This window comes from Pseudophryne corroboree, chromosome 4, assembly GCF_028390025.1.
Source record: "Pseudophryne corroboree isolate aPseCor3 chromosome 4, aPseCor3.hap2, whole genome shotgun sequence".
NCBI lineage: Eukaryota > Metazoa > Chordata > Amphibia > Anura > Myobatrachidae > Pseudophryne > Pseudophryne corroboree.
This window is the reverse complement of record NC_086447.1, coordinates 445,033,524-445,105,612: the sequence shown is the minus strand read 5'-3', so window position 1 is coordinate 445,105,612 and position 72,089 is coordinate 445,033,524.

The following is a 72,089-nucleotide window of genomic DNA, read 5'->3' as shown; positions in this document are numbered from 1 at the left end:
GGCAGGATGTGACACAGGGGACAGTATGTTGAGTCTTGTTGAACTGCTGTTGCATGATGCTGACCTTGTTAATGTTCCTACACAAACAGGCATCTTCTGGACAATGGGATCTCCTACATGAATAGTGAATACCGACTGAAGACGGCGTCTGCCTCAGAGGATACAGTTCTTCAGAGGTTCCATATTGTGAGAAACCATCATACAGGTAAAGCAAATGGTATTTAACCTGACTGCGCTCATCCCCTACAGTTCTGAATAATCGTGAAAGAGATCTACTCAGTATACTGGATACTAATTTAAAGGTTTTACTGACAAACAAAATGATTGTAATCACACTCAAAAATGCAGTGAATTGAAAACATGAAAATAATATTGAAATACAACATGAAAAGAATACAACGGTCATGTGCTCCAATGGTGAGCACTTATCATGAAACTCTGTCCTTGTACCACTGATATTAATAATCAATTCCTTGTGGTAATGAGCATGTGTGCAAAAACACACAGATAAATGAGCTGGATGTGGTTAATAAAGTCAAACTGTAGTGTAAGCTTCCTTAAGAGTCTAAAAAGCTCACGGGTAAACAGGTATCCCTGATCCTGACCAGACTGTGAAAGTTTCTTTCAATGTCTGTCTTAATAGCAGAGGACGACGTCCCCTACCTCTGTGAGTGAAAGCAGGTATACGTGCACTCTCGTTGCGGCCGTGGTGATAAGAGGTACAGGTGCGGGGGGGCTGCGGGATCTCCCGGCAGCTCCGGACAGACTTGCCGCTCGGCTCGTGTGCCCGCTCTACCGGTTCATCCTGCTATGGATCTCCCCGTGAGCCTGCAATACTCGCCGGGCTAGTCGTAGTCACGGGGAAGGGAGCTTAGTCGCAGGACCTGGATGGAGCCTGTGGCAATAGCGCACCTCCCCACAATGGAGAACTCACCTGTGGGATCCTCTTACTGCCCATCCGTCTGTACGGCTTACCGATGTCTGCGCCGTGGGTCCGAAGGTCTTGCAGCACTCTCCTGCTATCCGCTGATGTGTGATGTTCCTTGTTAGTCTCCAATGCATTTCAACCGATTTGGTCATCCTCTGGGAGTCTTTGCAGTGTCCTGAACGTGGCTGATGTTAAATTGGTTGAAGGGCGGGACTCTGTTCTTCCTTTTTCCCAATGATTTGATTGGTAGTTGAGGTTGAAATTGCACCTTTTGCTTTCTGCATCTTGGTAATAACGATTTAAGCCTAGAAACTCAGTCATGTATCAAGCTTTTATTTAGTGTATCCAAGAATACAAACACAAAATTGTTACTTTTTCAAGTAACATATCTTCACTTGCATTGCCATGTTTTCATTCCTTCCCATTTTTTCTGATATCCAAGTAGGGGTTAAAGTAAAGGAATGCTCTAATTACCCCTGTATAATATTGACAACCTCAACTACCAATCAAATCATTGGGAAAAAGGAAGAACAGATACGAGTCCCGCCCTTCAACCAATTTAACATCAGCCACGATCAGGACACTGCAAAGACTCCCAGAGGAAGACCAAATCGGTTGAAACGTGTTGGAGACTAACAAGGAACATCACACATCAGCGGATAGCAGGAGAGTGCTGCAAGACCTTCGGACCCACGGCGCAGACATCGATAAGCCGTACAGACGGACGGGCAGCAAGAGGATCCCACAGGTGAGTTCTCCGTTGTGGGGAGGTGCGCTATTGCCACAGGCTCCATCCAGGTCCTGCGACTAAGCTCCCTCCCCCGTGACTACGACTAGCCCGGCGAGTGTTGCAGGCTCACGGGGAGATCCGTAGCAGGACAAACCGGTAGAGCGGGCACACGAGCCGAGCGGCAAGTCTGTCCGGAGCCGCCGGGAGATCCCGCAGCCCCCCCGCACCTGTACCTCTTATCACCACGGCCGCAACGAGAGTGCACGTATACCTGCTTTCACTCACAGAGGTACGGGACGCTGTCCTCTGCTATTAAGACAGACATTGAAAGAAGCTTTCACAGTCCGGTCAGGATCAGGGATACCTGTTTACCTGTGAGCTTTTCAGACTCTTAAGGAAGCTTACACTACGTTTTGACTTTATTAAGCACATCCAGCTCATTTATCTGTGTGTTTTTGCACACATGCTCAATACCACAAGGAATTGATTATTAATATTAGTGGTACAAGGACAGAGTTTCATGATAAGTGCTCACCATTGGAGCACATGACCGTTGTATTCTTTTCATGTTGTATTTCAATATTATTTTCATGTTTTCAATTCACCGCATTTTTGAGTGTGATTACAATCATTTTGTTTGCCAGTAAAACCTTTTAATTAGTATCCAGTATACTGAGTAGATCTCTTTCACAATCATTCAGAACTGTAGGGGATGAGCGCAGTCAGGTTAAATACCATTTGCTTTACATTGTTTAACTAAAGGGCAAGGACACCATTTTGATTAGCAGCACATCCCAAACAGCCATACTACCCCAGTGCCCAGATTACCCCCATTTGTTGACATCATACAGGTAAGGTGCATGTTATATTGAAAAGAATGCTCCCAGTGGGATGTGAAACAGGTGGCGTGTCATGTTGTCACGCCCCATTTTCAGTGACCACGCCCCTCCTGATATGTGGCCACACCCATTTTTCACTGCGCGCCTGTGGCACGTGCACACATTTTATTTATGCGACTTTTCTTTCTCCCCCTCCCCCCAGGGGCACCATTCCTAATCTTGCCCTGGGCTCCAAAAACCCTAGTTATGCCTCTGGTGTTTGAAAGTGATACAAAAATAAGGGTGTTAGTAAAATACTCAAAAGAGTAATGTTAGTGGAAAAGTAGGAGTGTTACATAAGTGCTAAATAAATATTATGGCGTGCTACCCCAAGGTAGCCCGGTCACACCAGACCTGGGGGTACCACTCCTCAAACTCAGACACAGTTACCTGTGTAAACTGCTGGTCCCTGTTCTCTGCACTGTATCTTGTTCCTGTGGATACTCTGGGGGAATCCCTGACTGTCAACACCTAGGTTCCTGCTCTGCTTGCTGTTACCCAGGCTTGGTGAGGCGTTCACCATCTGCCAACCCTAGCATCCCAAGCCAGGACCCTGTGCACCATCTGCACTATGAACACCTATCTATATAGAGGCTTATCCAGCTTCTGCCTCACACCTCAGTAGCCAGGTGCCTCGCTATTGGCGGCCATCCAGTACTACTCTGGGTCTTCAGACCATAGAGCGAGCTCCTACTGCTAGATGTATTAAGTCTAGGTGGCCCCTAAGTACCAGTGTACGTGTCCTGTACTAAGGGAACAGCGGGGGTGTGGGGAAGAACCTCTTGAGGGCTCTAGAAGTCTCACCCTAATGGTTTTGGAGCACCCCGTGACATCTTGCTAGTCCAAGTGTCAGGCCGTTCATCAAGTCCCAGTATCTGTATGTCCATCAAGTCCAAGCACTTTGAGGTTCCTAACACAGAGATGGACCTGACCTATTTATGGTGCTTAATTTGAGAAATACTTAAAGAGATGGACTTTCCTCTTCTACTAAGTGCTTCTGTCCAGATGCACCCACACTGTCAATCCCAGCACCAAGTTCAAATATAGTCCACAAGTTGAAAACATTGTGCAAAGTGCTTTGCAGAACTCCAGGTTGTTGCTCAAAGCCATGCATGATAAAACATCCCATCACTTAAGACCATTGTCTCTTGGGCAGACCATCCGTATACAGACCCCTGTCAGGTTTGACAGAGATGGAAACTGTGTAGGGATCTTCCAACAAGCCCAACTGCTATATGGTACATTTTGACAGTTGTATGATGGCAGCAGGAGCCACCTCCTAGAAGTGTTTGAGCCAAAACCTCCACCTCACCTGACACCAACTGAGAATGTCATTACACCCATCATCATGGACAGTGAGTCCCCTGGGGAAACACCTATTGCGGTGCAGGACAGTCCCATTCTCTTTCCCAATAGTGAGCCTATTCAGACACACCACTAACCCCTTTGTCGCTAGGTGTGGGAGAATATCCAGGCATAATCCAAAATTCCATGACTATGTTAATTAACCTCCCATTTTGTTTAGTTTATGTTTATTCTTTGTTGCAAACTGTCTCTGCATTCAACACCTGTCTCACTGTCTTATACCCACACACCTGTTCATTATTCTTAAAAAGGGGGAATCTACTGTACTTGAATTTTGTATGTGGGTGGTGAAAGTTGCACCTGCAGCCACTGTTCAGCATGATTTCATTGAGTAAATACATACTTTTGTAGCATTCCAGAGTCCTGCAGTGATTTGCATACAGACCACTTTACAGTGTCTATTCATTCCAGTAGATAAACTTTGCTTATTTTCTTGCACACCAAAGAGAAGATGGATAGTTGCATCATGCACTCTGCAACTGTTTTTTTTAGCCTAGTTGTCTGGCACTGGTTGGGCAATGGAGAGGCCGGTCTCTGCAAACTAAATTTAGATGCTGTTTTGTGTCCCTCTAAACCTTGGGCCTGCTATGGGTGTATCTTTAGTATTGCCGGGATGTGAAGAAGGGCTACCATGTACATAGATTATTTGCTCAGTCAGCACCCAACGAGTTACTCCAAAACTTCACATTTACATAGATTCCATTTTCCTAGCGAGCATAATTTGTAGGCAGCATCATGTGGCAACATATATCAAAAAGGGATGAAGCATTTATTTTAATAAAGAAGAAATCGAGATGATGAATGACAATTTGGAGACAGCAATGCACCAATTAGGGGAATGGTTAATTAAGGAAAACAAACTCTGGTGGGAAATCGCCACAATGGAGAAGTATGCCGCAGAGCAAGTCATTCCTAAAGGCTTAAGACAGAAGTTCTCAAACTCGGTCCTCGTGGGCCCACACAGTGCATGTTTTGCAGGTAACCCAGCAGGTGCACAGGTGTATTAATTACTCACCGACACATTTTAAAAGGTCCACAGGTGGAGCTAATTATTTCACTTGCGATTCTGTGAGGAGACCTGCAAAACATGCACTGTGTGGGCCCACGAGGACCAAGTTTGAGAACCTCTGGCTTAAGATTTGACAAAAAAACGTCATTTCACGATGCGACAGAGGAGTTCACCAAAGATTGGATAAAAATTCTAGATGACTGTTCAACGAAACTGATTTTATTGATCATAAAGGAACGGAAAAATAAACTCAAGGAAGTTAAAGAAAGAATAGACATCTTAAAAACTTTGATCACACCGTATGACCAACTTCCTTCATATAATGACTTAGAAAAAAAATTGCCGACAAGCTTAACCAGAACACGAAAGAACTTATAAAAAAGAAGCAGAAGAAATTACAATGCGACTTCGATTTTTACAAGTTTGGTATCACGAAAGCAAGAAAACCACTCACTACAAGAAAGAATCAGACCAAACCAAACAGCTATAGAAATACGAGGGGACAACATCCACAATACGCATCATATCAACCACAACGGCAACGATACTATCAAAGTCCAAGAAGACCAGTCAGATATGCACAATACAATTATAGAATGACACCACAATACCAAAGAAGAAATAACCATCATGACTATCGAGAGTATCAAAGAAGACAGAGACATTATGAGGACACAAGAGACAAATATCCTAATGATCGGAATTGGAGAAGAACACCAACCACTGATAACAACACAAGAAGGGAGAAACAGAAAACCCCTGATGACAACACAAGAAGGGAGAATCGGAAAACCACACAGGATACCCTCTAAAAGAAAGAACTTCAAGACAACCACCTTTTTTAGGAGAAAGGAAGAGTCAGAGACGACGGCGCTGAAAATTAGGAAAAAGAAAGTCCAAGAAAAGAAAAGGAGGGGAAAAAGAGGGGGGAAACCCTTATCTAAGAAGAAAAAGATCGTTAACACTCACAACACAGAAAATATGGGCACTGTTGAAAATGGAAATAAAGAAAATAAAGTAATTTACAATCTAAGTTCAAGAATTCTCATTGATGTAGAAGAGAGAGTCCTGAGAAAAGGTTTGAAGTTTGCACCAACCACAACCACAGATGACTTCGAGAGGTTTGTTGATATACAAAAATTTATAAGGAAGATTTCTTTGAAGAAATTCTTTGAAATTAAACGTAATGAAGAAACTCCTTCTAGATCGACAATGGAAGAAATTGCGACTGCAACACTACACAAAAAAACATCAAAATTTTATCCCACCCACATAAAAGGCAACTTCATAGAAACATTTCAGAAACTTGTGATTGAAGATATGAGCAAAATGGATGATAAGAGGAAGAAGAATGCACCGTGTAATCTTACAAAGAAAGAACAAGAAACGATAAAATCCCTCCAGGAAGATCAAGATATCGTCATTAAACTGTGTGACAAATGGGGAGGCATCACTATTTTGAACAAAGTGGACTACATTAATGAAATCTACCGTCAATTATCAGGTCAATTATCAGACAGCAAAACCTATCAAAAACTCAAAACAGATCCGTCAGCAAAAATAAGAAATCATTTTCAAAAATTATTACAAAGCCACCTGGAAAATGGGGGGATTTCAACATCTGAATTTTCCTTCTTGAACATTGAATATCCAGTTACCCCAACCATCTACATGCTACCCAAGATACACAAAAGCAGCACAGCCCCCCCAGGAAGACCAATAGTGGTGGGAACAGGATGTTTGACTTCCAATCTGTCATCAATGATTGACCATGAACTCCAACCTCTAGTAGTGAAAAATCCCTCCTATTTGAAGGACACTTGTGACACTATCAAGAGACTAGAAGAAATATCTCAGAATCCTGACACTATTATGGTGACAGCCGATGTCACCTCTTTATATACCATAATCGAACATCAGAAGGGGATAGAAGCTACATCCTGGTTTCTAGATCAAACGGAACTGTCCGAAGCAAGAAAATCTTTCATAATTGAGTCGATCGATTTTATCTTGAAGAACAACTTCTTTTTCTTTGAGGGGAACTATTACCTCCAAAAGAGGGGTACTGCAATGGGAACACATTTTGCCCCCAGTTTTGCAAACCTTTTCATGGCACACTGGGAGAAGGGAAACATCTACATGCACAACTCATGGCAAGATAAATTAATAACATGGAACCGGTACATTGATGACGTCATATTCTTTTGGAAGGGAGACATGGACAGTCTAATGCAATTCTGTGACCATCTTAACCAGAATGATAGAAACATTGTTTTTTCTTTTGAAAGAAGCCAAAGTGAGGTAAATTTTCTAGACTTAATTTACATCAAAGATCACATTATCCATACAAAAACATACAACAAACCCACCGATTCCAATAATTATATTTCTAAAGAAAGTGAACACCATTAAAATTGGCTGAACAGCATACCAAAAAGCAAGTTCTTAAGAATACGGAGGAGTTGCAGTGAGGATACCATCTGCATCTCCCAAATCAATAAATTGAAAAGTACCTTTATTGTACCATCCAGAAGATCTCGAGGAAATTCAAGTTGACACAATGAAGATGAACAGAACATCTCTCATACACAGTAACAAACAAGACAAGAGGAAAAATAGTTCCACTAACCATTCACAAAGGTCCTTCATCACAGGTTACGATCACCAACACAGGAAAGTTGAAACCTTCATTAGAAAACATTGGCATCTATTATGCTCAGATAACACTCTAAAAGACATTATCCCAAAGAAACAGACATTCATTTACCGTAAAGCATCCAATTTAAAAACCAAATTAGTATGGAATCCAATCCAATCAGAACCAATCAACCCAATCAGAACCAGTGGATTCCATAGATGTGGTCTGTGTCTACCATGCAGACAAATAAAGACAGAAACATCTAAATATACAGAAGTAACAGCAAATGGAACCACCATCAAGATAAAAGACTTTATCACATGCCATACCAGCAATGTGATCTACCTCGTAGAATGTACCTGTAACAAGATCTATATTGGATGGACATCTAGAGCTTTAAAAACGGGATTAGGCGAACATCTTTGGAACATCAAAAATGGCCTTCTCACGCACAATTTGTCTGAACATTTAAAAATAGATCACAACTGTCCCCATACATCAATAAAATTTTTTATTGGACTTCAACACATTAAATCTACCTGGCGCGATAGGAACACTGAAAAGAATCTAGCCAAGGCAGAAATTAAACTGATACACAGACTTAAATCCTTATGTCCAAAAGGATTGAATAAGGACTTTGAGTTAAAATGGTTTTTGTAATACTTGTTGCCATGAATAATTTCTCACTCTAATCCATTTTTTTCCTCTGTTCTTTCTTTTTTGGGGATCCATGGGAAATTTCCCTTTTGACAACACCAAGAAAAATATGGACACAGCTGAACATGGTGGACCTCATATAAACTTAACGACAAATTCTTTAAAAGGACTGTTGAACATGGACTTTCGTTTATACATACAATTCGAATACAAACCTCTTTATATAATTTTTTAATACAGATTCTCATGTATATATACATAGCGATTTGGTTATTATACTGTATCCCTATTTACAGGTGCTTCACTTCCGACCCTGGTAGAACCTTGTATGCATCCCTATAATACTGCATGCCCTTTTTTTCCATCACTCCCAGCATCTTTGGTACCACTCGTCCGGCTATCTAGCCGGCACTGTAATCAGTATAAACGTTTATACGGTATTTTATTGAACTCTATCACCAATCACTATATTATCTGTTTGATCATAAACCTATATTTAATTCTTTTTTTTCCCCACCTATTATGATCAGACTTACCCTGCTTTGTGCACATTCTTATTTTGGCTGGATTTAGCCTCTATAATACAGTTTATGACCTGATATTTTGGTCATATACAATTCCGGATGCCCTACTTCTGGCCTTTTTTCCAGCGCCAGTATATAGCCTTTAGCGCTATCACATGCCCCATTTCCGGTTTGTCACTTCCGGTCTCGGGACATATCACTTCCGGTCACTCGGCTGCGCTTTTTTCGAAACCCCTTGAAAGTCATTTCAATCACAGTGTTTAAACCTTATCATCTTTTGAGGTTTTGGCTGTATTTAGCCTTTACAAAGCAGCTGATTATGTGGTATTTTTGCCATACACTATTTCGGATGCCCCATTTCCGGTTTCTTCACCAGCACTACCATGCAGCATTCAGAGCTAATGCAAGCCCCACTTCCGGTTCGTCACTTCCGGTTCCGGGATTTGTCACTTCTGGTCACTCGGCGGTGCATTTTCTAGTTCCTTAAAAAGCACTCTAGTTCCTTAAAAAGCACTTTAACTACATAGTGTTTAAACTTGATTGTTTTCTAATGATATATAGCACCAGAATATTACTAAGTTGAAAATTAAGTATGGACTCCCACTTCCGGTTTTGGTGAACTCCGAACCGAAAGTACATACCCACCATCTTTAAAAGCCATTCTGGACACACAGTGAGCACATCAAGCCCTGAGGAAGAGGTTATACACCTCGAAACGCGTTGGCTATTGGACATCTACACGTTTGGCTATTGGACATCCATACATTCTGGGTCCAGGATGTTTGCGGATGAACTTCCATTGGTAAGCTTAGGAGCCAGAGCAGGGTCAAGTCTGCACCACCCTGCCGTACATACCACCTGCGGCTCCTTTGCTACCCTCTGGGTACGATTCTGTTTATTGTATTCAAAAATTGGGACGTTTGTCCTTAGGGATGTTTTATACATGTTTGTTTTATCACATTGTTATTAAAATTCATTGTCATTTTTTATATAATTGGATGACATTTATTTGAAATAATTACTGATTATTTTGAACATCACTGGTTAAAAAAGTGAACCATCAGTAATTATATCTGCATCCAGCCACTGAAAGGGGGCGCCCAGGTTACTCTATCCTATATTCTTATATCTGTTTCATTTGGGGGCAAGGGAAACCCCTCAGAGTGTCCAAGGCAGCACCAAAAAACTTTCAGCGCCCAACGAGTTACTCCAAAACTACACATTTACATATTTGCTCAGTCAGGCTACCAAACTTCTTTCTCTCTCCGTACCCATTCCAAATTTTCTGCTCCAATCCACACAGTGTACTTTATTGGATTGGGTATGGCAACAGTCTGGATGCTGAAGGTCAGAATACTGGCAGTAGCATTACTAAAGTCAGAATCCAGAAACGTCTTTGTAAGTAACCTAACCTTACCCCTTTCCCTAACCCTTATTCTTGCTAACCCTAAACCCTCCCTCCCTGCAGCCTAAACCTAACTAGCCCCCTAGTGCCTAACCCTAACCATCCCCCACATACTTACGTTCAGCATTCTGACTGTTGGTATTCCAGCATCAGGATTCTGACAGGTGTCCTTCTTTGGGAGCAGTTCCAAGCATTGTAAAGTTATCAAACATTTAGAAATGTGCTAGAAGGACAAATAGACACACTTGTCCATGTTTTTGGCACTTCATCAATTTTTTTGGGGTAGATTATGATTATTGGTGCCATTTAACGCATAAATGAAGCATCAACAAATATTTTCTCTCTTAGTAAATGATGCGTTCTCACTTAAATAAATGTATACCTGTTGTATAAAATGTATACCTGGTTCAATCATGCAATGAATTGTTTTCTGTAACATATAGCAGATATAAAATACTAAAATAATGGCTGGAGCTTTACATTGGTTAAATTATTATTTGTAAATTTACAGTGCAATTATTGACACCTTAGTGACCATTTAATACACTTTTGTGTATATATGCTCGGAGTCCTCTAAAGTTAACAATAGAATATTGTATGTGGATAACAATATACTATACTGTTTTTACTCTATCACTGCCTAAAGCAAAGTGTCAGATTCTGAGTTTGAATCATACCAGAGCTAAGGCCGCAGGGCAGGACTGGCTATGGCTAGAGTGAATGAAGCAAGGTGGCTTTATAACACTTCTTCTCATAAGGTTAACCAATATAGATTTGTAGGAGTCAATCGGATTATATAGTATGCTACCTGAATGTTGTAGCAATAACTAACAACCTAAAACAAATGAGTGCTAAGTGAGAACAAGAGTCACATATACATGTGTATCTGCTGTAGCAGCTGAATAACTTTGAGTAGCAGCTGAATAACTTGGACAGTCAGTAGCATACAGGTGATTGCAGTGAGGAGACTGTGTGCAAGAGGCTTGGAAGCAGACCGGAGCAAGCACAGATATTGCTGCAGGGTGCAGACAGCACACTGGTGTTGGTAGAAACACCAGAAACACTGATTACAGCAGGAGAGATTATTTATTATTTATTACCAGTTATTTATATAGTGCACACATATTCCGCAGCGATTTACAGAGAATAGGCAGATGTATTAACCTGGAGACGGCATAAGGAAGTGATAAACCAGTGATATGTGCAAGGTGATAAAGGCACCAGCCAATCAGCTCCAGTATGTAAATTAACAGTTAGGATCTGATTGGCTGGTGCCTTTATCACCTTGCACATATCACTGGTTTATCACTTCCTTATGCCTTCTCCAGGTTAATACATCTGCCCCTATATTCCCTACCACATGTACACGTGCACACATTCATACTAGGGTTAATTATTTTTTGGGGGGATCAATTAACCTACCAGTATATTTTGGGATTGTGGGAGTGCCATTCCAGTCACTCTGCAAAACAAATACTGGTTGCATGGTGAAGCCAGCAGATCTGCTGGAGAGTGACCCTGTGCATCCTTGTTACACATGGTGAGCCAAATACAGGTTCCACTAGATCAGTGGTAGCCATCCCTGGTCCTTGAGAGCTACCAACAGTTCACGTTTTCCAGCTCACCTAGCAGGTGCACAGGTGCAGTCATTACTAACTGACACATTTTAAAAGATCCACAGTTGGAGCTAATTACTTCACTTGTGATTCTGTGAGGAGACCTGGAAAACGTGAACTGTTGGTAGCTCTCGAGGACCAGGGCTGGCTACCCCTGCACTAGATAAAGGTAAAAAAAACAAGGGCCTATGAACTGTGTATACCTCAATGAAAATATAGATGAACTGTATATAATAAAGGTGCAACTAGGCTTAGACCCCTCTTTGTAATATCACTTGCTATGACATCTATAGACACTAATGCACACATGGGGAGTATTCAATTAGCTGGGGGGGTTTAACCTATGGCTAATTGTTGCACTGGAGCAAGCCAATTAACAGGGATTGCCCTGAGTGTGAATCCCCAATTTTGGACTGAACCTCGTAGCTCCATGAATTGCGAAGTATTGTCCGCAGAATAATGGGGAAATCCAGTTCGCCTGCAGGAAAAAAAAACATTGCTTCTGCAGTTTATGTGGAATCAGTAGTTTCCATGCCTGAATCCCCATTTTTAGGAACAGGGAGAAGGCTATCTAATTGAATAACCTTGGAAAAGGGTATTGGTACTCAGAATAAGGTGGTACTGTCCTAAATTTATTACACATTTATAGTAGCTTTTATGTTCTGGTTGAGGGTGCAGATGCTTATCTATATATATACATGCGGAAGCCCTCACTGACTGACTGACTCATCACTAATTCTCTTACTTCCCAATATGTTAGAAAGCTGAAATTTTACATAAGTGATCTTCAGGTAGTAAATAGGAAAACTACATAATTAGATTTTTAATAAACCTCCCCTAAGGGGATGAAAAGGGTGTTGACATAATGATGTCATTACTGCTGCGTGGCTTGCGTTGCGTGAACAATAACGCCCAAATGGACAATCGGATCAAAATTTGGAATGCACCTCCGGTGTATAGAACTTAATAAACTACAAAAATGGTCCTGTCACTTTTTACCGTATCTGCTACGGGTGCTCCTCGGGTAACGCCAAGAATCATGGATTAATATTGACTTACATTAAGACGTCTCAAATTTACATCTCTATAGATTTACCAAATTATTAACACTCATGTATATTTACAACAGTGAAAATCAGAAACTCCTGTGCGAAGAACGGGTAGAACAGCTAGTTTTATATGTTCCTTAAATAATTTCATTGATTTCTTTCTGTTTCTGAAACTAGTTATAAGAATTAAAATGACACCAAAAAGAGTGTAATTACAATATACAGCTGAGTACCTTCATTAAAATACACTGCTAGCCAATGATAAAAACCATCTTGGCTTTTTAATACATTCCAATTATTGTCCAAAAAGGCAAACGATATGCCAACACTAAGCCATTAAGCCACAGTTTTCCAGAAACATCAGATTTTCTATTGCTTCAATAGCAAATTGTTTCTGGGCCAATTTATAAAAATAATTGCAAAGATATATGATCAGTGCTCAGCTCCCCGTGGACAGTGGTCATCAGTAGTACAGTAATGTAATCTTACATTCGCCAAGTCAGTCAGTCGTCAGTCACCACACATACATGAGCCAGCTTTTCAGGTCCTGCATATGTACTGGAACTACAAGCCTGGACTTTCATTTCCTGATTCCTCGTAAGACAGCAGACCTCAGAAATGAAGATGCACTGCAAGATGAGTTTTTATCCCACCGTACACCTCTTTTTCCCATCAACCCCTCTGAGTGGGTAGTTAGATAGATAATCCTTTTGTATTATTGTTTTTTAAAAAGATTAGGTTTTCAGCAAAATGCAGTACAAAAACGGTATTCCAGCAGTTAAATATAACCAGCACTATTTCAAACACAAGGGGGCACTGTTGGTTAGCAAAAAGGCATAGATGTGTAGCTCAAGCTGTTTTCTGTGTCCACCCTCAGTGTGTTTTATTTCAAGTAGGTTGTATTAAATTCACAATGAGTGTAATGTAAAGGCAACAATTTAACACTACATTACTAAAAAATAATAATACATACAGTATTTATAACTGCAATGATCAATTAAAAGCATGACTCAGAAGTAATTAATATATCTTACATCTTCAGTGTCAGAGTTGTGATATTCATTTCAAGGCTCTACAACACAGAGCTCAGAAACCATTACCTTACAGCAACGTGACAAGATGGAAGTAGCTATAACTGCATATTGTTAAAGTATATTATTAAATACAAGTTTACATTGTTAAAAAACCTAAAATTCTCATTGCAGACATTTTTCTGTATGGTACTGTATGTGAACAATTGTAGTAACTTCCGTTTAATCCGGGACACCTACCATTTACGCAGGTTCCGAGGTTGGTTAAATTCAAGCCTGCATTTTACCTGGTTTTAATCAGCCACAGATCCTGTGTAAATCATACGTGTCTCAGATTAAAGGGCTATAATTGCAGGATGGCGGTCATTTGGTCAACATGAGTTAGGTCGACATACATTGGGTCGACCACGTTTGGTCGACATGCATTAGGTCGACATGATCACTAGATCGACATGGCCATTAGGTCAACATGTACTAGGTCGACATGGATAAAGGTTGACATGAGTTTTTCACAATTTTTAAATTTTTTGACCTTTTTAACACTTAACGATCCACGTGGACTACAATTGGGAATGGGAACCTGTGCCGAGCGCAGCGAGGCACCGTGCTCGAAGCATGGTGAATGAAGCTGGCCATGCGAGGGGACACGGTGCACTAACTGGGGTTCCCCATCTCTTTTTGAAGAAAACAACACCAAAAAACCCACAAAAAAACTCATGTCAACCTTTTTCCATGTCGACCTAGCACATGTTAACCTAATGACCATGTCGACCTAGTGATCATGTCGACCTAATGCATGTCAACCAAACGTGGTCGACCCAATGTATGTCAACCTAATGAACCACACCCATAATTGCAATAGACCCATTTACATTCTGCATGGGAACAGGAGGAAGATATTTTTTTTGACCCGGCAGTGATCGACCTAAGTGAATCTTAGCTTGTTTCATCCGTGACACCAATTTACACTACACGTTGTAAAGGCAGAACTGGTATGTTTATTGATTTAATGAGGAAAAAGAGAGTGTGAGAGTAATGCTGAGTAAATAATGTGGCATAACAACAAGGTAAGGGGGTAAGGCAAGTTACTGAATATATATAAATAGTAGGCACTAACCAGCTTCCAAGGTGCTGTTTAATGCATCTTATAAAAATAACCTTCATTATCTTGCATGGTATAATACAACGTTTCGGTCACCTACTTCTTGCCCTTTTCCAAGCACATCAAAATAGCAAAAACCATAAATAAAGTGCTCACACACAAGATACATAAGCATAATTTTCAACAATGTCAGTCCAACTTTAAAAAACCTGTCGGATTTTGTTTCAAATAGAATACTGAAATGTCGGATCCTTTCCGTCGGAAAGGATCTGACATCAATTGAATACTGCCCATAGCCTGTAGAAGCAGATTGGCTAGTACTTTCGCTCTCACATTTTTTTTTATCTCTCTCTGAGCTATGATAACTACCCACCTAAATATGATAGTTTTTACATGTAATTATTTGAAAGGTGTGTCCTTTTTAAAATAAATAAATTAAGTACTGAAACCAACACCCAAAATACACACTGGAAGTGTACTTTTAACACCATTTATGTAATGTTAAAACACTTAAAACAATACCGTGATTTTAAGTATTGGGCATATTGGGCCTTATTCAGGTTTGTTAGCAAACTAAAAAAGGACACCAATGGGCAAAACCATGTGCACTGCAGGTGGGGAAGATGTAACATGTGCAGAGAGATTTAGGTTTGGATGGGGTGTGTTCAAAGTTAATCTAAATTGCAGTGTAAAAATAAAGCTGCCAGTGTTTACCCTGCACAGAAACAATATAACTAGTACTCCGCTCAGTAAGGGCTGTTTTCACGCAGCATTTTTGGCCGGATGGCAAAAAGCCGGACTAACTTTGTCCAGCTTTTTGTCATCCGGCAGAGTCTTTCACACACAACGGCTTTTAATAATGCTGTGTGCATGCGCAGCAGCAGACACGGCTCAAAAAAACCCTGTTGTATGTGAAAGCTCCCTTTCATATACATAGTTCAAGGACGGCACGGCCCCATCCCCGTCAGTGGATATTTCCAGCTGCAAACTGGCAGCCGTGCCGGGGCTGTGCCGTGTGAAAGCACCCTACACTTTACATTATTAATTACAATACCGGCACAGGAAAAAGCCATCCGGCTTTTTCCCGGCCGGCAGAAGCCGCTGCGTGTGTAATAGCCCTAAGGGTCTTGGAAGCAAGACCAATAGTTTGTTATGCTGCAGGCAGCCAGCACCAATACCAGGCTGGAAAGCATCAGGGGAGATTACAACAGGAACATGCATATAAAAAAATAGAGCACTGGACTGGAAGTTACCATAGCGTTTAGATGAGTAATAGCAGCAGCATTGCAGTCCAACCAACACTATTCCATGTTGTTGTGCAAAAGCTGCAGAGCTGGGCTGTAACCTCACTGTAGTGTGGCAGTAATTTTGAAAGGTAGTTGGTCATACCCAGAAAACATGGCATACTCATTTATTCTATGGGGATAGGCATGTGTTGGATAATATGTGTCTTGGCAGGATCCAGCTTAATACTTTCTGAAGTTAGAAGATGTCCAACAAATGGAACCTCAGTTACTCTGAAATTACACATTTAACTGCATGTTGGTTTTACAGACCTTGCAGAAGCACATGACGTGTTCTTCCATGGTGAGACCCCAAACAAGGATGTCATCCACAATGATCTCACAAGGGTATCCCTCTTACAACTACTCCATGCAAAGTTGGAATACTTCACTGCTTGTAGATGTGTTGTTGGGAATTCAGAGGAAGGCGTACCTGCCCACAGGTGTCATGACCATGGTGAGTATTGATGATTCCTTGTTCAACGTAATCTACCAGAATCCACATTTGACATCCAGAGTGGTAAATTTCTTTACATTTGGCATATCAGTTATTACTTGCCCCGCAGTCCTGCAGTCTCATCAGAGCATTTTTCACAGGGTCAATGCAGATGCGTATCGGACCATAGCCAACACCCACAGAGTTGCTTCTATCCCTAGAGCAATTGCATCATGGTTAGAGGTACACATCTTGGAGCATATACTGTGGTAGAAAAGTCTCATCTACCTGCATGTGATAGGTGACTGGGAGATTCTCAATGATATTACAACTGAACAGATCTGCAAAGTCTTTAAACTCTGGAATATCCTCTTGAATGACATGCACATCAGCACTTAAAGTTACAAACCACTTGCCTGGCATGGTCGCATCAGATGTGACCACACCAGCAAGTGCTTTATCTAACCTGTTCACACAGGATGCGACCAGTCAGATAAGCAGTGTTTGCAGCTGCAGGGCAGAGAAACTTACCTCTGCTAACGCTTTCAGAGGAACCAGATGGTCCCTCTGCCTACCTACACTGGGATCCCGTCCCCTCTCAATCCCGACAGTCGGCATGCCAACTAACAGGGACTATTCTCACTCGTGGGTGTCCATGACACCCATCGAATGGCAATAGAACCCGTGGCGAGTGCAGCTCACCACTGAGCCTGCAAGGGGCTTTGTTGCACTTCCCCCTTAATGGGCATCTAAAAGCAGGGATCCCGGCGTTGGTATTTTGGAGACCGCTGGTCAGCGCGAACCCAACCTCTGCAGACAATAGCAGTCGCTGGAGAAGTGTTAAGTTACTCCTCTCCAAGCCACCCTGTGTACCTGGTGGCTGTTAAAATGAAAGTCGCGATGGTCGCAATGTTTTCAATGTTCTGAAGGTGCTCTGATGTTCCGATGTTTGGAGAAAAAAACCTTTTTACAAACAAAAAAAAAGTGTGTTTTTTTAACTAAAATCTTTTTGGATAAGGTTAAATACATGCTCTTTACCTAATACACTCATAAACCCCCCCCCCAGACAATCTCTGAGTGTTTTTTGGAAAAAAAATTGTCAGTTAAGTGGTTAACCCCTATTTTATGCTGAGTGGCAAACCTTGGAGGAGTTTGACATTAATGTCCACAATATGAAACTGTAAGGGAAAATTTGTGTATTGCATCGTAGCCACAACCATGGTCTTGATTACCTGGCCACTGTAAACAATTATATTCAGTCTGAGAGCAGTCAATAGGCATTTTGGGGTATGTGTACTGGAGAAGTTCACATGACATGATGTTACACTTGGCAGTGCCGTAACTAGATATTTTAGTGCTGTGTGCAAGACATAGCATCAGCGCCCTCCCTATACAAAATGGTGCCAGTGCGCGCCCAAAAATATAGGGGCGTGGCTTCATGGGGAAGAGCTGTGGCCACAAAATAATCCTAATTCATATTACGCTGTACAGAAGTCTCCATTATTCAAATTACACCGCACAGTAGCGCCACTTATACATATTATGCCAGGCAGAGCCCCTGTCACACATTACCCCAGGTAGAGTTCCTTTTATACATTACGGCAGCAGAGTCTCCCTTTTTTACACATTAGGCAGGCAGAGTCCCCCTTTTTTTACAGATTAGGCAGGCGGAGTACCCTTTTTTACACATTATGGAAGGGAGAGTTCCCTTTTTTACACATTGCAGTAGACAGAGTCCCCTTTTTTTGCACATTAGACTGGCAAAGTCCCCATTTTTTACAAATTATACAGGCAGTGTACCCTTTTTACACATTAGACAGACAGAGTCCCCCTTTTTACACATTAGGCAGGCCGAGTACCCCTTTTTTACATATTAGACAGGCAGAGTCCCTGTTTTTACACATTAGGCAGGCAGAGTCGCCCCTTTACACATTGGATAGGCAGAGTCCCCCTTTTTTACACATTAGACAGGCAGTCCCCCTTTTTACACATTAGGCAGGCAGAATTGCTCATTTTTACACATTAGACAGGCAGAGTCCCCCTTTTTACACATTAGACAGGCAGTCCCCCTTTTTTCACATTAGGCAGGCAGAGTCCTCCTTTTCTACACATTAGACAGGCAGAGTACCCTTTTTTACAATTAGACAGGCAGTCCCCCTTCTTACACTTTAGGCAGGGGGAGAGAGAGAGAGAGAAGAGAGAGGGAAGGGGAGAGACATAAAGGGAGAGAGAAAGTGAGGGAGAGACCTGCCTGCCGTCGGGGGAGCCACCATTCCTCCTGTAAGCCCACATCACTGGGGCAGTCACTGCTCTGCACCTAGATGCCGGCGCCATGAGACAACAGCGTGGGGTGAGGGGGAGCAGCTACTCCTGTAACAGCACCAGTGGGAGACACCACAGCATGGAAATAAGGTACAGTGCCTGGCAGCCAATCTATATCACACACTGACAAGGTTGCCGGGAGCTGCAGTTTGTCGGCTGCACCCTGTCTCCCTTGTGTGGCAGGCCCTATGCAGCATGTGTGTGTGTCAGTGGATGCACCCACAGTGTAGATGCGCTGTGGGCAAAGCACAGCTGGCCCATGCGTAGTTTCGGTTATGACATTTGGCATCAGTGTCAATTTGTATTTTACTTGCATTATTTGTCTCCTTATTTATTATGGTGGTAAATATTTCACCCTTTTGGCCCTGAGGTCAATACTTTCACACTGGAGACCAGTATCTTGAATGTTTTCTGGTGGAGCATCCACAGTACACACAGGGCCTAATTCATGTTTGTACGCAGATGCAATTGCAATTGTTATTTTCTAGGCTACAGAACTGCTAATGTCAGCAAGTGAAGCTGCCACCCAGACATGGAGAGACACCCACTGGAGCTATTGCAAACTCATTCGCAATTGCATACACATTTGCAGCCTATACACACAAACGAGGAACATCAAGGTTAAGGGTTGGCTATGGCTATGCAGACAGGACACTGCAGTAGCAAAGCACGCCCATGTTTTTGCACATATGAGCTCTCAGCAAACAGCATATACATGCCCCAAAAATGGCCATGACACACCTGCATTTGTCCACCCACGGTCAGTTACTGTCAATCACTTCTTTATGAAATCCTCATTGTGAATGGAATTGCAGCGGCACCTTGATGCACCTTGATGCATTGCGATTGCAGAAAATGTGCAATTTGTTGATAATTGCACTGTTACATGAACATCAGCTATAGCATACAAACATGAATTAGGCCCACAGTCCACAATGAACTTATTTTATTGTGGCATACAATATAAATTAACCATCAAGAGCTGAGTATTTGCCCCAGGTGACAGAAATCCTAGCTCCACCTCTGGTCTTTGGAGTGTAATTGGATGTCAGAGCACCCAGAATAACATTGCACAAGTGCAGGGGCGTCATGAGGGGGGTGCGGGGGGTGCGGCCCGCACCCAGGTGTCACCATTCAATGGGGTGACACCAAAAAGGGCTGCACCCTCGCACCCCCATCCCATCCGCAGCGGTAGCATTCACACTCCCTCCCGGCACCAAGCCCCCTCACCCCCGCTGACTTCGGACGCGATGAGGGGCGGAGCTTGATTGCCGGCCTCGCACCGCAGGCACCGTTGCTGCACTGAGCAGAGCTGTTACTAGTGCACTGCGGGCGCGGCGCAGCAGCAGCAACATATCCCTCCCCCTGTCCCCCAGCACATTGGGAGCTGCTTGCTGTTGGGAGGGGGAGTGACGAGTGAGGTGGGAAGTGACCTGGCGTGGAAAGATTGAGTTTGGGAGCTAGGAGGAGTAGGCTAACGCTGGAGAAAGAGTGCAAGGGCTCATGGTGAGTGACTCGATTATAAGCAGGCTGGGGGGAAGGGGAGAGACTCTTTTTGTGCACATATATACTTCAATTGCTGGTTATTTACATTGCTATACACAGGTGCAAATTTCCAGTGCTGAATGTCTAGTAAAACAGTACTTCAGATTGAGAGCTGGGATTTTGCCTGAACTATTTTGTTTGTTTTATTTGGTGTTTAGTATTAATAGGTATGTGTATTTTACTTTTTTTTTAACATGTTTATACCAGACTTGCCTAGCCTCCTGCATTTAGTCGGACGCTCCCGTTTTTTACTTTAGCCTCCCACTGCCCTGGAAGCCATGCTAGTCCTCCCGTTTATACCCCGTCCCTCTCTGAGAGAAAAAAGGCCATAAAGTACCAGTGTATTTTGTAATTTGTTAAACGTAACAAATGCTACGCGATGAATCATAGCCTCCTCCACACCGCCGTTGCTGATAATGTAATCTTACACTGCTGCCTTTCTCCCTTCTGTATATCGTTGCTGTCCCTCTCTATGTCACTCTCCCTGTCCCTATGTCCCTGATGTGAATCTTGTCTCATTCCGTGTGAATTTTGTCTCATTCCATGTGGCATAATGTGAATTTTGGCTCATTCCATGTGGCATAATGTAAATTTTGGCTCATTCCATGTGGCATAATGTGAAGTTTGGCTCATTCCATGTGGCATAATGTGAATTTTGGCTCATTCCATGTGCTATTGGCGGTCAGTGATGCAATCGCAATACAATTGTGATCGCATTGATGATTTAGGGTAACACGCCACCATGTTTCCAATCGCAGCGTCCGCGTGTGATGTCACATGGCCGCCCCGAACTCATCTCCATTTCTGACGGCATTCCCCCGCAATGCCGAGTTGATAACCCCACAACTCCGCATCGCCACCCGTGAACTCCTCTGCCTGTCAAATCAGGCAGAGGTGTTCGCATAAGCTGGATGCGATTGCATCTTACTTTGTGAGCACGCGCCGTATGGTCCATAGGGGGGTGACACCATGAGTTACCACACCGGGTGACACCAAGCCTAGTGACGCCTCTGCACAAGTGTGATGTTAGTGTAGTAGAATGCTTAATATGTGTAGACACTCCCTTACTAATATGTGTAAGCCTGAATCTTCAGTGATGGTCCCTAGGACCAGGGGGATGCTGGGAAGTGGGTGGTCCAGTGTGCCTGGAGTTGATGATGGAATAAAACAGCACAGCAGTGAACTCACATGTCTCTGTATCCTTATGACTGGATTTACAAACATATGAACAAAACATGGTGTCAGAAGAAGTTTAACTTGGACTGCTAGTGCTCTGAGAGTGAAAGAATCCTGCAGCAGTCTGTAAGGCTGTGATACTCAGTGTCTGCAAAGCCTGCCGTGTGCTCCTCTCTTCAAACAGTGAGTAACCATGGATAAACTGGCTCCTCCAACTGGCATGCTGATGTCTGGTAACTTGTCTGAAAACTGGAAAAGATTTAAGCAAAGGTTTAATATATATCTTGCTGCATGTGGAGCTGATACAGAGGCTGACAAAACTAAGGCATCCATTTTCCTCCATGTGATAGGAGAGGATGTGCTGGACATTTATAATAGTTTTCAGTTTGATGAGGGGCAGAATATGGTGCTATCTTCTATAATGCAAAAGTTTGAAGATTACTTTGTGCCAAGGAAAATATCAGCCATAGTGAACATGGAACGTCCTAACAACAAAGACGACGTCAGAAGATTCCTAGGAATGATTACTTACTTAGGAAAGTTTATTTCTCAACTCTCTGAATGAACAGCCTCTCTTAGATGGTTGTTGGAATAAAGATAATGATTGGATGTGGTCACATGAACAAGAAGAAAGTTGGCAAAACTTGAAACAGATCCTTACAGAGCAACCAGTGCTAACATTCTTTAATCCTGCAAAAAGAATAAGAATTTCAGCAGATGCTTTGCAATTTGGCCTAGGCTCAGTGCTGTTACAAGAACATGAGGATACATGGCAACCAGTAATCTATGCATCAAGAGCACTGACAAGTGCTGAAACAAGGTATGCTCAGATAGAAAAAGAACTTCTAGCGATCACATATGCATGTGAGCGATTTCATCAGTTTGTATATGGTCAAACATTTACAGTGGAAACTGACCACAAGCCATTGGTAGCTATCATGACTAAATCATTACATGACTGTCCCATGAGAATTCAACGAATGCTTATCAGACTACAGAAATATGATGTACACTTGCTGTACTGTCCCGGCAAATACATGTACATTGCTGATACACTTTCTCGTGCTGTGGACAAAAGTGAAGGTTCCAAAAGTCTGATGGATGCAGAGATAGAAGCCTATGTTAATTTGATCGTAGCTTCTCTACCAGTGTCTCTTGCAAGACAAGAACAGATTAAGAAAGAAACTGAGACAAATGACACAATGAAAATGTTGAAAGATATAATTCTGAAAGGTTGGCCAGCAGAAAAACATGCGTGCCCGCTGTCTATCCATGATTATTGGATGTACCGCAGTGACCTTACAGTTGTCGATGGTATTATTTACAAAGGCAATAGGTTTGTCATACCTGCACGACTAAGAAAAACTATGCTGTGCAAGATACATGAAGGCCACTTAGGAGAAGAAAAATGTAAGCGGAGAGCATGTGAAGTTATGTATTGGCCAAGAATGAACCAAGACATAGCACAGACTACAGCTACATGTGAATTATGTCTTATGTATAGCCCGAAACAACAAGTTGAGCCACTGAGTCCTCACGCAGTGCCAGAGAGACCATACCAGAAAGTTGGCGCAGATTTGTTTGATTGTAATGGGAAAACGTACATTGTTGTGACTGATTATTACTCTAACTACCCTGAGGTGAAGACACTACATACAACTACTAGTAAATCCGTGATCAATTGCATGAATTCAATCTTTGCAAGGCATGGTGTTCCTATGGAAGTGTTCACTGACAATGGTCCGCAGTTTTCCAGTGCTGAATTTAGACAATTTGCTGATGAGTGGGAATTTGTCCATACTACGTCAAGTTCCCACTATCCACGCTCAAATGGGTTGGTGGAAAGTTCAGTAAAAACTGTAAAGAGTCTCATGAAAAAAGCTCAAGAAGGTAAAGAAGATTTCTACAAAAGTCTTTTAATCTACCGCAGTACACCTTTACAGAATGGACTTTCTCCTGCACAAATGCTGATGGGAAGAAGGATTAGAGCAAATCTCCCTATACATGATGAACTGCTTAATACACATAACCCAGCGTTGGTCAGACTGAGTAAGGAACGTTAACAGGCGAAACAGAAACTGTTCCATGACAGGCGAACAAAAAGCTTATCTGATCTAAAATCGGGTGACCAAGTCCGTCTCAGAGATCACGAGAAAGGTATTTGGGTGCAGAAAGGTATTGTGCAAGCACAAGTAGCACCAAGATCTTATTCTATACGTACAGAGCGTGGAACGGAAGTAAGAAGAAATTGGGTAGATTTAAGCTCTCAACCTAACCATGATGAAGACAACATGACTGAAGAATACCCTTCATCTGACATGTATGATGATCCTGATAATGGTGAACAAACCAAGATTCTAGAAAGGTCCAACATGGTCGATGAAACACAGACTGTGTATGAAAGACCTAAAAGGGAAATACACAGACCTGAGAGACTCATTGAAACATGTTAGATGATGTTCTTAATATGACGTTGTTAATTGTTGCATTGAAGCGTACAGGGCTTATCTTTAAAGTAAAGAGTATGTGATGTTAGTGTATTAGAATGCTTAATATTTGTAGACACTCCCTTACTAATATGTGTAAGCCTGAATCTTCAGTGATGGTCCTTAGGACCAGGGGGATGCTGGTAAGTGGGTGGTCCAGTGTGCAGTGTGCCTGGAGTTGATGATGGAATAAAACAGCACAGCAGTGAACTCACATGTCTCTGTGTCCTTATGACTGGATTTCCAAACATATGAACAAAACAACAAGCATAGAGAGAACACACAAACTTCACATTAAGCGGTCTGTTTGGAATCAAAACCATAGATCCAGCACTGTGAGAAATAATGCTACCCAAATACCATCTGAAGTTAGAAAACATATAAGTATTGAAAATTAATTATATATTTAATTAGTATAGCCAACATATATGATAATAATGTCAATGTGTGTGTGTATATATATATATATATATATATATATATATATATATATATACACATATATACAAGCAATGTGGTGACAGCACAGCCAATAGTTGGTAAGTAGCCCCAGTACCTTCCGTGGATACCCCCGGCATAAGGTCCTGTACAATAGCAGAAGTTGGCGACACTCAGGTAATAAGACTCTATACTTGCTGGTAAGTAGTCAATGTTTCAAACGTCATCAGGACAACACTAATACAAAAAGCACAGTCACCATATATCCCCTGCCACCGCCCCATGTGTTCCAGCATGCATCCAGACCTGAATCAGCAACAATACATGTTATAGGGCAGTATACATAGGGCACCACCGACACAATACCACTGTATATGAATCAGTGTGTGCATACTCAACTGTATGTATAAACACAGATGTGTGCTTCCATTTGTCTGCGCACATAGGCGTTTCTATAATGGGTGCAGTGTGTGCAGTGCACATGGGCCCCCGGATCCAGGGGGGCCCACACTACACACACTGCACTCATATATTATACTTACCACTCTGGAGTCCCATGGCCATTTCTGAGTTATTTGCACATGCTCACTGGAGATGTGGGCGCCATGTTGCCGGAGAACTGCACATGTGCAGTAGACTCTGGCATTAGTGACATATGTACTATAGAGAATCAATCTAATGGCCAAATACAAAGAACAATTGTGTGAGCAATATAAAGATAGCATTTTAGCTGTCAATGAACAAAACTAACCCCTACTCTAGCTCAATATTTGTGAGACTCCTAAATTAGATTTCCCGGCTCCTAAGAGAAAAGGCATTTAATCCACAATGACATTTACCTGTTTGCAAGATGGACGGGAAAGTCAGGAATGTGCCATGAGAACACAGATTTCAACATTAAGGTCTGCCAACTTTATTGATTAACCAGGGTCGTAATGATGGAATTAGCACCATCATACTTCTTGCCTTGCAAATTGATGTGTATGGCATTGGCATCATCAAGTTGCATCCATTTAATATTTCATAGTTTCTCTCTGCATTTCCTGGATGGAAGGAATGAGAAGGAGAAAAGTCTGCTGTACAATATACTGTAGCTTAAAACTGTGGTTGCTACCAATTGCAGACCCCCAAACTCTATGGTTGATATGGAACACAGACCACCAAATCTCTAGTAACAACACAAAGCAAACTCCCAAATATTTGGTTGTAATGTAAGATACAGCCAGATCTCAGTGGTAACAAGTACTTGCTGTTTACCCATCCCATCTACGGTCCTGCTCAACTCTCTCTGTGCCACTTCTCTTTAGGCAATGCTCAAAGGCTCATGATACTCTTACTGAAGAATCGTTGTGTGGGAGCTGTTTCTTCATTTTAATTACTTTGCAAGCAGGGCTCCAGGCAATTATGCCATTTTGCAACACTAGGAGGTATAAATTGACAGTCATATTTTACATTAAATAATCTTTTCCCTTTTTTGTTACCTTTAAGTGATTCCACTGATATTAATATTGTATTAAACAAAATTGATTTCAAAACCCATGAATTCAGAGGTGTACTTTAATATTATGTTTCATTATACAGAGTATACAGAGTAATTGTGAAGACCTAATTAGCTTTGTATTATGCGTTGCTTGTGCTAATAAATACTCTTATTTTACTCATGCAATTTTTATTATTTTCATAAAACCTTATATTGTATAAATCACAAATTTGCAATAAATATATTTGATTACAGTATTTCTAGTTACTCTTACATCAGTTGTGAGCATACTGTTTAAATGTACTGCATTTATTTTAGTAGTGGTTTACAGAGAAAAGAAATTGCATCATCAGTGACGAAATGCGTAAGGGTTAATGTTATTTGCTGCTGTGTTTCATTTTAGGCAATTAGGATCAGTTGCCTATTAGTGTGATACTTATCCTATTACCATGATAGTCATCTTACTGGTGAATTACAATCAGGGAAATTATGGAATGAGAAATTGATGATATTCTACAATTTACGAGTATAATCTTTGCTAAACTTGTGAGGAGTCTGGAGTGACTTAATTAGATTTTCAAGTGACCAACAAACTTTTCCATGGATTTTACATATTCACAGCACTTGATACAGTATCATATGATTTTGCAATGCTTGCAAATTTTGCATATACCAGTGTTGATAGTTTGTATTTCATTGGTTCTGTAATCAGTAATCTGAATCAATATCATATATTTATAATACATTCACTGATTTTATTTATTTTGATATTGAGTAAACTCTTGTGTTTGTTTTTATTAACAATCATTTTTACATTTTACTTGGACAGTTTTTCTAAATAAAGATATATAGGGATAGGTACAAAAAGAAGAAAAACAGGGAGTAAACAAGATTTACATGACAACACAGCAAACGTAAAAAATACAGTCTCACTTATTAATGAGTAGGTGACATCCATACAACTCATGTGATGGAAAAGGAAGAAATACAGTAGGTATAGTGTGAATTATCTGGATGTTATAGGAAGGAACAAAGGAGGGTGTGAGAACAAAGCTAGCTTCCTCCATATCTGTCACAAATGCATGTCACTTAAACCATTTTATCAATGGCATAGTGGCAGAGGTGGAATATAGAGAGTCTGACGTCTCACATCTCTATTTAAAAAGAAAAGAAGATCTTAGCTATGATCTTTCCAAAGGATGACTGGGATAGATTCTCCCAGAACTGGGCTATACTACTCTTGCTTGTTACGAGTATATGGCATAGAACATAATAGTATTGTTTTTATGGAAATCAGAAAGGTATAAAGAGGGCTAATGAGTGCGGGCGTTGCAATATATATATTAAGACCGAGGTCTGAAGCCTCACCCCAGAGAGTGTAAATTTGAAGGCAGTCCTAAAAACATCTGTGTTGTTGTAAAGTGCCATCAATTTGCTGCTGACTTTTGGCAACACTATGGATAGCTGCCCTGAACAAATTTAATTTTTCTGTCAAGCGGCTCAGTGTTGATAGTGTGGTATCCATTGTTGTTGTGATTGTATGTATTAAGTCATCTCGCTGCTGGTCTTCCCCTTTTTTTGTTTGTCTTCAACTTTTCCAAGCAAAATCTCTTTCTCTAGGGATCCTTTTCTTCACATGATGTGTCCAAAGTAGGAAAGGTGCAGTCTTGTCATTTGTGCTTCTAGGGGGAGCGTAGGTTTTATCTCATCTAATACTAATTGATTTTTTCTTCGGGCAGTCCATGGTACACATAATATTCATCTCCAGCACCATAATTCAAAAGCATCAATAATCTTCCTAACTTCCTCAGGGTGCACACCGGGTGTAACCAGACCAGGTGACACCTCTGCTGTACACATAATGGTCAACTTGAGGTGGATAGGATCTATCGTTATAAGTATTTTTTTTTATTCAATTTTTCTCTCAGAATATGCAGATAGATTCAGAGGGCTGGATGGGGCCTAATCAATGTCAATAATACAGAGTGTACCCTAAGTCTGGAACCATAAACGAAATGACCTGCTCACAAATTCAAACGTGACTTCCCAGTGACTGGTGCTGCCTGCGTGGCTGCCAACAAGCATGATCAGGGTTAAGAAGTAACGGTAAAAAAGAAGTAAAAGTATTTCAGTGATTCAGAATATGGTTCCAGACTTATGGGACACTCTGTAGATCACTTGTAGTAGTGATCTATCTAAGCGTTACATGACCACCCTGCTGAAGGCAGTCCCTGCTGATGTCACTATGATTTCATCAGGTTTTGGCAGTTTCCTTCAGTGCATAAATGTAATTCCACGTAGGATTACTGAACTACGGTTTAATATGGCACCAAAAACAAATTGGTTTCGGCTAAAATATGTGCATCAGGCTAAGAAAATGTACATGGTTCTGCTGTTGCTCTAAAACCCCCTCTAATCTAAATTCATGCTTTTCATTTGGGAACTTTACTTAAATGTTCCAAAAACCATTTAGATTTAAACAGAGCAGTGTTACATATTTTTCTGCTTTATAAGACAACACAGTAATTATGAATGTACGCCAAATAGGCTAATTTACATTTATTCCAAGTATGACTGGAATAGCATTTAATTCCATTAAATATGATGGACATTAAAGCTATTACTAGGCTTTTCTTGGGAGATAATTAACACTCCCATGATTACGTGCACAGTGAATTTAGTTTCATAATAAATTAACATTAACCTATGTTAATATCTTGTTATATTGGTTAAAGGAATTTACAGAATCTGTGCTGGGGTATACAAAGTGAAGCAAATCAAATCAAATCATTGCCTTGAAACAAAATAGCAAATTAATTTGCTTTACACATTAATTATACAATGCATATTTTATTGCTCCTTTCAGTGTAATTTGGTTTCCTGTGTGCATTAATAAAGTTGATAGGAGAGTTTAGACATAATTATTCAATATTGTGGGACCTACAAATCTGGGAGAGTTTTTTGTTTGCATATTCACATTATATACTGTACATATTCTTGGCTTGGTCACTTAATTTCAAATGTCACAGGAGAGTCATGTGTAATTTCTTCTTTTGTAGAGAAAACTCAATTTACTTCAAGAATATGTAGTATGTTTGGAAACCAATCTACATCCCTAGAAATGATTTCCAATTTTTATCAATCATTGAAAACTTGGCTTAGCTTGTTAGGCATCAATGAATTCTCATGAATTGGTTTCCTAGGGATCATATTGCTGAATATGTTCTGTACAGAGTGTAACAGCCTCTGGTAGCCTGCAGTTTGTATTGGGAAATATTTAAATCTTTGTCACTATAACTAATTTTAAATGAAGTTTCAGGAGAATATTTAAAGTTCTCCCCCTTCTTTACATATAAATATGTTTATTTACTTTTTCCTTTATGGGATTAAAAGTGGCAGTGATTGAGATTAATTAAAATAAGCTATTTACAAAAAATAAAAAAATAAGACTTGCAATGAAAAACTACATTTTTAACATTTAAAATAAAATGATTTGTGAAATTATAAATGTATAGTATATTTTATTATTTTTTTTAATTTCAGTAGTTGCTCAGTGTCCCCCTCTGGGCCTCCACCTGGCAACATTGGAACTGCGCTCTTCACTGTGAAGAGCAGAGGGACTTACTGTATGTAATCACCTGCAAGAAGCAGGCTGTGCGGAATTCCAGCGAGTATGCCAAAATCTTTAAAGCGGCAATCATTCACAAGGCAAAACCAACCTGGCTGTGTCTTGTAAATGATTGCCACTATAAGAATACAGGCATACTCACCTGAATTACCACACAGCCTGCTTCTCACAGGCTATTATTACATGTGCACCCATTTATGGGAGCTTATGGAGTGAAAGTATATTTTATGTAATTGCCACATGCCACACCACCTAAAGCTGACATAAAGATGGTACATTTATTTTTAATAAATTATTATACTACATAGCCAGTTATAGCCAATGATAAGTGTATAAGCAACTTTGTTCATTTACAGTATGGAAATGTATTAAACATAGACCTGTAAATGATCCAAAATCTATTGCTATTCAAATAGTAATTTCATCTTGTGGACAAGTTATTTAAATATTCCAGGTAGTAAAGGAGTTAGAATAATAACAACATCCTCTGTCACTTCAATCAGCTTTTTAATGAAATCCTTATGATTAAACTACATTTAGTGCCTGGTAATCACATGACAGCACAGAACTTCTTCCACTAACATTATACAACTATTCATGTTACAAGTGATACATCTAGAACTTCTGTCTATGGGGATTATGACTGCAGAGCTGGTGATGTCACTTATTATAAGGAGGCAACAGTTGCAGACCAACAAAGTAGATGGACAACATACTGTACAAAAATTATGTTACGTAATAATATGGGTAACTGAATACAAGTTAGAAACTGACTAATAGAATATAATATAATGGTAAATGCCATCTGTTGGTGAATTACATCAGTATGATAGTTTGCTGTTGGGAAATTTAAGAAGAAATAGAGAAGTTAGCACTAATGAATTATTTTTGATATTGTGGTCATAATCATGAGATCAGCTGTTAGAGGTATATATTTTAAACTTTGATTATCATACTGTATGTTTAAGACAAATGTGATATATAAGGCTGTATGACCTTTATGACTATATTGCATCTAGGAAAGACAGAGTAGATAAAAGAGGATTAGAATATAATTCTAAAATGCAATTATATGATACATAGATATCAGTTAGATGAACATTGGATTTTACAATGAAATCACATATCTCATAACCCTTTGTTATATGTCAAGTAGAGGGATGATAATGAAGGGACATATAGTTTTAATAGTCCTACCTACACTTATAATACAACATATACTGAGGATGGAAATTTAGTTCAACATCGCTTAAAGAGAAATTAGAACAATTAATTAGTTTCACATAGAGAAGAGTTGTACTAAAATAAGAACACATTATGCCAAGATAGACCTGTCAGGTCTGTAAGTCTGTCTGTTCCCGGAGGGTGCACTAGTGGGTCAGTGTAGGTGTGATGTATAAAACGCGGAGGCCGAAGAAAAGTCCTGCGCATATGCGCTGATATTTATTATGTCACAAAGGTCACAGAGTAATTGAATAACAGATGAAATGGAATGCAATTGATGATAACTTGAGAACCGGCAATAATTGAAGTATGAATAATAACTGTTATAACTGAGGATAGGAATAATGAACGGTAACTTGATCCAATGGAATGAGTATTCAAAAGTCACTTGATAACATAAATGAAGAAGATAAACTTGAAACTTGATGCAAACGGTAATGGCAAATATAATTGATGACAGGAAAAGGAATGATAACTTAATCCAAGGAAATAGATATTCAAAAAGTCACTGAAAACTGAATGAGAAATAAAGATGATCTTGTAGCTTGATATAAACAGCAATGGCAACAATGAGATTAACTGAATGAAGATTAGAGATGAATTTGAAGCTTGATATAAACAGAAATGGCAACAATGAGATTAACTGAAACAAACAGTACTCCGGTAATAAATAAAAGGCACACAATCTCTGTAGCAGCACAGGTTCTTGTAGCCAAACAAGGCCAGTGCAGGAGACAGTCCTAACACAGCAAGATGTTAAGTGCTAAAGGCAATGCACAGTGTGGAATGCTGGTAATTAGGTGCACAGGCTGAGAACTGAGAAAAACACCTGAGGAGAGTCTCTTACTGCAAATTGGTGTGGAGACTGTGGCTGGAGTTTGTAGCAAGCTGAAACAATGAAGACTGGAGATGAGATAACGGATAGAACAACGGGGAATCCACTGGAGACAGGAACCCAGGAACCAGGAGAACTTGTAAACCAAATCTGACTCGTAGGAAAGCTGGAGTGGATGCTGGTACTTGTAGTTCCACAGGAATACTGGAACATGGAGACAACTTGGAGATGCCAAAAATAGGAGATCGCTGGAAACAGGGGATTGAAGACTGGAACTGGAACCGGAACTGGAACCAGAACTGGAACTGCTGGGACCTGTAGTTCCACAGGTCCAATACAAAGGGGATTCTCTGAAGACAGAGGATTGAAGCCAGGAGATGCCTGTTCACAGGATGTGACACGTTGTCCAAGGCACTGATACTGAGCAGGAACTCTGAGTATATACCCTCTGGTCAGCAGGGATTGGAGAATCAAGTCATGTGAGCGCCCAATGCTCAGGAGTGGATAGCACCAAGTCAGCTGACTGCAGGTGTCATGACGGCGCCCATACTCTGGAAATGGTGGGAATACATTGGGGTACATACTGTATGCCAAGCAGGATACACACTGGAGAGAGTCTCTGCACATTGCAGGCACTCATAGAAAAAGCTGCCAGGCGGAGGATATTACCTCCGGAGGCCAGTACATCAGAGCACTGGTAAGTGACGTGATGGAAAATGCAGATTCCTGACAAGACCCACACAACATCAATAAAACTGGCATTACGTAAAGTAGAGAAGAACAGCATCAGACATTTTTTACAAGCTCCCCTGAAAGTGGTAACTACTGATAAAGGGTAGTTATGGTTAATTATTGTCCCTTGGACCAGACCAGAATTAAACAGTTATATACTGAGTGGGCAGAAGAAGTTAAAGCTAAACTAGATCATCTGTATAGGACTTGCTTACATACATATACTGACATGGTACAATTTTTACTGGTTACTGACCTCTGAGACACTTATTACAGAAGCAGTATTTGAAATTCAGCATTTCTAACCACAAACAGATATACAGACTAGCCTTAGATGAAAATTGCAAATGGCTAATGACAATATTTACAACTTCATTTCCATGCCAGCCTAACTGTGGAGAAATAATGATGATTAAACAGGAACCCACAGAATCAGTAAGGGAATACTGGGCCAGGTTCAGAACAGAGATTTAAAACTTTGGAGGTAATGAGAAGATCTCTCTTTCCAATGCTATCCAGTGATTTTGTTGAAAGTTTTAAACCTAATAAAAAAAACTTTGTTGACTTTAATGATCCCTTATGGCATATAAATGACCCAGAGTATCTAGCAACTTTGGCAGTACATGATAAGGATAATTTGGTAATCAAGAAATTACAAACAGAAACTAAATTCATGAAACCTTAGGTTAGCGCCGCTCAAGCCACCTGTGATATTGCTGGCCAACAGAAAAACAAAAATGCTTTTACAGTTGCCCCAAAATTTAATAAAGCTAATTATTTGTTTCAGTTGTCAGGTGAAGGGAAATTTTCCTAGACAATGTAAATGCCCCAAGAAACCAAGACAGTTCCCTTCTAAACATGATACTGCATAAATTGAAGATCTTCAATGACGGAATGACGCAGGCCCCCTTAACACTATGACATTAATATATTGCTACCCTAAGGAACCAACTATTGATCTGACAATTGGACATTCTAAATATTCATTTCTGATTGATATGAAAGCTGCAAAATCACTTATAACAGACAAAGGAAGTAATTCAGAGTTGACCGCAGCAGCAAATTTGTAAGCAGTTGGGCAAAACCATGTGCAGTGCAGGTGTGGCAGATATAACATTTGCAGAGAGAGTTAGATTTGGGTGGGTTATTTTGTTTCTGTGCAGGGTAAATACTGGCTGCTTTATTTGTAGACTGCAATTTAGATTTCAGTTTGAACACACCCAACCCAAATCTAACTCTCTCTGCACATGTTATATCTGCCACCCTCCCCCCTGCAGTGCACATGGTTTTGCCCAACTGCTAACAAATTTGCTGCTGCGATCAACTCTGAATTAGGCCTAAAATTACTTTACTTGCTGTTAGACATACTTGCCGACTTTTTTTAAATCTCCTTTCTGGGAGAAACCCGGAGGGTAAACGCAACAGGACACTTAGGGGTTGGGGCCAGAACGTGATGTCATTATGTCCCACCCCAAAATAAAGGAATGCCTTTGATTCATGGTTCTTTGGGTAGGGGTGGGGCTAAAAGATGCAATTTGTGTCTTTAGCCCTGCCACCTTTCCACTGCTGCAGTGTTTTCAGTGGTTTTATTTCCATATTGCCTGCTTCACTAGGAAGCAAGCAAGATGCCAGTGGGATGCGGGAGAGCCACATACCCTTCTGGAGCTGTTGGGGACTACTATAAAAATTTAACATCTTCCACAGCTTCTGGGAGGGTAGGCAAGTATGCTGTTAGAACTCTGATTTTTTTGTAAAATGTTCCCCCATCACCAGCAGTCATTAGAGCTCCTTTCATCATTAACTGCAGCACTGTTTCTCACCAGAGGTGCTGGACCTTGAATATTATTAAGTCTGCTAGAGCACAGTACTCATGGCTGAGTCATTGATACAGATGGGTCCACATTTATCTGTGCTCTTCTGCTGCGCATAGGCACACCATGGTTTATTATCATAAACCCTTCATCTATTGTTCTCAGCTGCAATACAATACAGAGAACAATACATCAGGGGATTAGGTCATTACAGCAGGGGTTTAAGTCTGATTGACATGGCTCAGTTAATCCCATTAAAGGGCAAGATGAAGATGGACCCATCTGCATTCACTGATGTTTCCTTATGTTCTTTTTTCGTGTTTTTGCCTTGCCAAGATTTCTGGATACTGATGCTTTGCTAAGTAGTTTTACCTTGTCAAAGTTATCTGCATATCAAGTTAATTTACCATGCCAGGAAAAGTGCACTGTTAAAGTAATCTGCATATGAAGTTTATCTGTACTCCCCTGCCATTGAAATTTCCCACAATAAACTTCATACTGTATCCACTGCTACAATTCTGTGAGTTGTTTTTGAAACAGCACCCAGGGGGTTCATAACAGTATGACCCAGCTACTCCTAGGCAGATCCTTATGGGATACTCTGTTATTTCAAGTTCCTCTGTAAATCCAGTAGCACAGTCTCCTTACTTATGGTCATAATTTTGCCTGAAAATGCCTGCTATAGTTTCAGTCTGCTGCCCCAGGGGGTCTCTAGTGTTGCACTAACACCGAGGGAGTTCATAGCATCTACCACAAATAATATCCTACATGCAGTGTAGCTAACAAAAAACTATTTCCCTAAAAGAAACACAAGTAGTAAAGGTAACAATTGGTCCACTTACCAGTGAGCACTCATACATATTAGCTGCAAATACCCCAACTAATTTGTTAGTAAAAGTTTTATTGTGTAATCTTGGGTGTACTGTAGCCTGCACGCCAGATGGGGTATATTTACAAGTGCCAGACTCAAACCAACATTTGGTCACTAATGCATTGCTAAGATATCCACCCAGCTCAGATGTTCTGAAGCTTAATCCTCTTAAAATATTTCCTCCAGAGGTATCAAAAATGTAATGAACAATACCTGCCACACTGCAGACAACAAGGTCTAATGATGTCGGAGAGGTTCTATGTGCTACATGAGTTAGTGTGGCACTCAAAATAGAGGGTAATCATTCCCAGTAGACTAGAATATCCTTTAGATGCAATTACTAGGATGCACAAGGAGACTATGTTGATTCATTTGATATATGACATTTATATTGTGAGTGACTGAGTCTGGATATGGAGCAGAACAAAACTATTGTTGGAAAAAAGCTGCAGCTGCTATATTGTAGCAATTAACGTACAGATTCAGAGAATCAATCACACAGATATATAAGTGTCATATATTAAATTAATCAGCACAGCTGCTTTATTCATCCTAGTCACATTGCGTTGTGACTAAGATGCATTTTCGGCAAAAGTAAGCTAGAAGGTTCTTTTGCGACCTGCTGTGCCAAGAGGGGCTGTTTGGCGTGATTGAAGCACAGATGTATGAAGACATATCTGTATCTCCCACATAAATGCACGATAACAAACTTTATTTGCAGCTCACTGGGTGTGCGATGGGGTCCTGTGTGGCCCCGTCGTTTGCTAATGCATTTATGTGGGAGTTAGACAAAGATTTGTTTCTGTCACAGTTTATGATTTCCCAACACCTCATCTTATACACAAGGTATATAGATGATTTATTGGCAATTTGGTCAGGTCCTAGACATCTTCTTGAGGAGCTCATTATGACACAGAATGGGTCCTCCAGTCCGGTAAAACTCACGATGGTCATGGATACACATCAGATAAATTTCCTGGATGTTCAGATTTCCATCATTAATGGGGCTATCTGCACATCCATGTACACAAAAGAGACAGACCGTAACACCATACTCAGGTTTGATAGCTTTCATCCTAAATCCACCATATACGGCCTGCCTTACTCTCAGATGCTCAGTGTCACAACTGAGGGCCTGAGCTGACGGGAGGCAGCCTCAGTTGTAGGGGCTGAGATGTACCGGAACCTGGGAGGTTGTATCAGACCCCTGGACATGTAAGTAACATGAATAATAACTGCCCGAAGGTGTGACCACGACAACTTGGATAAAAGTCAATGATGTTTATTATGACAACTCCGCAACACAGCAGCAGTAAAAGAAAACGTAAAAGTCAGCAAAGAATAAATACAGTTCCTGGGTACTACAGGATGGCAGGAGCCACAGGGCACTGGTAGTGTGAGATAGTTCTTATGATCTTCTAGATGGAAAGTCCTTACCAGGCCCGACTGTAGAAATGGAGATAACCCAGGATTGTGCCAGCTGGTGTTCCAGGAAAAGCTGGGTTGCTGAAGATAAAACAGCTGCTGTGGATACTGGCTGGAACCAGACTGTTGTTAGCACGGAGTGGATACTGGCTGGAACCAGTTAAATAATAAATGAACTTGGGAGCGATGAAATATGAACTGAAATGTAGAACTTGAGAGCGGAGAAATAATAATACCGGTGGAGAGTGGTAAAGTGTAGAAAGGACACCGGCCCTTTAAGGGAAGCTGTACTCTGCTGGAAGCTGAGCTGGAAGCAGGTAATGTTGTAGCTGGAAACAGATGAATCCACAATGGATTGGAGAGTCAGGCTACACCGCAGGTGGAATGCTGGTGCGGGTCTCTATGGTGGAAGTCTTGAGACAGGAGCTGGAACCTGGAAGACAATCACAGGAGAGAGACAAACAGGAACTAGGTTTGACAACCAAAGCACTGACGCCTTCCTTGCTCAGGCACAGTGTATTTATACCTGCAGCAAGGAAGGGATTGGCTAGGCAATTATGCAGATTATCAATACTAAGAACAGATTGGTGGAAATGATCAGCTGACAGAATCCAAGATGGCTGCGCCCATGCAGACACTTGGAGGGAAGTTTGGTTTGTAATCCATGTGGTAATGAAAACAGTAATGGCGGCGCCGGCCACCGGAGACAGGAGGCGCCAGGCTGACAGATGCACATCCAACCACGCGGACACAGCGGAGGCCGCGGCTGACGTAATCGCCACTCAGACACTCTGCATGCAGAAGTTCAGGGACGGCGGCGGAGGCCGCGGGAGACGCCATGCCAGGTGTAATATGGCGTTTACTGTGACAGCGTCCCAGAGTGACAGGAGAGGATACAGGAATGTACACATCAGGATAACAGATGGGATCCGGTCCTGGAGCGCTGAGCCAGCCTTAGGAGGCATCTAATGGGTAAGAAATGGCGTCCAGATACCCGGATCGTGACAGCACCCCCCCCTTTAGGAGTGGCCCCAGGACACTTCTTTGGCTTTTGAGGAAACTTGGAATGGAATCTCCGGACCAAGGCAGGAGCATGGACATCAGAAGCATTGGTCCATGAACGTTCCTCAGGACCATAACCCTTCCAGTCAATAAGATATTGTAGTTGACCGTAACGGTGACGTGAGTCCAGGATCTTGGCCACTTCATACTCAACGCCTCGTTGAGTTTGGACTTTCGGAGTTGGAGGAAGTGAGGAATGAAACCGATTCAAGATCAGCGGTTTCAACAGGGAAACATGGAATGTCCTGGGTATTTTTAAGAAGGGAGGCAACTGGAGTCTGTAAGCAACAGGATTGATGACTTGTTCAATCTTGAAAGGACCGATATAGCGAGGTGCAAACTTCATACTGGGAACTCTTAACCTCAAATTCTTCGTGGATAACCATACCCGATCACCCACCTTGAGAGCAGGAACTGCTCGACGCTTCTTATCCGCAAACTTCTTGTACCTGAACGATGCCTTGAGCAGAGCTGATCGTACGCTCTTCCAGATATTGGCAAACTGATGCAAGGTGATATCCACTGCGGGAACAGAAGTTGCTGGAAGCGGTTGGAACTCAGGGACTTTAGGGTGGAATCCAAAGTTAGTGAAGAATGGTGTTGAAGCAGATGAAGAATGATACTGGTTGTTATGACAGAACTCGGCCCAGGGAAGTAATTGAACCCAGTCATCTTGAGAGGAGGACACATAGATGCGGAGGAAGGCCTCCAAGTCCTGATTCACCCTCTCGGTTTGACCATTGGTCTGAGGATGGTAAGCCGTGGAAAACTTTAGCTTGACTTGGAGGACTTGACATAAACTTCGCCAGAATTTGGCTGTGAATTGAACTCCTCGATCTGAGATAATTTCTTCAGGAAGACCGTGGAGTCGGAAGATCTCTTGTATGAATACTTGAGCCAACTTGGAAGCTGACGGAAGACCGGTGAGAGGAATGAAGTGTGCCATCTTGGTGAACCGGTCAACTACCACCCAGATGGTATTGAACTTGTTGCACATGGGTAAGTCTGTAATGAAATCCATCGACAAGTGGGTCCATGGTCGACGGGGAACGGATAGTGGAACCAGTTGCCCCGCAGGCGACTGGCGGGATACTTTATGTTGGGCACACTTTGGGCAAGATGCAATAAACTCCAAGACGTCCTTTTTCAGAGTTGGCCACCAATAGGACCTAGAGATAAACTCCAGGGTTTTTTGGATACCTGTATGTCCGGCAAAACGGGAAGCATGGGCCCAATGCATGAGCTTCTTCCTTAGCATCGGCTTCACAAAACTTTTCCCTGATGGGGGCGTATAGTCCATCCCTACCGTGGAGAATGCCAACGGATTTATAATAGGATGCTTGTCTGAAGACTCTGACTCATTTTCTTGCTCCCATGAGCGGGAAAGGGCATCGGCCTTGCGATTCTGAGAGTCCGGACAGAACTGGAGTTTAAAGTCGAACCTGGAAAAGAAAAGTGCCCATCTGGCCTGACGAGGGTTGAGACATTGTGCGCCCTTCAGGTATAAAAGGTTCTTGTGGTCTGTAAGTATGGTGATTGAATGAGAAGCTCCCTCCAACAGATACCTCCACTCTTCTAGAGCGAGCTTGATGGCTAGCAACTCCTGGTCGCCAATGGCATAGTTGCGCTCAGCTGGGGAGAACTTCCGGGAGAAGAAACTGCAAGGGTGTAAATGGCCACCTTTAGCCCTCTGAGATAACACCGCTCCTACTCCAACGGAGGAGGCATCCACCTCTAAGATGAAAGGAGAGTCGATGTCAGGCTGTTTCAGAACAGGCGCAGAGATGAACCTTTGTTTTAAAAGATGAAATGCTTGCATGGCTTCTTCAGACCACTTGGACGGGTTAGCACCCTTCTTAGTGAAAGCAGTAATAGGCGCCACAATGGTGGAAAAGTCTCGTATAAACTTTCGGTAATAGTTGGCGAACCCTAAGAACCTCTGGACCCCTTTGAGGGTTAAGGGTACCGGCCAATTTTGGATTGCTTGTAGTTTCTCAGGATCCATCTCTAGTCCGGAACCGGACACAATGTACCCTAGAAACGGAATGGACTTGACTTCAAAGACGCATTTTTCTAATTTGCAATAGAGATGATTGACACGGAGACGGGACAGAACCTCTTTAACCCAAAAACGATGTTCCTCTAAATCGTTGGCAAAAATGAGGATATCGTCTAGATAGACCACGACATGACGGTATAGAATGTCTCTGAAGATCTCATTGACAAAATGCTGGAAGACAGCTGGAGCATTGCTCAATCCGAAGGGCATGACGAGGTACTCATAATGTCCGTCACGGGTGTTAAAGGCGGTCTTCCACTCGTCACCCTCACGGATCCGGATGAGATTGTATGCACCTCGCAAGTCCAGCTTTGTAAAGATGGTAGCTCCGCTAACTCTGTCAAAGAGCTCAGTAATCAGGGGTAAAGGATAACGGTTCTTGATGGTAATGTCGTTCAAACCTCTGTAGTCGATGCACGGCCGCAGACCACCATCTTTCTTTTTTACAAAAAAGAAGCCTGCGCCGGCTGGAGAAGAAGAAGGTCGAATGAACCCCTTTGCTAGGTTCTCTTTAATATATTCCTCCATAGAATGCGTCTCAGGCAGAGACAACGGATAAGTTCGGCCTCGAGGTGGAACCTTCCCTGGAATGAGATCAATTGGACAGTCCCATTCTCTATGAGGAGGAAGGATATCAGCAGAAGCTTTACTGAACACATCCGTGAAATCTTGATATGGAGGAGGTGGAACATCAGACGACCTGGGGGAGGAAGAACAGACAGGCAATACTTTAAACAAACATGTCTCAGCACAGGAGGAACCCCATGCCAGGATTTGCGTAGTCGTCCAATCAATTGTAGGATTGTGAAGACAGAGCCATGGAAGGCCCAGGACCACAGGATGTGTGGCTCTTGGAATCACTAAAAAAGAAATAAGTTCGGAATGAAGAACTCCCACTCTCAGACGAACTGGTAGAGTCCTTAAAGAAATAACTGCATCAAAAATTTTGCTGCCATCCACGGCAGTTAAAGAAATGGACGAAGGAAGTCTCTCGGTGGGTAGGGACCACCATTTAACATAGGCTTCGGTAATAAAGTTCCCAGCTGCTCCGGAATCAAGGAGGGCAATGACGTTCCGATAACGTTGAGCAACTTGAAGCGAGACTGGGAGATTACAATCTTGAGGAGATGGAGAGGAGATCATTACTCCTAGCCGGCCCTCTCCTTGGCGAGCTAGGATTTGGAGTTTCCCGGACGTTTGGGACAGGCATTAATGGTGTGAGACGGAGCTGCACAATAGAGACAGAGAGACTCGGAGAGACGTCTTCGGCGCTCAGCAGGAGTTATACGGGAACGGCCAAGTTGCATGGGCTCATCTTTAGATGGTGACAGTTGACGAGGAGGAGGAGCAGAAGATTTTGGAGCAGATGATCTTCCACGCTCAGTTGCTCTCTCTCTGAAACGTAAATCAACTTTCGTGCAGAGTGAGATTAGCTCATCTAACTTAGAAGGTAAGTCTCTGGTAGCTAACTCATCTTTAATACGCTCAGATAAGCCATGCCAAAATGCAGCATACAGGGCCTCGTCGTTCCATGCCAGTTCGGATGCCAGGATCTGGAACTGTATCAGATATTGTCCTACAGTACGTGACCCCTGGCGTAAACGGAGAATCTCGGATGAAGCTGAGGTTACCCGGCCTGGCTCGTCGAAGATGCGCCTGAATGTTGACACGAAGGCAGTGTAGGAAGATAGCAGGGTGTCGGACCTCTCCCATAACGGTGATGCCCAATCAAGGGCTGAACCACTGAGAAGAGAAATAATGTAGGCAATTTTTGTACGGTCACTGGGAAAATTGCCAGGTTGTAACTCAAACTGAATCTCACACTGGTTGAGAAATCCCCTGCAGAATCTTGGAGATCCGTCAAATTTTGCTGGCGTTGGAAGATGAAGACGTGGAGCAGAAATGGGTAAGGTGGGTGGGGTTATAGCTGGAGTCACTGTGGTTGACGCACCAGACGCGCCTGATCCACGGAGAGTTGTCTGAATCCCATCCAGCCGAGTAGAGAGATCCTGGAGACAGCGGATGATGTGGCCCTGTGCAGCCTCCTGATGTTCTAGTCGGGCTGCCAGTTCTTGCATCGGCCTGGCCGCTTGATCCTGGTCTCCGGCTGGATTCATTAGGTCAGTGCTTACTGTCACAACTGAGGGCCTGAGCTGACGGGAGGCAGCCTCAGTTGTAGGGGCTGAGATGTACCGGAACCTGGGAGGTTGTATCAGACCCCTGGACATGTAAGTAACATGAATAATAACTGCCCGAAGGCGTGACCACGACAACTTGGATAAAAGTCAATGATGTTTATTATGACAACTCCGCAACACAGCAGCAGTAAAAGAAAACGTAAAAGTCAGCAAAGAATAAATACAGTTCCTGGGTACTACAGGATGGCAGGAGCCACAGGGCACTGGTAGTGTGAGATAGTTCTTATGATCTTCTAGATGGAAAGTCCTTACCAGGCCCGACTGTAGAAATGGAGATAACCCAGGATTGTGCCAGCTGGTGTTCCAGGAAAAGCTGGGTTGCTGAAGATAAAACAGCTGCTGTGGATACTGGCTGGAACCAGACTGTTGTTAGCACGGAGTGGATACTGGCTGGAACCAGTTAAATAATAAATGAACTTGGGAGCGATGAAATATGAACTGAAATGTAGAACTTGAGAGCGGAGAAATAATAATACCGGTGGAGAGTGGTAAAGTGTAGAAAGGACACCGGCCCTTTAAGGGAAGCTGTACTCTGCTGGAAGCTGAGCTGGAAGCAGGTAATGTTGTAGCTGGAAACAGATGAATCCACAATGGATTGGAGAGTCAGGCTACACCGCAGGTGGAATGCTGGTGCGGGTCTCTATGGTGGAAGTCTTGAGACAGGAGCTGGAACCTGGAAGACAATCACAGGAGAGAGACAAACAGGAACTAGGTTTGACAACCAAAGCACTGACGCCTTCCTTGCTCAGGCACAGTGTATTTATACCTGCAGCAAGGAAGGGATTGGCTAGGCAATTATGCAGATTATCAATACTAAGAACAGATTGGTGGAAATGATCAGCTGACAGAATCCAAGATGGCTGCGCCCATGCAGACACTTGGAGGGAAGTTTGGTTTGTAATCCATGTGGTAATGAAAACAGTATTGGCGGCGCCGGCCACCGGAGACAGGAGGCGCCAGGCTGACAGATGCACATCCAACCACCCGGACACAGCGGAGGCCGCGGCTGACGTAATCGCCACTCAGACACTCTGCATGCAGAAGTTCAGGGACGGCGGCGGAGGCCGCGGGAGACGCCATGCCAGGTGTAATATGGCGTTTACTGTGACAGCGTCCCAGAGTGACAGGAGAGGATACAGGAATGTACACATCAGGATAACAGATGGGATCCGGTCCTGGAGCGCTGAGCCAGCCTTAGGAGGCATCTAATGGGAAAGAAATGGCGTCCAGATACCCGGATCGTGACACTCAGGGTGTGCAGGATCAACAGTGACCCTGGCACACATGACAGACAACTTGAAGCAATGATATCTAAATTTCAAGACAGGGGTTACCCCACAGAGTTGCTAGTACAGGCTCGACAGAAGGCACTCAGTCAGCCCCGACACCGTTTGCTTGAGACCAAAGCTAAGAGCTCTAATAGTGATGTAGTCCCGTGGGTCAATCAGTATAATACTGTTAGTAAACATACCACCAAAAAAGCAAAGGAGCTATGACCCATTATTCAGTCGGACCCTGAGCTCTGGATGTTTAAAAATAGCAGATTAATGCCAAGCTACACGAGGAGCAAAAATATCAGGAGCCTTTTGGTTAAGACTGACATGTCTAAAAAAACGGTACCAACCTCACATTTTTTAAAACAAAGATATGGTTGCTACAAATGTGGATGTACCACATGTAATTTTTTGATACCAGGGGACTCTTTCCAGCATCCATATACTGGAAAGAAGATCAACATCAGGGTATCGGTTAACTGTAACTCCAAGTTTGTTGTGTACCTGCTCAAATGTCCTTGTGGACAATATTATGTAGGAAAAACTGAATGTAGCTTTAAAGTCAGAATGACGCAACATAGGTCAGCCATTAGGGCGGCCTTGATTACAGGCACAAGTGAACAGCCAGTAGCAAGGCACTTTGCCAAAGCCAGACATAGCCTGGCGACGGTCCGATACCGTATTATAGATCAGGCCCCTTTTTCAATAAGGGGTGGTGATAGGGCCAAACATCTATTACAACTGGAAACCAGATGGATTCTGACCCTCAACACACTCAGTCCCAGAGGTTTGAATGAATCTCTCAGTATGAGTAATTTCATTTAAGGGACTGTATTTATAGAGTCATGCATTTTTTCCACATATGTATAGTACATTTGTTTGAGGTTCTTATGACAATAGTACATAGGTTTAATGATCTGGTCTCTATTGACCTACGACCATAAGTTAATGATTGTATAGAGATTGGATTCATATTATTGTCTTTAGTGTAAAAGTGTAATATGTGCTAGAGATGGTAGGAACTATTTAGGCTGAAATACAGACCTTTTGGTTTTTTCGCATTAGATAGGCTTTTAGCCTAATTGTGCGACGCTGTGCTGCTAAATTTCTTGTTTTTAATCTTTTTATGGTTGTTTGTTTCACTGCAGTTTTTATATCATTATTATGTAGTGCACATTTATATTGTATAACTATGTTATGCACCAGCCACATTTGATTGTTCAGGCAGTGAATGCACTAGCCTGTCTTAGAAGTATATACCTGTTGCACTTTACTTTGTATTTTGTATTTCACGTGATGCGCATTGTTATTGTTGACAGGCGTATCCTGGCAACAATCCCCCACGCCCCCGGATGACAGCCTGGTGAGCGGGCTTCCGGTCATGTGACCGCATTGGAGTCCGGAAGCCGGGATCCCGGAAGCTGGCCGGCGGCGCGGCGAGGATGGCCGGAGAGGCGCCAGGTAAAGTATTTAATGTTTGCTATCACATTGTTTCACTGTGTGTGTCCTGAAGACGGGGTCATGATCCCCGAAACGTTGACTAAAGCACCTGTTGGTTTCACCACGTTCAAGTCTCCTGAGTGCCGCCTTATTTAAATTCTCCCGTATATACAGGCTGTAGGTCTGGTTGGAGGGCACCGGAGCGCTTTTTACTACTAGCTGTCCACTATTGAGTGCCGGACCAGTACTTTCTATATATATATATATATATATATTTATAGTTCCAAGAAGAGGGACGGCACTCATAGGATTTTGCAACAAACATATTGTATTCCAATAAAAGAAAATTCCAGAGATTACATGATGTAATCTCTGGAATTTTCTTTTATTGGAATACAATATGTTTGTTGCAAAATCCTATGAGTGCCGTCCCTCTTCTTGGCACTATCTAATCATGGCTACTCCATGATAGGACTGGATCACCAAGGTATTTGTGTCTTTTTTTCGAGTGCCGATATACATGGTTATATATATATATATATATACACAAATATATATATACAAACAGAAAGTTAAGCACTCACCAAAGCAAGCTCACTTATTTTCACAACATCAATAAATAAATGCACTCACCACTCATAGGGTGGGGTGCATGTAGCCCATGGCCACCTACTTATAAATATACAAACAGAAAGTTCAGCACTCACCAAAGCAAGCTCACTTAAACCTGAGTCAGCTGTTCTTTAGTAATTTATCAGCCAGTGTCAGGTGACTAGTGTACCTTTAAAAGCCATGGAGAATTTGGCAGATACACAGTAAACAAAGTGGGCATATTTGCAGTTATATTATATGTGATACAGTTGCTAGGTTTTAATTTTTGAGACTCAGTGATAGTGTAGGACCTGCATGAAGGTGGGGTACCTTGGCGAGCAGTTTGCAGGCTTCCGTGCATTGGCCAATTCACTAACTAAACCCCCATCATTTATTTATTTATTGATGTTGTGAGGATAAGTGAGCTTGCTTTGGTGAGTGCTGAACTTTCTGTTTGTATATTTATAAGTAGGTGGCCATGGGCTACATGCACCCCACCCTATGAGTGGTGAGTGCAGACACTGCACCCCGCTTCTGGGGTGGTGAGTGCTGTGGCTTTATATTTGTTGGTATATATATATATATATATATACTGTATATACAGATGGGTCCATGTTTATCTTGACCTTTAATAGGATTAACTGAGACTGGGCAGTCGGACTTAATAAAAACTATATTAGTAAATACCCAGACAGGAAATTATGTACTAGAGACTGGGGAATAAAAGGATCACCAAAAGCAAAACTAATCATTTTCACTTCAAACTAGGAGCAATGCAGTTTGGCTGAGAGACTTCTACACTTTTTCCATATTTTCAATCAAAAATACATCTGTTAATAACTTTTTGAATGCACTGCTAATTAGATTTGTTATTTGAACATGGTCTAAGGATATTGGTGGTCATTCCAAGTTGATCGCTCGCTGGCTAGTTTTAGCAGCCGTGCAAACGCTATGCCGCCGCCCACTGTCGAGTGTATTTTAGCTTAGCAGAAGTGCGAACCCATGTGCAGCCGAGCTCTGTAAAAACAGTTTGTGCAGTTTCTGAGTAGCTCTGAACCTACTCAGCACTTGCGATCACTTCAGCCTATTTGTGTCCGGATTTGACGTCATACACCCGCCCAGCGAATGCCCAGCCACGCCTGCATTTTTTCAGACATGCCTGCGTTTTTGCAAACCCTCCCTGAAAACGGTCAGTTGACACCCAGAAATGCCCCCTTTCTGTCAATCTTCTTGTGGCCGTCAGTGCGACTGAAAACTTCGCTAGAACCTGTGCACAACCACAATGGGCTTTGTACCCGTACGTCATGCGTGCGCATTGTGGGGCATACGCATGCGCAGAAATGCCATTTTTTAGCCTGATCGCTGCGCTGCCAACAATGGCAGCTAGCGATCAACTCGGAAAGACCCCCTTTATTCTTTAATGAGATAAAGTCCACAGAATCAGGATAACATTTATATTATTCAATTGGAAATACTAGTCAGTTTATAAAAAGTGAGTATGTTTAATCAGTTGTAATCCTTGTTTATTAAATATAAAATACTAGTGAGGTTTATTTTATCACCTGACAGGTGTCCTTATATGAAATTATTGCTATGCATTGAAGCTTTGAAGTTTGTTATATTAATAAAAGAGATTAATGAGATTGGTCTACACAAGAAATTAAGTAAATTGGAAAAGTAAATTGGAAACCAATGAGTCCTATATAGGAATTCTTTGTATAAATGCCATTTTGTGTTCAAACTAGGAATATTGGATCATAAGTTGAATATTGTAGATGGCTACAACTCGTCAAATATTTGTGTATTATTTAAAAAGTACAATCAGTTGACATGGTTGACATGAGAATAGGTTGACATAACATAAGGTCGACGTGAGTTTTTCACATTCTTTGCAGTTTTTTACATTTTTTTACTTTACGATCCACGTGGACTACAATTGGGAATGGTAACCTGTGCTGAGCGCAGCGGTAGCTGAGCGAGGCACCTTGCTTGAAGCATGGTGAGCGAAGAGAGCCATATGAGGGGACCTGGTGCAATAATTGGGGTTCCCAGTCACTCTATGAAGGAAACAACACACAAAAAAAAAAAACTAATGTCAATCTTTTTTCATGTTGACCTAGTACATGTCGACCTAGAATCCCTGTCGACCTAGAAACTATGTCAACCTACTTACTGTCAACCAATAGTGGTTGACCTAGACAATGTCGACCTAAGTCTAGTCTACCTAACATACCACACCCATAATGCATTGGGTGACATGCTGTCACAACCTAAAGTGGGCTGAGTGGGCTGTCAGCAAGCTTGCATGCCCTAAGGGCAACAGCTAATGTATAAACATCTGTCTCTGAAAGGTTATGATATCACTGTGTATTTGTGTGAACATCTTTTAAATGTGTTAAGTATGTCATTTCAGATTAAACATCTTGTGATATTAAACATCTATGCGATTTCAGATTAAGGTACAAGTGAATTTTAAAACTAATTTAATCTGAAATTGCACTTTGGGTGAACTACATAAGAAAAATTGACTAATCCTTCATCAACATTGGCTACTTAGTAAAAGCAGCTACTTACATTCAAAAAATAGGAATTTTGACCTTTTGTAATGTCAAGCACTCCCCCAAAACCATAAACTATTAAAAAGTAGCACAATATTGGTAATCTTATCTATCTATCTATCTATCTATCTATCTATCTATCTATCTATCTATCTATCTATCTATCTATCTATCTATCCCGGAAAGCAGTAAAACTTACCATCAAATAGGAAATAGTTCCTCGTGAGTGTGAGCTTGAGTAAGTCAAGAAAAAGATCCAGACTGAGAGTCTCCATCTTCTCCTTAAGTAAAAAGTTTCTGACAGCTTCCAACCCAAGTTCATGTGGAATGCTGGTATAAAGACTACATATGTCTATAGTGCAAATCAGTGTGTTATCAGGCAATGAGCCTATTAGCATTAAATTGTTCAAAAAGGTTGTGGTGTCTTTAATGAAGTTAGGTTGTGCCAAAACCAGTGGTTGAAGGATGCTATTCAAAAGCATAGAAACTGGTTGATATAATGATTTATTGGCTGATATGATGGGCCTACCAGGAGGCTTGGATGGATTCTTATGAATTTTGGGTACTGTGAAAAGGAGAGGTACAACAGGAAAATCTTGTTTGAGGGCTTGGCATAACTTAGGTGAAATGAGTTAGACCTACAGGCTTGATCTAGAATCATGTCCAGCTCTTTCTTGTATTCAACAGACGGATCTAATGGAAGTGTTCAAAAGTGTCCACATCTGACAATTGACCCATAATCTCAGATAGGTAGTCCTTAATATTTAACACTACTATCCCGCCCCCCTTATCGGCAGGGTGGATGAATATGTCACGGCGCACTCCAAGTTGTTGTAGAGCTCTATATTCCGATTTGGATAACACCCAGAAATGCCCCCTTTCTGTCAATCTTCTTGTGGCCGTCAGTGCGACTGAAAACTTCGCTAGAACCTGTGCACAACCACAATGGGCTTTGTACCCGTACGTCATGCGTGCGCATTGTGGGGCATACGCATGCGCAGAAATGCCATTTTTTAGCCTGATCGCTGCGCTGCCAACAATGGCAGCTAGCGATCAACTCGGAAAGACCCCCTTTATTCTTTAATGAGATAAAGTCCACAGAATCAGGATAACATTTATATTATTCAATTGGAAATACTAGTCAGTTTATAAAAAGTGAGTATGTTTAATCAGTTGTAATCCTTGTTTATTAAATATAAAATACTAGTGAGGTTTATTTTATCACCTGACAGGTGTCCTTATATGAAATTATTGCTATGCATTGAAGCTTTGAAGTTTGTTATATTAATAAAAGAGATTAATGAGATTGGTCTACACAAGAAATTAAGTAAATTGGAAAAGTAAATTGGAAACCAATGAGTCCTATATAGGAATTCTTTGTATAAATGCCATTTTGTGTTCAAACTAGGAATATTGGATCATAAGTTGAATATTGTAGATGGCTACAACTCGTCAAATATTTGTGTATTATTTAAAAAGTACAATCAGTTGACATGGTTGACATGAGAATAGGTTGACATAACATAAGGTCGACGTGAGTTTTTCACATTCTTTGCAGTTTTTTACATTTTTTTACTTTACGATCCACGTGGACTACAATTGGGAATGGTAACCTGTGCTGAGCGCAGCGGTAGCTGAGCGAGGCACCTTGCTTGAAGCATGGTGAGCGAAGAGAGCCATATGAGGGGACCTGGTGCAATAATTGGGGTTCCCAGTCACTCTATGAAGGAAACAACACACAAAAAAAAAAAACTTACCATCAAATAGGAAATAGTTCCTCGTGAGTGTGAGCTTGAGTAAGTCAAGAAAAAGATCCAGACTGAGAGTCTCCATCTTCTCCTTAAGTAAAAAGTTTCTGACAGCTTCCAACCCAAGTTCATGTGGAATGCTGGTATAAAGACTACATATGTCTATAGTGCAAATCAGTGTGTTATCAGGCAATGAGCCTATTAGCATTAAATTGTTCAAAAAGGTTGTGGTGTCTTTAATGAAGTTAGGTTGTGCCAAAACCAGTGGTTGAAGGATGCTATTCAAAAGCATAGAAACTGGTTGATATAATGATTTATTGGCTGATATGATGGGCCTACCAGGAGGCTTGGATGGATTCTTATGAATTTTGGGTACTGTGAAAAGGAGAGGTACAACAGGAAAATCTTGTTTGAGGGCTTGGCATAACTTAGGTGAAATGAGTTAGACCTACAGGCTTGATCTAGAATCATGTCCAGCTCTTTCTTGTATTCAACAGACGGATCTAATGGAAGTGTTCAAAAGTGTCCACATCTGACAATTGACCCATAATCTCAGATAGGTAGTCCTTAATATTTAACACTACTATCCCGCCCCCCTTATCGGCAGGGTGGATGAATATGTCACGGCGCACTCCAAGTTGTTGTAGAGCTCTATATTCCGATTTGGATAAGTTGCGATTTGTTGTCAGAGATGCCGCTGTATATTTAATAACTGCTTGATCTACCAGTCACGTAAACATTTTAATGGAAGGGTTGTGTGACTGCGGGTCGAAAGTAGACCTGGTTCTAGACTTGATAAAAGCTCGATGGGGTTCATTATCCGTAACTGGAACATGATTTTGAAAAAATTCTTGCAAGGGCAACTTGCGCGAGAACTTATGTAGTTCTATTTGCCAGGTGAGGTTGTTAAGTCTGTTGTTTGGTACAAAGGATAAACCATTATTGAGGGCCTTCATCTCTATGTCAGACAGTGGAATATCAGACAAATTATAAATTAAGTTTTTCTTCTGGAGGGAGTGCCTTTTGATCCTGATGTTTTGCTTGCCCCTGCGGGTGGGCGTCCTCTGGTTTTTAATCCTCCTGCGCTGGCAGGAGATGTCCCCAAAGGGACAGCAAGGGTGTCCAGAGGTCCGTCTGAGTCTGCCAGAGCAAATTCATTGTCACTGTTAGATGTAATAGAGTCCTTGCTTTACATTTCTCGGCACTTCCGCCATGTGTGTTTGGCCCTGTGATTATATGGTCGATGGTTGCCAGGTTCGCCATCTGAGATCCAATGGTATACCCTGTTAGATTCATAATTGTCATTTACTGTAAGGTGCTTGTTGCATTTGAATTTTATCAGATCTTTCTTGTAGGTATCACACTGAACCTGAAGTTTACGCATCTTATCCTGATTAGCCTCCATCATTCAAGTGTCTTTGTGCTCAGCCTCAAAGTGCAAAATCTTATCTCTAGTGGCCTTGAGTTCACGGCCAGCTTCCTCCACTACTAATAGTACAAGGTCCATACTACATTTATTTAAAATGCCAATCCAGCGCTTGCAAAACTCAGGATTGTAGCGGGCTATAGTGGGCACATTACGCACCCTAAACCCACGAGGTATCATTTTGTCTTTGTAATACTCAGACAATAAGATCCCGTGCATAAGGTAATTTATTTCTCGCCGCTTACGTTTGATCAATTGGTGATAAAGATCATCTATATTTAACTGTTTGTCAGCATCGTAAAGCACTTCCGTAAACAGCAACCTATCGGCATCAGAAAAACTAAAACAATCATTCATATTCATGTGTGTGGAAGATGAATCCGTGCGATTAGCCATTATTAAAGTATAGAGAATCTCTATGTATATGCTGGAACACCTTATATAGTATCAATGTAAGATCATCCAATAGTTCCTGTTGTATAAATTGCTACAAGAATACATCCATCTCCTAGGTGTCAGCAAACTAACAAAGTGACATAAGTAAAAGTGACTACGTGCTGTATAAAGTGACTTTGGGGGTCATTCCGAGTTGATCGCTAGCTGCCGTTGTTCGCAGCACAGCGATCAGGCTAAAAATTGGCATTTCTGCACATGCGTATGCACCGCAATGCGCTCGCACAGTGTACGGGTACAAAGGCATTTGTTGTTTTGCACAGTTTCTAGCAAAGTTTTCAGTCGCAGTGATGGCCGCAAGAAGATTGACAGGAAGGGGGCGTTTCTGGGTGTCAACTGACCATTTTCAGGGAGTGTTTGTAAAAAACGCAGGCGTGGCTGGGCGTTCGCTGGGTGGGTGTATGACGTCAAATCCAGACACGAATAGGCTGAAGTGATCGCAAGCGCTGAGTAGGTTCAGGGCCACTCAGAAACTACACAAACTGTTTTTGCAGAGCTCGGCTGCACATGCGTTCGCACTTCTGCTAAGCTAAAATACACTCCCCAGTGGGCGGCGGCATAGCGTTTGCACGGCTGCTAAAACTACTGTAGCTAGCAAGCGATCAACTCGGAATGACCCCCTTTGTGCTCAATAAAATAGTGAATTTATCCCATGCTACTCCACCTTGCTGTAAAGGGTTAAATGAGTCACTGCTATATATATCACAAGCATTAAATGAAATACAGCCCAATCATGGGCCGATAGTGGGTGTTGCCTTGTTCCAGGTAGTGGTTGCTAACACCGTAGCAAATCCTCTGATCAATATAGTACAAATAGGACGTGCCCCCCCCCTGATCTTTTCAACTTACTCAGGTGCCATCTGGATAAATGGAAATACCTCTGGATTTGTCAAACAAGCAGCGGAACTCTGAGATTCAATGCAGGAACGCAAATGGTACAACCGTGACGTTTATTTTATCCTGTGAGCCAATGTTTCGGGGCTGACCTGCCCCTTTGTCAAGGTGAGAACAGTGAATGCAAAAAACAAACATACCTTTAAGAAGTGTAAAAGACCCGCCAGCGGGAAGAGGCATAGAGACCGGTGGCGGTTGCTTTCTCCATCCCGGCTCAGGTGTGCGCATGATGACGTAGACGGCCACAGGCGCCCCTGCTGCCACTGTTACCAGGCAACCAGATGCCGGAAGACGTAGCCAGCACGCTGCAAGTGAACATAATAATAGACACAATAATATCCATACAAGTGTCAATACTGTGCAGTGAAGAATGCGTAGTAACAAAGCAAGATTGCTGACTATAACTAAAAGATGTCCATGACACTTGTATGGATATTATTGTGTTTATTATTATGTTCACTTGCAGCGTGCTGGCTACGTCTTCCGGCAAACGGTTGCACACACGTGAGCCGGGATGGAGGAAGCTAGTGGAAAACTAACAAAACCTGTCGTTCATACAAATTGGTTAAACGCAAATTTAACCAACTTGGATGAACGACTGTTTTTGTCCATTTTGCAGTTTTTGGGAGCAAAAGGTTGATTGCCATTTGCTCTCATCCATTATCAAATTTTCATTCCAACCAGCTAAATCTGGTAGATTATATGCCAGATAATTGTATAGTGTGTACCTAGTTTAAGTCACACAAAGGTTCATATAAATATTAGGGATAGCCCTTTCTGATTTGGTAAGTACTGTATATTCTTTTAATCCAGTCTCTATGTATCTACTGTTTCCTTTGTTGTATTTTTTCTAGAGATGAGCGGGTTTGGTTCGCTGAGATCCGAACCCCCCCCGAACTTAACCTATTTTACACAGGTCCGAGGCAGCCTCGGATCTTCCCGCCTTGCTCGGATAACCCGAACGAGGCCGAACATCATCATCCCGCTGTCGGATTCTAGCGAGATTCGTATTCCATATAAAGAGCCGCGCGTCGCCGCCATTTTCACTCGTGCATTGAGAGGATGTGGCTATGTTCTCTCCCTGAAATGCTCCATATCTGTGCTCAGTGTGCTGCAAATATCTGTGCTCAGTGCGCTGCAAATATCTGTGCTCAGTGTGCTGCAAATATCTACGTTCTCTGCCTGAAGAGCTTCATATCTGTGCTCAGTGTGCTGCAAATATCTACGTTCTCTGCCTGAAAAGCTCCATATCTGTGCTCAGTGTGCTGCAAATATCTGTGCTCAGTGTGCTGCATTGTGGGGACCATCAGTATATAATTATAGTAGTACAGTAGGCCATTGCTGTATCTTGCAGCTCCGTGTCAGACAGTATCCTGATCATCAGTGCTCAATATCTGCTGCATTGTTGTGTGACCAGTATATACTATATATATATTATATATATAGTAGTACAGTGCAGCATTTTGGTGACCACCAGTATAGTAGTACAGTACAGTAGTCCATTGCTGTATCTTGCAGCTCTGTGTGACTTCAAGTATCTATATCTGTGCTGCCTTGTTGTAAGCAGTATATTAGTAGTACAGTGCAGCATTTTGGTGACCAACAGTATATAGTTGTACAGTACAGTAGTCCATTGCTGTATCTTGCAGCTCCGTGTCACTTCAATTGTCCAGATCTGTGCTGCATTGTTGTGAGCAGTATATTAGTAGTACAGTGCAGCATTTTGGTGACCAACAGTATATAGTTGTACAGTACAGTAGGCCATTGTTGTATCTTATAGCTCCGTGTCACTTCAAGTATCCATATCTGTGCTGCATTGTTGTGAGCAGTATATTAGTAGTACAGTGCAGCATTTTGGTGACCAACAGTATATAGTTGTACAGTACAGTAATCCATCGCTGTATCTTGCAGCTCCGTGTCACTGCAAGTATCCATATCTGTGCTGCTTTGTTGTGAGCAGTATATATAGTAGTACAGTGCAGCATTTTGGCGACCAACAGTATATAGTTGTACAGTACAGTAGGCCATTGCTATTGATATAATAATATTACTGGCATATAATTCCACACATTAAAAAATGGAGAACAAAAATGTGGAGGGTGAAATAGGGAAAGATCAAGATCCACTTCCACCTAGTGCTGAAGCTGCTGCCACTAGTCATGGCAGAGATGATTCAATGCCATCAACATCTACTGCTAAGGCTGATGCCCAATGTCATAGAAGAGAGCATGTAAAATCCAAAAAACGAAAGTTCAGTAAAATGACCCAAAAATCTAAATTAAAAGCATCTGAGGAGAAGCATAAACTTGCCAATATGCCATTTACGACACGGAGTGGCAAGGAATGGCTGAGGCCCTGGCCTATGTTCATGGCTAGTGGTTCATCTTCACATGAGGATGGAAGCACTCATCCTCCCGCTAGAAAACTGAAAAGAGTTAAGCTGGCAAAAGCACAGCAAAGAACTGTGCGTTCTTCTAAATCACAAATCCCCAAGGAGAGTCTAATTGTGTCGGCGGTTGCGATGCCTGACCTTCCCAACACTGGACGGGAAGAGGTGGCTCCTTCCACCATTTGCACGCCCCCTGCAAGTGCTGGAAGGAGCACCCATAGTCCAGTTCCTGATAGTCAAATTGAAGATGTCACTGTTGAAGTACACCAGGATGAGGATATGGGTGTTGCTGGCGCTGAGGAGTAAATTGACAAGGAGGATTCTGATGGTGAGGTGGTTTGTTTAAGTCAGGCACCCGGGGAGACACCTGTTGTCCGTGGGATGAATATGGCCATTGACATGCCTGGTCAAATTATAAAAAAAAATCACCTCTTCGGTGTGGAATTATTTTAACAGAAATGCAGACAACAGGTGTCAAGCCGTGTGTTGCCTTCGTCAAGCTGTAATAAGTAGGGGTAAGGACGTTAACCACCTAGGAACATCCTCCCTTATACGTCACCTGGAGCGCATTCATCAGAAGTCATTGACAAGTTCAAAAACTTTGGGTGACAGCGGAAGCAGCCCACTGACCACTAAATCCCTTCCTCTTGTACCCAAGCTCCTGAAAACCACACCACCAACTCCCTCAGTGTCAATTTCCTCCTTAGACAGGAACACCAATAGTCCTGCAGGCCATGTCACTGGCAAGTCTGACGAGTCCTCTTCTAACTGGGATTCCTCCGATGGATCCTTGAGTGTAACGCCTACTGCTGCTGGCACTGCTGCTGTTGCTGCTGGGAGTCGATCGTCATCCCAGAGGGGAAGTCGGAAGACCACTTGTACTACTTCCAGTAAGCAATTGACTGTCCAACAGTCCTTTGCGAGGAAGATGAAATATTACAGCAGTCATTCTGTTGCAAAGCGGATAACTCAGGCCTTGGCAGCTGTGTTGGTGTTAGTCGTGTGTCCGGTATCCACCGTTAATTAACAGGGACTTAGAGAATTTCTTGATGTAGTGTGTCCCTGGTACCAAATCCCATCTAGGTTCCACTTCTCTAGGCAGGCGATACCGAGAATGTACACAGACATCAGAAAAAGACTCACCAGTGTCCTAAAAATGCAGTTGTACCCAATGTCCACTTAACCATGGACATGTGGACAAGTGGAGCAGGGCAGACTCAGGACTATATGACTGACAGCCCACTGGGTAGATGTATTGCCTTCCGCAGCAACAACAGCAGCGGCGGCACCAGTAGCAGCATCTCGCAAACCCCAACTCATTCCTAGGCAGGCTACGCTTTGTATCACCGCTTTCCATAAGAGGCACACAGCTGACAACCTCTTACAGAAACTGAGGAACATCATCGCAGATTGGCTTACCCCAATTGGATTCTCATGGGGATTTGTGACATCGGACAACGCCACCAATATTGTGCGTGCGTTACATGTGGGCAAATTCCAGCACGTCCCATGTTTTGCACATACAATTAATTTGGTGGTGCAGAATTTTTTACAAAATGACAGGAGCGTGCAAGAGATGCTGTCGGTGGCCCGAAGAATTGCGGGCCACTTTCGGCATTCAGCCACCGCGTGCCAAAGACTGGAGCACCAGCAAACACTCCTGAACCTGCCCCTCCATCAGCTGAAGCAAGATGTGGTAACGAGCTGGAATTCAACCCTCTATATGCTTCAGAGGATGGAGGAGCAGCAAAAGGCCATTCAAGCCTATACATCTGCCTACGATATAGGCAAAGGAGGGGGAATGCACCTGACTCAAGCGCAGAGGAGAATGATTTTAACGTTGTGCAAGGTTCTGCAACCCTTTGAACTTGCCACACGTGAAGTCAGTTCAGACACTGCCAGCCTGAGTCAGGTCATTTCCCTCATCAGGCTTTTGCAGAAGCAGCTGGAGAGATTGAAGGAGGAGCTAAAACAGAGCGATTTAGCTAGGCATGTGGGACTTGTGGATGGAGCCCTTAATTCGCTTAACCAGGATTCAAGGGTGGTCAATCTGTTAAAATCAGAGCACTACATTTTGGCCACCGTGCTTGATCCTAGGTTTAAAGCCTACGTTGTATCTCTCTTTCCGACAGACACAAGTCTGCAGAGGTTCAACTGGGGCTGCGAGGAAAAGGATAAGAATTCCGAGCCCATCCGCTCACAGTGATGCAGGGCAGTCAGGAGCGAGTGCTGACATCTGGTCCAGCCTGAAGGACCTGCCAACGATTACTGACATGTCGTCTACTGTCACTGCATATGATTCTGTCACCATTGAAAGAATGGTGGATGATTATATGAGTGACCGCATCCAAGGAAGCACGTCAGACGGTCCGTACGTATACTGGCAGGAAAAAGAGGCAATTTGGAGGCCCTTGCACAAACTGGCTTTATTTTACCTAAGTTGCCCCCCCTCCAGTGTGTACTCCGAAAGAGTGTTTAGTGCAGCTGGTCACCTTGTCAGCGATCGGTGTACGAGGTTACTTCCACAAAATGTGGAGAAGATGATGTTCATCAAAATGAATTATAATCAATTCCTCCATGGAGACATTCACCAGCAAATGCCTCCAGAAAGTACGCAGGGACCTGAGATGGTGGATTCCAGTGGGGACGAATTAATACTCTGTAAGGAGGGGGATGTACACAGTGAAAGGGGTGACGAATCAGAGGATGATGATGAGGTCGACATCTTGCCTCTGTAGAGCCAATTTAAGCAAGGAGAGATTGATTGCTTCTTTTTTTGGTGGGGCCCCAGACCAACCAGTCATTTCAGCCACAGTCGTGTGGCAGACCCTGTGGCTGAAATGATGGGTTTGTTAAAGTGTGCATGTCCTGTTTATACAACATAAGGGTGGGTGGGAGGGAGGGCCCAAGGACAATTCCATCTTGCACCTCCTCTCCTCCTCCTGTGACAGTGCCAGAACTCGGTAATGAAAAGTGGGTGGAGCATCGCTGTGGCGGACGGCGTTGTGAGCGGCCCGGGTCCTCTCCTCTCTGTAAGAGAGGCCAGACATCTGTGCCCGCAGCACCCCCCTGATGGCAGGCCTGTCAACTGATATATATATCTCAATCAACATACTCCACCCCACAACACACTCTGCCCCCGCTAAGGCTACTTCAAGAAATTTCCCAGGCTGGTTTTCAAACCCAATCCGCCCCTGCCTTTAATGTTATTCTTTGTTTTATCAAAAATAAATCAGTCATGTCCGATCAACTCTAGTTTAATCAATTGATATAAATAGCATTGTACGGCAAATCTCATTGGCTGATTTCACATACAGTATTAAAGACATTAAAGTTGTCATTGGCCAAATGACAGATCACATAGACTATTCCAACTGGCACTGGTGCAGATATTTGGCAGATTTGAAAACATACACAATGGTTTAATGTGTGGAAATTTTGAAGCTAAACCAAATAATGACATGTTTCTATTCTCAATTCATTTTCCTAGATTACCATCACTTGTTCTGCATGCAGGATTTATTTATCAGGTATGTCAGAGAATATTGTAAATAGCAAAGTACTTTACATGAGCTTGCTCAGCAACAAAATATCATTAGATACTGTATTCACATACCGGTCACAATGCCGGTCACCTTGACTAATAAATCAGTATAGATATACTGTATAAACAAGATACAGATTCTCTTAAGCCTGATAAACAGAGCCAATAAGGTGACTTTTGTCAAAACTTCTTTATAGTCATTTTCACTTCTCTTGACAGAACAATTTCCCTTCTTAATATAATGTGCGAACGTTGTCAGAAGAGAAATACTAATTCATTAAATGCAGTAGTCTATAAAAGTAATGTTTTATTGTGTCATTATTTAAAACAACCCACCTTTGTAATGATTACCAAAAGAGGAAAAACAGTGTGATATTATGTTGTAGAATATTTAAAGCAAAGACAATACTAAAAATGTGGGTTGAGGCAAAATGTATGTGGGGCGTGCAATAAGTTTTGGATGTGCAGTGCATAGGTAGAATAGACACAATTGAACTCTGACTAAAGTTCTTGTAAAAAGTCAAGGCGCAGAACCATACACAATCAGCCTTGCACACCAAAGAAGTCAGCATGTTCACTTCCTTCATGAACTTGTCATGGAGCACAACAGAGGCCACTGGAGAGCCATGATCTTGCACAACTAGTAGTCTGCAACAGCAGGAGAGCTTTGACCAACTGTGAACTGCATTTGTGGAGGAAGCACCATGTTGAATAACTGTGTTTGAGTGGTTTGTAGAATTTTGGCACTGTATAAGATGAGGAGCGTTGCGGTTGATCTGTGTCCGTGATTACTAAGAACAACATTGCTGCCATGTGTGCCATAGGTGAGGTGTATGCCAGGGTGACCATGGCCCAGTTCGAGAAGGAGATAAGCATCTCATCGGGATCCATCTGCTTGATCCTCCATGAAAAGCTTGGCCTCAGCAAGGTTAATGCATGATGGGTATTCCATCAGCTGACCCGAGACTAGAAGGAGGCTTGGGTGACTGGGTGCTGCAACATGCTGGCCAGGTTTGCAGGTGGTTGCTCAAACTCTGTCTGGCAGATCATCAGAAGTGATGAATCCTGTATCTACAGTTTCAACCCTGAAACTTAACAACGGAGGGCCCAGTGGACTCCAGTTGGAGGTGCACCACCAAAGTATTTCCGCAGCATGGTAAAGCAGATGGTGACTTTTTTTGTGGCCAAGAATGGTCATGTAGCTACCATAACATTCGTGCAGCAGTGCATCATCACTAGGAACTGGAACACCAACCAATGCCTGCCACAGGTGCTGTAAACCAAGAACTTGCAATCATGATGCCATTCTTTATCATAACAATGCACCTACCCTTAAGACCAGAAAAGTGGGGGATTTTCTGGCCCATTAAAGGATCCAGGAGCTTTGCCATCCACTGTTCAGTGCAGACCTTCATTCTCCCACAAATCAAGCGCAAGATGCATGAGATTTGTTTTGAATTACCGGAAGCTGCAGTGGAGACCTTAATCTTGCATGTAAAAGACATATCTTCTTTGGGCTGGTCCAGCTGCTTCACCAAGTGGTTTGAGCACATGCTACTTTGCATAGACTCCTCTGGCTAATATTTTAAAAAAAATGCAATGTTCACTTTGTTTATAAATATAGTACTTTTTGTGCATCCAGAAACTTATTGCACGCTCCTTGCATAGAAAAGTCAATTAGGCTTCTACTTCTGTCCAGTACTATTTTTCTGGAAAAATAGGTTCAGTAACTATGAGTTTGAGTGTAGGGCTATTAAAGGGCTATTAAAAAAGTGATAGATATATAGATAGTTTTTAGAAAACAAGGCACTCAAAATGGACTTTAAAATAAAACTTATCTTATCTTATGGAAAATACATTTTGGCCCAGGGCAGGTCCAGGAACCCAGTTTCTGATTAGGTCATATTTAATGAGAGGTTCAAGAAACAGTTCCTGCTGAAAAATAGCACTGCTAATGTCTAATCTCCTTGGAGAACAACCTTGAACAAAGGGCCTAATTCAGACCTGATCGTAGATATGCTAAATTTAGCACATCTACGATCAGCTTCCCTGTCATACGGGGGGACACCCAGCACAGGGCTAGTTTGCCCGCATGTCAGGCACTACCCCGCTGCACAAGTACAAAAGCATCACACAGCGGCGATGCTTTTGTACTTGAAGAGTAGCTCCCAATGCAGCTCCTGTGCACTTGCAGGGAGCTTCTCGTCACTGTCTGGGTCGTGGCGGCAGCGTGTGACGTCATACAGCTGCAGTGGCCTGACCCCCATGCGGTCTGGGCAAGCCTGTGTTGCCCAGACCGTGCCCCTAAAACGGCGACAAAATGGCAACCGCCTCTGCCTGTCAATCAGGAAGAGGCGATCGCAGGGCTGAGACGGCTGTCTGGCATGTGCCGGCGCACTGTGGCGCCGGCACATGTGCAGTTCAGACCTGATCGGCTGCTGTGCGAAAACGCACAGCAGTGATCAGGTCTGAATCAGGCCCCATATGTGTTGTATTGCATGGTCCATATACACTTCTATAGCCTATTGCTACATGTTCTTAGCCTTAGCATTTCTTATTCTAAATAGCATTATGAATGGTGTGCACTTGCAGTGCTTGATTTGTTAACTTATTTACAGAGTCTTTAAACACAGCAGACAGTTATTTCACTTTATTTCCTTTGCTTAGGTGCGAAACCAAGCCTTGCTGGGAATTTAATTAGAAATATATATTGCCAATGAACAAAATAGTAGTATATCTTTCTACTAGTTATCTTGTGTAAACAGCAATGCAGACCAGCTGTGTTTCACCCTTTTCCCATCTAAAGCACAACACCTGTTAGCGGCACAAACTATTGTAAATCTTTCCTGCAAATGTCTTTTATGATGTCAAAAGTAATCCCTTTACCCAGATGTCTGATCCAATGTCTTCCCATTTATTAAATATCTAATCACCTACAGGTGTTCTGTAGCAGTTGTCTTAAAAAAGGAAATATCACCTACCTAATTATTATTATTATTATTACATTTTATTTATAAGGCGACACAAGTGTTTCGCAGCGCCATTCAAAGAATACTCAAATATATTCAATATTCAAAGAGTACAGGGAGAAAAACCTTAGCATTACAGGAAATAAATAACAAAAATAGAGTACAGGTAACAAAAAGCACCACAATTCTCAAAACATAATAGAGCTAAGATGTAAGCAGCGAGGGAGTAACCATCATACTACTTGGGGCTGGTGGCCACAGATGGAGATGAGCCTTGAACGGCAGAAGAAAAAGTGGGTAAAGATGGTCGCTGAGTAGGAGAGAGCTGCGAGTTAAATGTGTCGAGAAGAGGGCTTTGGCAACAAGGGGAAAGAGGGCCCTGCTCTGAGCCAGTGTAGATTTTGTCAAAGGGGAGTGGCAGATGTGAAGCGGCGGGAGAGGAAGATAAGCCTAGCTGCGGAGTTAAGGACAGATTGGAGGGGAGCAAGATGGGAGCAAGCGAGGCCAGTGAGGAGAACATTGCAGTAGTCGAGTCATGAGCTGACCAGTGAGTGGATGATAAGTTCAGTTGCACTCTGGAAGAGAAATGGCCTGATGCGAGCAATGTTGCATAGCTGGAACCAACAGGATTGTGCCAGAGCTTGGATGTGGGGTGCAAAGGATAGGGATGAGTCAAGAGTTATGCCCAAGCAGCGGAGTTGGGGTACATGGGAGATGATGGTATTGTCAACCGTGATATAGATATTAGTAGGGGGTGTTGCTCTGGGTGGGGGGAAGATGATGAGTTCAGTTTTGTCCATGTTGAGCTTCAGAGAGCGCTCAGACATCCAGGAGGAGATTGCGGAGAGGCATCTGGAAACCTGAGAGAGGACAAATGGGGACAGATCAGGAGAGAAGAGGTAGAGTTGAGTGTCATCAGCATAGAGGGAAGAAGTGTACAGGGAAAACAGAAGGGGGCCTAGGACAGAACCTTGAGGGACACCAACAGGAAGGATGGAAGGGTGTGAAGTGGTGCAGGTTGCAGACACAGAGAAAAAGTGGTTGTTGAGGTAAGAGGAAAACCAGTTAAGGACAGTGCTAGAGAGGCCAATGTTTTGGAGTGTGCGGAGGAGGAGTGGATGATCCACAGTGTCAAAGGCAGCAGAGAGGTACCGAAGGATGAGCAGAGAGAAGTGACCCCTGGATTTGTCAAAAAGCAGGTCATTGATGACTTTCACCAGGGTAGTCTCAGTGGAGTGGCGTGGGCGAATACCAGATTGTAGTGGATCGAGGATGGAGTTGTCAGAGAGGTAGCTTGTGAGATGGCTGTAGACCAGTCGTTCAAGTAGATTGGAGGTGAAAGGGAGAAGAGAGATGGGGCGGTAGCTAGTGAGTGATGAAGTGTTGAGGTTGTTTTTTTTGAGAATAGGTGAGGGGAAGATGCTGGTAGAGAGTGATAGGTTAAAGAGGAGAGCAAGGTGGGAGCAGGCAGTGGGGGAGAGGGAGCGGAGAAGATGAGAGGGCAGGGGGTCCAGGGGGCAGGTGGAGGGGGGAGGATAAGATGAGGGAGTGGACTTCCTTGTCTGAAGTGGGATGGAAGGAGGAAAGTGTGGGATAGATGGAGGGGAGGGATGATGGGGTCTGGGGGCAGCAGAGGGGTGACGGGAGAATATGTCATGTTGGATATCCTCCATTTTGGAGATGAAGAAGGAGGCAAAGTCATTGGCAGTGAGGAAGGATGGGAGGGGAGGAGGAGGGGGATAAAGGAGAGTGTTGAAAGTTTCAAAGAGACGGCGTGGACTCGAAGAATGAGAAGATATGAGTACTTGGAAAAAGGATTTCTTGGCGAGGGAAAGAGCAGAGTTATAGGAGGAGAGAATAAACCTGAAATGGAGAAAGTCCGCCAGAGAGTGAGATTTCCTCCAGGAGCATTCTGCGGCGCGTGAACATTTTTGTAAGAAACGGGTTAGTTTGGTGTGCCAGGTTTGGAGTTTGGAGCGGCTGAGGGGGACAGAGGAGAGGGGGGCCACAGAGTCGATAGCAGCGGTTAGGGAAGGGTTATAGAAGGAGGCTGTCTGGTTGGGACAAGTCATAGAGGAAAGAGGAGAGAGGAAAGTCTCGAGGGAGGGTAGGATAGCGGGGTTGAGACACCCGAGATTGCGTCTGGTGATGGTGGGTCTGGGCGTGGAGAGGAGGAGGGAGGATGAGAGGGTGAAAGAAAGCAGATGGTGTTCAGAGAGAGGGCAGGAAGAGTTTGCAAAATCAGAGAGATCACATCGGTGGGTGAAGACAAGGTCGAGGGAGTGGCTGAGATTGTGAGTCCAACGGAGGTGGAAAGAGCGAGAAGATTAGTGGAAGCAGCATTAGTGATGTCAATAGGGATGTTAAAGTCACCAAGGATGATAGAAGGGAGGTCGGAGGAGAGAAAGTGTGGAAGCCAGGCAGTAAAGCTGTCAAGGAAAGGTGAACAGTGGCCAGGGGGGCGGTATGTCACTGCCACAAGGAGGTTGTCGAAGTCGGAAAAAGAAGACAATACAAACTACACACAGATTGGCGCTTCTTGGTGGTGGCATAAGGATGCAATTGGCGTATACAGATGCACAATGTTTCTTTACCGTACATCATGCATAGAGTCACACGGCGTGCGTGAAGCAGCGTGGTGGGTGTATATACGGTAAAAGGCGCAATCACTGAGAAACACCATAAAGATGCACACAAACACATATTCATACAACACATAAATTACACATAGACAAAACATGTCCAGCACCAGACTTGTATTAAATTGTATTAATATAATAGAGTGTAAAACCAGATATATATGTATTATTGGGATGGAACAAGTTTATTATATCATGCTTAGTGTCAAAATGGTCAGGAGAATGTGTGGATTAATTTGATAGCTATGGGTAAATTGTAGCACATAGCAACGATTAGTTACTGTATGATAAAATGTATGAATATAAAGTCACATTCTATGAGAACAAAGGACTTCCTGAGAAAACATGTGAGCAGAAGCCCAGTGGTTATCCCCTGTATATGCATCTTCAAACTGGACATTGCTTACATATGAACTGACCAATAACACACTATAAATGAGAAACCTTCTTCTCCTGGACCAATGGAAGGAGACCGGAACTGACAAACTGTTAACTCCCACTGTTTGATATATGCAGTTTCTAAGGCATAGTTATTTGCTGTGAGGAAGACATGGAGGAATGTTCTATGGGACAGGGTGATGTATACTGGCTATATCTGTTTCTTTTGTAACTGTAATTCTGTACTCTTACCTAGGCTTATACATGTTATACTGAATGATATACTGTACATATGTTATTTTGTATGCATACATTTTAATATCAAATACACATATATATCTCTGAGCGTTGGACCTCAGTATACCATGTGTGTGAGTACTTGCTTTCTCTTAAGGGACATAGTGCTGCAACGTTCAGCGCATTATTAGCATATATGGTAATAAGATGCACCTGGCATCCGCAGTATATATTAACACTGGTATGTAAATGTTTATTTAAAATAATGGAAATTCACAAGGTGAATGGGGTAGAAGAGGCAGATAGTGTGGACCTCAAAGGTGGTGAAGGTGAGAGAGGGCTCAGGTCGGATGACACAAAAGGTGCAGATAGGGGAGGGAAGGATGCCCACATCTTCACCCTGGTGGTCATCAGGTCTGACCGTATGGGTGAAGGAGAGGCCTCCGTAGAAGAGGACAGCAGGGGAGGTGGTTTCAGAAGAGGAGAGCCAGGTTTCAGTGATGGCAAGAAGATTAAAAGAGTGGGAGATGAAGAGGTCGTGGATAGTTGGCAGCTTGTTGCAGATTGATCTAGCATTCCAGAGTGCACTGGAGAAAGGAAGGGAGGGGACAGGGGAGATGGGGATCAGGTTGGCTGGGTTCTGACTGCGTGTGGGTGGTCTGTAAATTGGAGGAGGTTGAGACCTAGCAGTGAGGATTGGTATGGGACAGGATCGAGGAGCCATAATTCCAGTACAGTAGTGTTGTTCTGAGGAATAATATAGAATGGAGTGGGTGTAATATAGAATGAACAGTGAGAAAGAGGGTGTAGTAAATGCAGAGACAGTGCAAACAGGATTTTTTGGGAAGTAATGGAGGGAACGGAGAGACTGAGATAGTTACACATATTTGTTATATTATGTTATATTATGTCCATAATTGTTAAACGGATGACTGTTTGTTTTGCCCTTTTTGTGAAGATTTAACTTATTCTTTTTGTGAAGATTTAACTTATTCATGCCCTTCTGTACCTTTTATTGAATATATTGCGTGTGTGTCTTGCAGCAATATATTTATTTTCATTACCCACAGGTAGGACATGGCCCTATTGAGTTCTACAGTATCATTTTGATACTTTTGTATCCCGAAAGCCAGTTTGTATTATTTCTATAAGCAGCATAAAGACATCTCTGACAACACAAAAAGAATCCAGAAAGCAATATATATGATGCCAAAGGAATGTACAAGCTAACAAATAAAAGTCTCTTTAGGAAATTCAAATGTGAAGCCTGGGATTTTCTTTTCTATACATTTTGAGCTTAAAGTATTGGTTGAGAGGTGCTCTGGGTAAATCCCCCCCCCCCGCATCCCAGAAAAAAGAAGGAACATGTAAGGGCCTTAGGGAGTTGTTAAAGGTTTGAAATCAGATTAGTTTGTTTTCTGGTTTAAAAAAATTCAACTCAAATTTAGCAAATTATTACAACTGCACTGTCTGTCAAAAACAAGATAAGATTTTACCTATTCCATAACAGAGATATAATGTTCTTACAGCATTTTATAGTGGATAACTTTTTTATTTTGTTCTATCTTACATTGATCAACTAATACTGTACATTTGAAACAGGTATGACATCCCTAAAGTCACTATGCCGTTGGTTAAAATTCCAACATATACCGGTAAGTATTTTAACCCTACCCCTAACTCACCCTTCCTGCAGCCTAACTTTAACTGTGTACTCCGCTCGGGAGGTTGGAGTTTTGCGGAATGATGCGGTTGCATCGTGATATCACAACACAACTGCGTCATTCCACAAAACTCTTCCCCCCGATCATAGTATGAGGGAGGAGGAGAAGTGTCATACCCTGGAATTCTTCTGGGATAGCCAGTCTCCCCAGTGCAGCTGGCCCCCGGAGATTTTACAGGCATGCCACTTAAGGGGTTAAAGTGGCGATAGCTAGCTTCCTCATGCAGAGCATCTCTCCAATGGAGTAAGAACAAAATTGAGAAATGTTCTTCCCCATTGAAATCCCCCAAGGTAGTATTATAGGTACCATGGAGCAAGTGAAAGGAAAATGTTTCTTTTTTTTTTATTTGTGACTATGGGTCTGATTTAGAGGTGGATGCTACTGCATTTGCAATAGTGGCCACTCTCGGAACACATGGAGTGAAAATATGCAAATGTTTATGTCAGCCTTCCCTTGTGCATCAAGTTGCAGTGGTGAGTACAAGCTCTGAGAACCTGCAACTGTGTAGGTGCCGGTGGTTCTGAGAACCCCACCAACGGTGCTCCATCATTAACACTTGCAACACCCTATGGGCTTCTCAATGTTTCCTTCTGAAATTAATTTAAACATGACATCTGTGGCTGTGGACCTGCATTTGGGAATGCAGCTGCATTCAATGACAAGCCCATAACACATCCAGAAGATGGCCTTCCTTTGAGAACATTTCCGGCCACCTCCCAGTCACCGCCCAGGAATGACCATGGTTGTGCCCCGCCAGATATCTAGCAAGTGATCGAAGAGCGGTGTCTGCGAACAGGCAGGAGAACTCATGCACAATAGGCGGTTTCAAGACTTTGCACATGCACAATAGCAAATAATTGCTAAATCAAGCTCAAAATTTTCAGATGTAATTTGACCTTGTTTACTTGTTTGATCTCCCATGTGTTCATAGCAGGGAGGAAGCAAGGATTGTAGTAATTACTAGCAGCACTGAGACAAGAAATAGCTCACTCCACCTGTTACTCCATATAGAGCTCTCACAATAGATTCACTTGCCAAAAGAGGAACCTCCTCTAACGAGAAGATGCATAACATAAAATCGCATATTTTCACCTACAGTTGTTAAACACTTAACTGATGATATTTCCCTTCAAAACCATTCATAACATTGTTTAGGGTTATTAATATTTTGACAGAGTAATATAGAGTCATATTTCAATATATTGTAGATAAACTGTCCTAAGTTCACATATTTACACAGAAAATGATATTGATATTCAATATTTGATATTTGATATTGATTTGATATTTGATTTGATATTCAAGGCTTAGTAAACAGACCTGTTAGTTCCGCTCGCCCCTCTGTCAACATTCTGACTGTCGGGATTCCGGTATCGGTATTTTGACTGCCGGGATCACGTACCCTACCTTTGTAGACATATTGGATTATTATTGGTGAAGCCATAACATGTATTGATCTGGGGATTTTATACTAGTGTTTAAACGGACATTAATTGCAAAAGGTATTGGATCTCAACCTTCTTGTGATGCCGTTTATATTCTTACTAAACATACAAGAGTTCATCAAAGGGCCCCAATGAACAATAAAGTTACTGCAGTACACTGCAAGACTAATGTAAAACTGGGTTTAATTGCAAAACTATACTTCATAGAGGGTACTTTAGTTAGATAGGTATACTATACATTCCAATATATGTCCAAATTAAAACCATAAATGATTACATCTAACATTAAATATAGATAATAGTAGTTATTTAAGTGTATGTACTGTTATTGATAATGCTCACTGGAAAAGAGGGTGACCTAAAACTGTATTAGTAATCCTGGGCAAACACTACACAATCATCTGGCAGAGCAACTGCCAGATTTCGCTGGTTGGAATGAAAATCTGGCAATGGATGAGAGCAAATGAAAATTGACCATTTGCTCCCAAACACTGGAAAACAGAAAAAAATGTCATTCATACAAATTGGTTAAATAAATCCATGATTTAACCAGTTTGTTTGAACGACAGGTTTTGTCTTTTTTTCCAGTGTTTGGAAGCAAATTGTTGATATGATTGTCATTTGCTCTCATCCATTACCAGATTTTCATAACAACCAGCCAGATTTGGCAGATTATCTGCCAGATTATTATTTATTATTATCCTTTATTTATATTGCGCCACAAGGGATCCACAGCGCCCAATTACAGAGTACATAAATTAATATTTAAAACGGGACAATAGTGACTTACAGTTGAAGACAATGGGGGTCATTCCGAGTTGATCGCTTGCTGCCAACTTTCGCAGCGCAGTGATCAGGTGAAAAAACGGCTTTTCTGCGCATGCGTATGCCCTGCAATGTGCACGCGCGACGTACGGGTACAAAGCTCTTTGTGGTTGTGCTCAGGTTCTAGCGAAGTTTTCCTTCGCACTGGCGGCTGCAAGAAGATTGACAGGAAGCATAACTGTGTATCCTAGAATTGGTTGAGCATTTAGCTTCTATGGGTATAACTAATAATGATTTGACTGATATGTAATATGTCATGTCATTGTTGTGAATATTAAAAATGACCATGAAAACCTATTAACCAGCAGGGAGGGTAGTACAGTCTACCTCCTTCCTCTACTTTCTTTGAATGAACAAATTGCTACGGAGTTAATAAATGTGTGTATTTCCCCCGTTACTTGAGTGGGTGTATATGTTCCCAGAGGTACCCAGTATGGGCATAATACAATACCCTACTTTATATGTAGAGAAAAAAAATGCTTAAGGAAACAAAGGGTATGCGGTGAAATATAATTGTCATGTATAATTGCAGAATAGGTACATCTTCACGTACCCAGGTGAGCCAATCTAACCAGAAACTGTCATAGGCTTGGGTGGAGGCACTTGTCATATGGGTAACTGATTAGCCCTTTCTGGGTGATAAAGGGGGGTTACATAATCAGGGCCGTCTTACTAGCAGTGTAGGCCCCTTGGCCCAGCAATGCACTGGGCCCCCTAACCATCCTCCAGCAGTAGGGGTGGGGGGTGCTATCAGCGGCAGGTTTGATGTCCCGCGGGCGGTATGTGGTGTTCTATCTTCCGTTCAGCATGTAGGACCTAGAGCAGTAATTTCTAATTACTCCTTTACTGCACAGATTGGGCTAAACTGTAGACAGGGGCATTGGGCTGAATGAAGAAGCCCTGGTACATGACTTCCAGGGTGATAGGGGGTGTTTAATATGTAGGGGAGGGATGGAGAGTGGAGTGGGCTTAATATTTATTATTTTCCAGTGGGAGGGAAGCTTGCTTGACTGCATATATCGCATGTTCCTGAAAATATATTTCTTAGCTTTGAATGGGATAATAAAACTAGAGAGTCTCACCTTTCAGGAGGTTCTGGGGACTTGGGGATCAGAGTTCAGGAGCCAGAGCGATTCACCAACGAAAATCTAAGACTGCATATTAGGCGTGTGGAGCTAGAGCAGGGACCAGCTGCTTGAAGGCTGATATCTCTGGTTCTGGGCATAGTAAAGACAAGCTGCCATTGTCCACCATAAGTGGAGAGTCCCAGCTTTTGGATTATAACCTCAGAGAAACTCAAAATCAGACAGAACCCGAGACATCTGGCTGGGAAGAGCAATTAACAAACAGGCTTGGATGGGGACCACTGCTTTTTAGTCGGATTTCTCCAGTTCCCCAAGGCCAATTTTCAAAAATCTGGCACCCCTGGAAAGAGGGGAACCTCAACTATCAGCCTAGGGCCCTTACACTCCTGGGGCCCTTGGGCAAGAGCCCATTGAGCCCATACTAATAGACGGCCCTGTACATAATTCTACATAATGCAAGCACACTATAGTACCTCACAGTGCTATTTCCCTAACAGCTGCTATTATTTAGCACTAACACACCGTGTTGGTGGGTGGTAGTGTTATTTTACCTGGCAACAGTCTTTCTTTTATCCCCTGGCTGCCAGCAAATTAAGGATCAGTGCAGACTCCAGAGAGCAGAAGTAAGGGGGTGGAGAGCTGGAGGGAGTGGGCATAGGGGGTAATTCAGACCTGATTGCTAGGCTGTATTTTCACACAGTGGGCAATCATGTATAAACTGCGCATGCGTATGCACTGCAATGCGCAGGTGCGTTGCATGGGTACAAAGCGGATCGTCTCTCATTGATGGGTTTGTGCGAAGAATCCATTTGCATGGGCGAATGCAAGGAGATTGACAGGAAGAGAGTGTTTGTGGGTGGTAACTGACCGCTTTCTGGGAGTGTTTGGAAAAACGCAGGCATGTTCAAGCATTTGCAGGGCGGGGTGTCTGACGTCAATTCCGGTCCCAGACACGCTGAAGTGATCGCAGCAGCTAAGTCCTGGGCTGTGCAGAGACTGTGCAAGATCTGTTTATACAGCTCTGCTACACATGCGTTCGCACACTTGCACAGCTAAAATACACTCCCCCCTGTAGGCGGCGACTGCTAGCGATCAGGTCTGAATTAGCCCGATAGAGTAGGAAATAGAGAGAGGGGAGAAAGGGGTAGAGAGCGTAAGGAAAGGGACGTAGAAGGAGCTGCAGCAGTGCATGTCCCAGGTGGGATGTAGTTATATGGCTGGCGGTCAGGAGACCACCGGTCACAATACAGATTCCGACATCTGGCCGGCTCTCAATCCCGACAGTCGGTATGCTGATTAACAGGGACTATTTCCACTCATGGGTGTCCACGACACCCATAGAGTGGGAGTAGAACCTGTGGAGAGCGCAGTGAGCCTGCAAAGGGCTTTGTTGTGCTCGTCCCCCCCATCGGCATTCTGCGGCCGGGATCCCGGCATCGGGATGCTGACCGCCGGGATCCCCCGGCCGACAGTAACCCATACCCATCCCGTATGTATTATTTTGAATCATATTGGTAAATTAATTTGAACTTGACAAAGAACTAACCATGTGTGTGTGTATGTGTGTCTGTACTAGAGAATATAGTTTTGAATACTTAAATATTCTCTGGAAAGTGCTCCAGAATATGTGCACGATATATAAATAAATGTTAGTAAATAAATCAATCAGACTACATAATACCTAATATTTCATATATAGTTTATTAGTTTGCTTATCGATATTACAGTAATTCAATGTTTTTGCACTCCCTGATAGGGTCATTGTCAACATAACAGATAAGATTGTTTAAGATGAAAATGTGAAGCCTGTCACGGACTAGCTTACATCTTCTGTTATGAGTGTGGGGTTAGTGAGAGGGCAGTATTCACAGCATGCTTCATTTGGTGTCTTCACTTATTCACTCAGTCTAGGAAGGATACTGCTGAGATGACTGATGTGTTGCTGAACTGCATGTGAACCAAGGTAAAATAAAACTTTGATAATGGTATGATATAACACTGGGCCTAATTCAGACCTGATTGTAGATGTGCGAAAAAGCAATTTTTGCACAACATCGACAGGGTCTGAATTAGGCCCATTGTGCATTTATTTTATCACTTAGCATTAGACAATGTTTATTTTAGCTAATATGTACCATTCTAATCAGTGCTTGAAGTGGTGTAGTATGTGGTGATATGACATACCGCCACTTCAGTATGGGGACTCAAAAAACAAAAAAATGCTGGGTCCCTCAGGACGCGCTTTGACCAATCAGCAGCGCTGGCCTGTACTGACAATCACCTTACAATGGCAGAGAAGGGGAGTAGACCATGTACTAGACCATTAGACCATGTACTTTCCTGGCTCCCGCACCTTCCCTCACTGGCTGTCATAACAGGAGGCTGTGCTGTATCTAAGGGCAGCAACCAGATGAGTAGAGAAAGAGAAATAAGGCTGTGGTTTTGTGAGGGAGAAAATAAAAGTAGAAACGTAACTGTATCAGACACAAAGTTAAATAGACTAAACAGATGGAAGGAAGGAGCATGG